General features: G+C 47.4%; 1 protein-coding gene and 1 pseudogene across 1 annotated transcript; both read right to left on the bottom strand.

Annotated features, from left to right (window-relative positions):
- Positions 1 to 35,698: 35,698 nt before the first annotated feature.
- Positions 35,699 to 68,824, bottom strand: LOC780686 (putative callose synthase 6). The gene is given in 36 exon segments (XM_044480132.1): positions 35,699 to 36,201; positions 36,344 to 36,529; positions 36,617 to 37,555; positions 37,991 to 38,220; positions 38,300 to 38,412; positions 42,396 to 42,576; positions 43,140 to 43,208; positions 43,288 to 43,410; positions 43,501 to 43,610; positions 44,225 to 44,299; positions 49,795 to 49,871; positions 49,965 to 50,088; positions 50,167 to 50,330; positions 50,419 to 50,500; positions 50,569 to 50,651; positions 50,829 to 50,912; positions 51,107 to 51,193; positions 51,293 to 51,342; positions 52,546 to 52,620; positions 52,746 to 52,773; positions 53,632 to 53,737; positions 56,012 to 56,072; positions 56,148 to 56,200; positions 56,283 to 56,308; positions 57,922 to 57,988; positions 58,052 to 58,128; positions 58,218 to 58,337; positions 58,925 to 59,057; positions 59,155 to 59,240; positions 60,184 to 60,273; positions 60,412 to 60,540; positions 60,646 to 60,762; positions 60,860 to 60,944; positions 61,025 to 61,122; positions 61,687 to 61,780; positions 68,377 to 68,824. Coding segments are annotated over 36 exon segments (4,818 nt in total). The 5' UTR covers positions 68,643 to 68,824; the 3' UTR covers positions 35,699 to 35,871.
- Positions 68,825 to 69,116: 292 nt separating this feature from the next.
- On the bottom strand, positions 69,117 to 69,704 carry LOC123058318 (dehydration-responsive element-binding protein 2A-like; annotated as a pseudogene).
- Positions 69,705 to 72,089: the final 2,385 nt, after the last annotated feature.

Below are 72,089 nucleotides of genomic sequence, written 5' to 3'. Positions count from 1 at the left end.
CTAGTCCCTTTCGCCGACATGTGGGACATCAAGCTACCGGGTCCACGTGCCATACCGGAATACAGTGCAGAGCAGCCGGGGTGAAGCACCCCAGTCATGGCGCCGGCGTAGTAATGAGCAATGAGGCGTCAAATCACAAAGCTGCACCTTTCCCGCAGTTAAGTTGGAGGGACGAAGCAACCATCATTTCACTCGTTGCTGAATCCGCTTCTCCCTCATCTTCTTCAACTTAACCACGTGTTGCTTCTGCCGTTGTTCTGCCTCATGTGGGACGCGGATCGGCTTGGTAAAGCACTGACACGTGGGACCGCATGTTAGCAAACCGCCAGGACAACGTCCTCCGAAAATAAGAAACCTCCCCCGCCATCCGCGCGGCAAAATCACCTCCTTTTTACTAATCTCGATTCTATAATTTTTTAGATCAATATAATTGAGATTTGTATAGATAGCACACAGGAGCAAAACCAAGTGGTACGGTTAAGGGCATCCACAATGTGTAGCCAAATGTGAAAATAGCTTTTGGCATCGTGGGAACCATTGTGGACGGTGTTGCCAAAGCCAAAAAGATGGAACCGAAGCTCCCTGATTGATTGATTGAAGGAATAGAAAAATGCAACGTCTCTCCTCTTTCTCCCATGCTTGGACGCATGTAGTACAGTATAGAGCACAGAGTCTACTCCCCTGTCCCTTCTATCACAAATCACAAAGCAGTGAGGCGTCAAATCACAAAAGCACGGACGAAGCAACCATCATTTCACTCTTCGCTGACTCCGCTTCTCCATCGTCTTCTTCGAGAAGCCATCTCACCGCATTAGTTATAGTAGTACTAGTAAAGGACTTCCTGGATGCAAATAAGGCGGTTGTCTCGGCTTGCAGGCGGCACTTGCGAACGACTTACCGTGGTCTCCCTCAATGGTGTTCTCCGTCGAACGCACTTCGCCAAACCACCAAAAAAATATCGTCGACGTCACCGCAATGGGGAAGGAAGTCAAATATAGTTACTACCTCCATTTTTTTGTACACAAGGCCAGTATATCAAAATTACAATTTGCAAAGGGCCACTAACACTAATCGAGGCAAAATTGATGGGGTTAGCAACCAAGGACATTAATATCCCCTGCATGCATGCTGAAGTGAGAAGGTTGGTTTGCATGGCGCTGCATTAATCAAGCGATGAGGAGTGAGATGGTTAGCTCTTTGGTCTTTGGAGAAAAAAATACGCATTAATTGACACGTGAAATGAGGATTTGTATCGATTAAATCCCGTGAAGGAAAACCCAGCCTTTCTTTTTTAACACTAGTACTCCTAGTACGTACGTACTTATCCTGTTTGGGTCTAGGCCTTGCATTGCCAAACTTCGCCACACAATTTTTCCAAGCTTGCCTAAAGTTTTCAAAATGAGAAGGAGGTACACTTGCGCACGGCTATCGCGGTCGCACCGCACCCTCACACGGTCGCTCCTGCACGCCGCAAACCCAACCAAGGGAACGCACTCTCACTGACACGTGTTGTTGCATGGGAACACACCAAACTCATCCATCCTATCGCTGACACATAATTTTCGTTCATAGAGTATGTTTATCCAACCGCATGTTGGGGAGTATCCGTACGGCCCATGCGGTGGTCTGTTGGGGAAGAAGAAGAGGTGAGGAAGAAGGAAAGAAGGGTTAGGAGACGTAGGATATTCATCCAACCGCCTGAAATGGTAGACTGACCCAAGTCAGGCGACTTACATAACAAATATATGTTTTTACACAGCAAAAGATCCATAAAAACAACAACATAAAGAAAAACTATCACTGCTCGCGGAAAGAGACGACCTCGTCGTCTTTGGCTGCCGGCGCGAACCAGCCGTCGCTGCCGACGTGTGTCTCCGCACCGTGGTTGTCCTCGGCCTCCAGCTACTCGTTCAAGCGGAGCGTGCGGGCGCTCTGCACGGACGAGAGCACAGCCCGGTTCAAGTCGAGGACGTCCGGTTCCGCCTGCAGGAGGGCCTCGATGGCAGCGGCATCCGCGCGCTCCGCGTCGAGTCGAGCCTCCGCCGCCCGGTTCAAGTCCAGGACGTCCGGTTCCGCCTGCAGGAGGGCGTCGATGAGAGCGGCATCCGCGCGCTCTGCGTCGAGTCGAGCCTCTGCCGCCCGGTTCAAGTCCAGGACGTCCGGTTCCGCCTGCAGGAGGGCCTCGATGGCAGCGGCATCCGCGCGCTCCGCCTCAAGTTGAGCCTCCGCCGCCCGGTTCACATCCACGACATCCGGTTCCGCCTGCAGGAGAGCCTCGATGGCAGCGGCATGCGCGCGCTCCGCGTCGAGTTGAGCCTCTGCCTCCCGGTCCTCCTTTAGTATCGCCATGTTGAACCGCTGGTCCGCCTGCACCATGGGGGACTCGGACGCCGGCACGAAGTCGACGTCCATCGTCTCATACCCATCGGGGGCCTTCTGCGCCGCGACCTCCGCCATGAACATTGGATCGGCTTCCTCCTCCTCGTAGCTTGGCTCCAGAGAACTCGGGGATTGGCCCGCCGCAAAGCGAGCTTGGGAACGGAGGTCTGTGGCGCCGACCGCCGCCGCGATTTCTGCGCGGCGCTCCGGCGTCAGCATCTTGTAGTAAGTGATCTTGCGGCGCACCATGGCTTTCGGCGAACTAGGGGACGCTTGATGCGGGCTAGGGGATCGAAAGGTGGGGGAATGGGCTGGAGATTTGGTGTGGTTTTAGGGCAGTGGCTGGCGTAGGCCGAGCAGCGAAGGTTCTGGTGTGAATAGTGGTTCCGGTGACGACCGGTCAATCGGTTTTGACTGTACATCGCTCTTGTCGCGTTCGCGTTGCAGCCCGGCACGCTGGACCCTCCACGTCGCTCACCGAATGGAACGCGCTTCGTCTTGCGTTTTCGCTCGCTTGTGGGACCGCAGTTGAGAGCAAACCGACGTCCCTCCCCCTCCCCCGCCCGCGTCATTTATTATACCACCACTCCCTCCGTTTTATGCGGAGTAAATAAAAACAGAGGGAGTATACTACGGATGAGGATCCCCTGACGTGGCCGAACCCATTGAGTAACTGACATGCGGGGCCTAGCAAGCATGGGGTCCGCCAGTAAGTGACCGAAAGGGAGGGTAAGGCAGGGATACCTACGTCAGAGGATCCACTTCCACTATACTACTTTGACCAAATGTTAGAGTAATAATATATGACATGCAACTTACACAAATGTTAGAGTAATAATACCTATATGACATGCAACTTACACAAAGCATACAGGGTCTAATGCGTTTTTCGAGGCTAACTTTGACCAAATGTTAGAGTAATAATATATGACATGCAACTTACACAAAGCATACGGTCAAATTCGTATGTGAAAGGAGTTTCCAATGATATAATTTTCACATTATACATCTCATGTACTATTAATCTTGTCAATAGTCAAATTGGAAACCATCTCGAGTACAAATCTAGGAGTACGTACGAATCTAACAATATTGATTGGCGTTGTTGAATGTTGATACCTTTTTGATCAAAGTAGATATACTTTGACTACACATAAAACTTATATGTAAACTAGAAAGGATAGGAGGGAGTATATTGTACGTTCAAAAACGAAACGAACATTGAATACCCTTTATATATGATTTGCGGATGCTATGATCACCGGTTCAAAATTTTGAATCCGCCTTAGGTATCACGTGCCCCCACTCGTTCCCTCTCGATTTCATCTCGGGGTCCGGAGATCTATTGAAAGAGGACTAGGGTGGGTACATGCGAATGATACTCGGCGGAATGTTCAAATGAGGCATGCGGGAGGATGGACTCGACTGGAGGGCGACATGATCGATGGAGAAGAGGGTTGGAGAGGAATGAGAAATAAGCAAACGCCACATGATTATACTTGAACGGCTCAAATAAACAATAAGTTGTCTCGCTTGGCCTACATAGTGAAAGGCCTAATGCGCAACGCGGAGCACTGACGCTCGAATATGGCCGGGAAAACAGGGAAACAGACATGTGGGGCACACCCGTCGGGACGACGTAGCGCAGACTAGTCCAATGGAGGAGCTGGCCCACGACCTCCTCGCCACCGACAACCGTTCATGTGGGTCGTTGGGGCCAACAACGGGGCGCAGCTCCAGCACCGCCTCTGGACACGGCGACCGCGGTGAGCGACACGCTCATATCGTCGCTAGACACGGTCGGTTTCAGTTTGCCGAGGGTGGCGTTAGTGCTGTGGCACGACCAACGGTATGTTTGGTTTGTGCCCAAGGTTGCCCCATCAAAGCATTGGGTAGCCAAAATTTTGGTTGAGGTATTGGTTGCCCATGATTTGGCCGACATTGGCAAGAAAAATGAACTTGAGTTGGCTAGAGTTCATTGGCATGCCAAAGAAATGGCAACCGTCCAAACAAAGACCAATCTTTGGGTCATGACCAAAATTTTGGTTGAGGTATTGGTTGCCCATGATTTGGCCGACATTGGCAAGAAAAATGAACTAGAGTTGGCTAGAGTTCATTGGCATGCCAAAAAAATGGCAACCATCCAAACAAAGACCAATCTTTTGGTCATGACCAAAATTTTGGCAAGGTGCACTTTGGCCACAATCCAAACACACCCCAACACCCGGCTCGTCGAGGATGCACGGGGCGCCGCGACGCGTCCGCGGAGTGGTGTAGCGCGGCCAACTGCATCCTCTGGACCTGAGACCATGCCGGGTCGTCTTGCTTTTCCAATGACATGCGGGGATCGCATGTGAGCAAAGGGCATCTCCAACGTTGCCACGACCGCAGCTGACTACCCTGGCACACCAAAACCCTCGTCCCTCGCGCCGTCGCGCGGTGCGTTCCCAGCCGGCGCCAGCTGCCCGCATTCATGTCGTCCGTTCGTATGTCGTCATTAAGAGGCTCGGTGCCCGCGGAACCAACTCCGGCGACTTAATGACGCACCCGGACGCTTGGCCTCACCGGAATGCGCTACTTAAAGCGGCAACGCCCAGCTAACCTCCACACCATAGCGCATCGTCCTCCTACCTGGAACCACATCCGCCATGACCGCAAGCGCGAACGCTCTGCGGGAGAGCTTGTCTTCGGGGATGGAGCTCGAGGTCGCCGCCCTCGCTCAAGTCGCCGCACAAGCGGTGGCCACGCTGGCGGCCGACGACGGGAGCACCGTCAGCCACGCGTCCTACTTGCCGCCGTCCAACGTCCGGCACCGCCGAGGTCGGGGACTCCTCCGAGGATGAGTAGGGCATGGGAGGCGGCAGGGCATGGTGTGCCAACTGGCCGGTCCGTCTCCCGTGTTCTACTTTTCCTCGCCGGAGACCGCACCTTCACTTCACGGGTCTTGAACCCCGCCCCCGTACATGGAGATCACAGATGGAGGACGTCGGTCGCCGCCGTAGAATAGGTTTAGGGTCGGGTTTCTTTTATTTTTTGTCCTATAAAAGTTCGAAATGTAATGAAAATCTGCCGTGTTTGCATTAATCTCGGCCGGTGTATATGAACTTTCACAATAATATACATATTGTAGGAGTACTAGCAAGATGCCCGTGCGTTGCACGGAAGATCAAGATCTTGTGGGAGAAAAGGATGAACGAGGGAAAGCCTTATCTGCAAATGTGGAGAGGAGTGCGGGTAAATTGTCATAGTTTCCTTCCTATCCGTTAGATATAGATCGGACGGCCTATATTGCAGGATCGGACACATCTTTCTACATCTACGGGAACCTACGAAAGGGTTAACGTAAATTGCCTCTCTCTCTCCTCCCCTGATTTTCATGGTGGTGGGCCCCTCCCTCCCCCCAATCTACAATCAACAGCTCACACGTTTCACATTGCGTTAATTACGTAACTGGGATTACGTAGGTGTAGCATTACTCGTCCTAAAAAACCCAACTAAGCCAACCTCCCAGCATATCGCGCGGGAAAAGACCCGGCCGCGCCGTTTTAGTCGGGATTACCGGATTACTAGTAGTAGTATCGATGGATCGCGCGAAGCAACAGATTTTTTTAGGGGGCGAAGCACCTAGTTTAAAAGGAAAAAATGCGGTACACTCACAGCACTCCTGTCGCGGTCGCATTGCACCCCACACACGTTCGGTCCTGCACACGGCTCACGCAAACGGAACGCGCTTCGGCTTGCCTCTTCACTGACACGTGGGACTGCACTTGGAGAAACCGACCATGCGCCAAACTCCCCCCGCCCACCGCGCGAAAATCCTCCCCCCCCCCACACCCAAAAATTCCCCCCAAATCCGATTCAACCGCCCTTCGGCCAACTAGCCAATAATATTCCCCAAACCCCCTCCCCCTGTCCCCCTCCACTCCATTCGCTCCGCCAAAGACGCCCTCCCCGCCGCGCCGATACGTCGGCGCCGCGGTTCGGCGATCCTCTCGCTCCCACAGTACGCTCTCGTAGACTGCCGTCCTCTAGCCGCGCCGCCACCTCTGGCTACGTTCTTGTGGAGGCGCACGGCGGTCAGCGCCGCCACCGCTGGCGACGTTCGTGTGGAGACGCACGGCGGTCAGCTTCTCCCACGGTACGCGCATTCTAGACTGAGGCCCCGTTCATGTCGGTGTAGCGCTGAATGTTAGCTGATAGACGCTGTTAATCTCACTGTTTGCCGAAGTAGTTTACTGTCAATATGCTCTGCTTAAGAAGCTTCCTTGCCCTGTTCTGCACTCAATCTGCTTAGCTGAGATGGCATGCCAAGGCCGATTAGTTGCTAAAATATCCTGCCATATATTTATTGTGACGTAGATTGCCATGGTCTAGTAGCCAATCTGTTAGCTGAAATAGCTCTACACCGTTTTATACTCGATCTTTGTTGCTGCGATGGCCTTCGATAGTTCGATGGCTGTGTGCTCGGCCTCATTGACTGCTGAAACAGCCTGCCATAATTTGGCACTCAAATCTGTTTGCTGAATTAGCTTTACATATATTTCGTTACTTAGATCTGCTCGTCCAAATATCTTGCCATAGCTTTAGACATCGACCTAGGTATTTTTTTCTGGACTTCATAAAAAAGCATATATGTTTTTCCTGTAATATCTAGTAGAAGAACTAATTTGTATGTCTAACAGATGGACAGGACTTGGATAACTTCTGCTCGAAGATTCTCCGCTGCATATGTCGAGGGGGTTGAAAACTTCATGAACTTTATCAGAGCTGAGTACGGTGGTCCGAAATCAGATGTGCTCTGCCCGTGTAGCAGTTGTATGAATTCAGTTACAAGACCCCAGTCAACTGTGCAAAATCATCTACACTTGTATGGGATGTCGGTCACATATACTAGGTGGGTTCATCATGGTGAAGCTGTGAACGTCAATGTTATTGACTACGTGGAAGCAGCAGATCACCATCTTGATCTGCCTGATGCTCAGGTGGAAGAGGAGGAGGAGGTGGTGGTGGCGGAGCCAGTGAGTTTGACCAACATTGAAACAATGCTACGAAATGCTCGTGCATTCCGTGAACTTTCACCTGCAGAAGAAAAACGGTGGGCCCGCATGTTGGAACAATGCAACGTTGCTGTCACCCCAGGAAATAAGCTGTCAGTATTCTCAGCTATGGTCACCTTTCTTCAGGTGAAGACATCTGAGCGGATGACCAACAAATCATTCGATGCGATGTTGGCTGCTTTCCGCGAATCTTTCCCAGATGCGTCTGAGCTGCCACACACCTACAGTAAAATGAAGAATTTCCTTCGTGCAGTTGGAATTGGATATGATATGATCCATGTTTGTAAGAATAATTGTGTTCTGTTCCGGAAGGATTATGCCAACTTAAGTGAATGCCCGAAATGCAAATCATCAAGATGGAAAGATGGCGATGTTGTGAAGAGGATTCCTCATAATGTTCTGAGACATTTTCCAATTACACCAAGATTGCAGAGGTTGTTTCATGATGCTGAAACAAGAGAGGATGTATTGTGGCATTCTAGGAACCAGGAGTACAGAGATCAGAATGTAATGAGCCATCCATCTCATGGTAGTGAGTGGAAAAGCTTCAATGATAAACACAAAGAGTTTGCTGCTGACCCGAGAAACATTAGACTTGGCTTAGCTTCAGATGGATTTAACCCATTTGGCCACCAGAGCGCCACATATAGCATGTGGCCAGTGCTTGTTATCCCTTACAACATGCCTCCAAATGTCTGCACCGAAGAATCAAACTACATGATGGCCTTGCTCATCCCAGGTCCAAAAAGTCCTGGAAAGGATTTTGATTTGTTCATGGAGCCTCTTGTGGAGGAACTTCAACAGCTATGGAAGGGTGTTCTCACTCGAGACCTATATAGCAGCCCACCAGCTGATTTCTTTCTGCGTGCTGTTATAATTTGGTGCATCCATGATTATCCGGCTTTGGGCACTATGTCAGGGCGAACGACACATGGTTACAATGCATGTGTTCGTTGTGACAGGAATCCGCTGTCATACGCAATACTTAGCAAGATCTGTTACATTGGACACCGTCGTTTCCTTGCCAAGGACAAGCCGCATCCTAGAAAATACCGAAGACATGTGTTCAATGCAAAGCATGAAAACCGTGATGCGCCAAAGAGGCTCACCGCCGATGAGTTGCAAGTGGAATTAGAGAAGGTCAGGCATATTACACCAGGAAACCATCCTGGTAATGGTAGCGGGAAAAGGAAGCGTGGCAGGGTAGAAGAGAGATTATTGTTTACCCGCAGGTCCACTTTGTGGGACTTGGAGTATTGGAAAGATTTGGATCTAAGGCATAATCTTGATGTGATGCACATCGAGAAAAATATATGTGACAGCATTATCGGCACACTTCTTAATATTGAAGGCAAGACAAAAGATACCTTAAAATCTAGGATTGATTTGACACACCTGGGTATCAGAAAGGATTTGCAGGTGCAAGATGAAGGTAAACCACGGGATATGGCACCAGCTGTGTACGTCTTGGACAAGGTAAAAAGAAAAGAATTCTGCGAGGTCCTGTCACGTGTGAGATTCCCACATGGATTTGCTTCCAACCCTGAAAGGAGAGTCAGTGCAGATGGAAACAAGGTACAAGGGTTGAAAACTCATGACTGCCACGTCCTACTTCAAAGGGTTTTACCTGTTATCCTTAGAGGATTGGGCCGCCCTGACTTATACAGAGCAGTTGCAGAGTTGGGACAATTCTTCAGGGAACTCTGCAGTAGGAATATCAGGATAGATGCTTTGGAGCGTCTTAGAGACAAGATACCAACTATCCTATGCGACCTTGAGAAGATATATCCTCCAGCCTTCTTTGATGTGATGGTGCATTTGGCTGTTCATCTACCTGATGAGGCACTACTTAGAGGTCCAGTACAGTATGGCTGGATGTACCCTATTGAAAGGCGGCTAGGCACTTTCAAGGGCTATGTTAGGAACAGAGCTAGACCCGAGGGTTCCATTGCAGAGGCCTACATTGCTATAGAAGCGTTGACATTCTGCTCAAAATACATTGAAACAGCTGATCAGCTTAGCAAAGAGGTGGGTGAAGACAATCCCGGGCTCAATGTTTTCGATTATTCTGTTCGAGTTACAGGGAAGAGTCGACAAGAGGACAAACCTAAAGATTTGGACAAAATGGTTTGGTATGTGTTGAATAACTGTCCTGAGATACTACCTTATATCAAGTAAGTGCAGTACTGCAGCTTATACATCGTAATCTACTAAACTTGCAGCACATTCTTATATATTTAGATGTTTGACGCGATCACTATGTTGTGCAGCATCTACAAAGAGGAGTTACTGCCGCAAAATCCAAGAAACATTGACAAACTGGTTATGGCAGGATTTGCGAAATGGTTCAAGAACCATGTAAGCTTTTGAAGTGCACTGTCTGTTTTTTTAATATATTGAGTGCATAAGATGATCAGCTTGTCTATTTTCTAACCATAGGTTAAGAAGATGCGGGAGGATGGGCAGGCAGTTGATGATGCCCTTTACTCACTAGCAATGGGTCCTGATACCCGGGTAAGACATTATGAAGCTTGCATTATTTGAGATGTGCGCTACAATACCCTTGCACGAGACGAAGGCAGGAAGACACAAAACAGTGCCATCATGAGCACGGATACGTATGACAAAGAGACAACTGAAATGTATGCTAACATAACAGACATTATTCAGTTGCAGTATATCTCCAGTTTCGAGGATCATCGGTGTGTGGTTCTGTTGTGCTGTCGTTGGTATAACCTGTTTGCCAGGATTGCAAAACCCAGAGTTGATGATTATTTCAAATCCATCAATGTCAAGGCGGCATACTAGACCAACGAGCCTTTTATTTTGGCAAATCAAGCAACACAGATATTTTTCTTGGAAGACACATTTCCATGTAGCGATGACTGGAGAGTATTGCAAAGGTTTGAGCAGAGGAATTCGTTTAATGAAGTTGCACAACAAGATGATGCTTACACTGCTCCTGATGTACAAGATAACACAGATGTTCCTAATATCTTTGAGAACCATCACGTCAATGACGCCGGCGAAAAGATTGCATGCCGTGCTGTGGACATACAAGAGTTGATCAAGAAAAAGCCAACGTTCGAGGAAGTTGAGGATGAAGAAGAAGATGACACCGTGGGGAATTATGATTCAGACTGGTACACATGGCGAAGATGTTGACGCTGCTGCTGCGGATGATGATTACATTGCTTTTGTCGTATTTGCCTATCAGAAGACGTTTTTTATCTACTATGTGAAATTGTGTTTGCTATGACAACTGAAACCTGATGAACATGTTGTTTAGTATTTTGCTGTGAGAACATCACTTGTTATGTATGTTGATTTGTGTTTGGTGATTGTATGACAACTAAAACATGATGACATTGTTGTTTAGTTGTACTCATATTTGGCTGTGAAACTTGAATTTGATGACATAGTTTGCTGTTGGACTGCAATTTGCTCGACGTCTTCGAATGAGAACAAAGCTGACCCGACAGGGCCTCTGCTATTTATTTATTTATATGAGCAAAAGGGGATACCCCCTGATTTCCGTTAATAGAAATCATTAGATGTTCACAACACTACGCCCAGCCTGCTACACAGGTTTCATTCATTACTAGTTTCAGCAAAGTGCTCATGTCGTAGCCACTGAATACATCACGAGTGCTACATACACTGCAAATAAAGAGACAATCATCCTACAGAGCACATCGATTTTGCCCATTATCTTCACAAGCTCTTTCATCTCCTCATTGCTGTCAAGGCCGTTCAGCAGCTGTTGCTTGGCCATGATCAGAGGAACTGCATCTTTAAGCTTCTGCTCTGCATCTTCCTCTTCTGCCGTTCCTTCAGTTACTTGTCCAACACCCCAACCTGCTGGTATTGGGATTCCTCGGCTAACCAAATAATCAGCGTAGTTGCATTCCCCCACATCAGCAACTTCCCAGAAATACAAATCACACGAATCTTCCCTTTTCTGCACGAATCAAATTGGTAGATCATCAACCAAACTATTAAAAAAAATCAGCAACTGAAAGCAGCAGAACAACACTTAAACATATTATTAATCCATGATTCGGGCATTTGTAGAAGACTCGGCCAGGGTTGCGGATTGTGGTTGAGACGCGACGGATGACTCTGCGTGATTTGCAGCAGTGGCACCACACCAACGGCAGCGGGTTGCGATGAGCAATCGGCTGCAGTGCGCGTGCCGGCGAGGGTGTGATGAGACCCACAGGCGATGGTACGGGTTGCGACTTGGCGCATATCTGGTTGTTGCCTGCTGAAGAGCAGGTGGACGAGCAGCCAGCGGACATGGTTGCTGCGGCCAGAGCTTCTGATGCTAGGCAGAGTAAGTAGAGAAGAGGAGAAGCGAACGTTGGATATGTCAGTTTCATTACTTGCAGAGTAGCATAGCACCATATATAGTCATAGTCTAGGTTTGGATTCGAACCAGCTACAGGAGCACGTCTTTCTTTTTTCTAAAACTCGGCAACGTCTCATTACTGGTACACTAGCTTGTTCTGTACGCCTCCCCAAGTCTTTGATTTTCTTTCCCTTTTTTGCGAGGAAGGAAGGAGGACAAAATTGAGAGTTCCTGGGACTCGAACCCAAGACCTCTCGGTTGAAAACCAAGGGTGCTAGTCACTTATGTGGTGAACGTTCCCTGTGAGGAGGACGATAGATGAACGCATTTTCCTCGCAGTTTTCTTCCTATATATAAAAAAGTATGCTACTTGGTGTCCGCTTAGTCAACAAAATGATTGTGCCAACCTTGACCGTTGGATTGACATTCAACGTCTGTCGCGTTTCTTCAGTCTCTTCTTCCTCGAGCCGCCAAAGGCAAACCAGCGTTGGCGGGACCGCCTGCTCCTGCCTCCCACGGCTGGCTGTGATCTGCCCCGGCTCATGTTCGTTCCCGTCCGAGGCCTCACCATCGTACTCCGCCTTGGTTCGCTCAACGCAGCACCGCCCTCCGGTGTTGTCAACATGGTCAACAACCAAGAGGAATAAGGAGATGACTGTACATGGTGAGGATGACAGTAGGGACCCAGTAGCGCACGCAGTAATTTTGTTTTTTCGGGACGGAGAAGGGTATCAACTGGGTTGTGCGGGACCCGTGGCCCGTCTAGCCCAGGCTTTTATTTCATATGTTTAGCACATGGCCAGCCCAGTTTGTTTTTTTCCTTTCTGAAAATTGCTAGCCAGCTATTTTGTTTTTTGCAGAATAACCAACGTAGGCCTACTTGCTTTTCTATGCCCTGCTGGGCCAGAAATTTTTCAAGATTAGGAGGGATGTATTTTGCCTAGAAAATGGGCTATAAGTAATAAGAAATGGGCTATAAGTAATAATAAATGGGCTGTAAAATGAAAAAATACAGCAAACAGACAATTAGTTCCAAAATACTGTTTTCTTTCGGATTTTGATATTTTAACTTTCATTGTTTTTGTGCGGGTAAAATTTTATTGAATTTAAATTAAGGTATATTTAGATTTAAAATTAATTTGAATCTTGCTAGAAATTTCGGGCTGTATGCTGTTTGGGACAGATTTGGAGGCTGACTTGTGGGTCTACTTGGTTGACGTGTACTTTGGCTTTGTCAACTTAGTCCACAAACGATTCTAGCAGCAGTGACCGTTGGATGTTAATCCAACGGCCGTGCTGCTTCTTCAATATCTGATCTTCTTGCTCCAGCCGCCCAAACCAGCTCTGGTGGGACTGCCTGCTCCCGCCTCCCGTGGCCGGCTGTGCTGCCGCACAGGCCGCACCGCCCCACCCTACTTCATTGCTCGCCAGGCCATTCCTCTACTCACCCACACCTCCTGTTATTTTCCGGCGACGGCAGCCGGACCAGTAAACCCTCGTACTCCCCACCGCATGGGCAACCATTGCCGAGTCTTCCCCGGCTCCATGTCGTTCCCTTCCTAGGACTCGCCGTCGTCCACCGCCATGGTGCTCTCGGCGCGGCCTGGTCAACTTGGTCAACCTGACAGCTAGGACCCACCAGAAGGGCCTCTGTATTTCGCGAAAAAAATGTTCCCCTCGCTGACATGTCGGGCCCACCAGCTATATCTTCGCACGCAAGGAAGTGCCTCCTTATTACGGACAAAAAAATGAATACCCCCCTGCTAGCTGGGACCCACCATAGTGGGAGGATGACTTGTGGGCCAACAAAGTTGACGGGGACGGAGGGCTTTGTCAACTTAGTCAATATGAACGATTCTAGCTCAAGTGACCGTACGATGTCCATCCAATGGCCGTAGTGCTTCTTCAACCTCTGGTCTTCTTGCTCCAGCTGCCCAAAGCAGCACCGGTCGTGCCGCATGCTCTTGCCTCCCGTGGCCGGCTGTGCTGTCGCGGAGGCCTCACCGCCCCCTACTATTCCCACCGCTGGCCAGGCCCTGCGGCGACGGCAGCCTCACACCGCAGCCGAACCAGTGAACCTGCGTACTCCTCTCCGTGCGGGCTTCCACTGCCGCGTCTTCCCCGACTCCGCGTTGTCCCCTTCCTAGGCCTCGCCGTCGTCCACCGCCGTGGTGCTCTACGCGCGGCGTGGTCAACGTGGTCAAGGAACGACTTCCATCGGAAGAGTACTGTACGTGGAGAGGCTGACAGCTGGGTCCATGGCCACAACCCAGTTTTTTGTGACTTGCCAAGTAAGTCGCTTTGTCAGGCCTGTTGGGCTGCAAATCTTTCAAGACGAAGAGAGCTTTCATTCGGCTGGCCGAGAAAATGGCCCATCAGTAATGAGAAATGGGTTGTACATTTTTAAAACACATCAAACCGGCAATTAGTTTCAAATATCTTTTTTTTCATTTCAAGATTTTAAATTACATTAATTTTTATGCGTGGAGAATTTGTTGGATTTTATATTGATATACATTTATTTTTAAAATCAGTTTGAATGTGAGTCCAAATTTCGGGATTAAAAACAGTTCGGATCGCACCGAAATATGCAAAATTTCATATAATTTTTTAACTGTGGCCACAATTTGGGTTGTAATGCTAACAAAAAGAATATGGGGTACAAAAAAACCTTAAGAATTAGCAAATGGGCTGAAAATTATTAGAAATAATGGCAGATGGGTTGTATGCTGTTTTCCACAGATTTGAGGCTTTCCTAAAAATAAGGTTGATGCACAAGCAGTGGCTGTTGGATGTCCATCCAACGGCCGTCGTGCTTCTTCAATCTCTACTCTTCCTGCTCCAGCCGCTCAAACCAGCGCCGGCGGGACTGCCTGCTCCCTCCTCCCCGCGGCCGGCTGTGTTGTCGCGCAGGCCTCACCGCCCCACCGTACTCCCATCGCTGGCCTAGCCATTCCTCTACTCACCCACACCTACTATTATTCTCCGGCGATGGCAGACTAACCAGTAAACCCTCGTACATTCGTACTGCCCTCCGCGTGGGAAACAACTGCCGAGTCTTCCCTGCCTCCGTGTCGTTCCCTTCCTAGGCCTCGCCGTCGTCCACCGCCCTGGTGCTCTCGGCGCGGCCTGGTCAACGTGGTCAACGACTGACATGCATCTGAAGTGGACTGTACGTGGAGAGGCCGACAGCTGGGTCCACGGCCACACGCAAGGAAATGCCTCCTTATTACGCGCAAAATAATGATTCCTCCACCTGACATCAGGGACCCATCGAAAGGGCCTATGTATTTTGCGAAAAAAACGTTACCGCCGCTGACAGCTCGGACCCACCAGCTATATCTTCGCACGCAAGGAAGTGTCTCCTTATTACGCACAAAAAAATGAATACTCCCCCTGTTAGCTGGGACCCAGTATAGTGGCAGGCTGACTTGTGGGCCTACTAAGTTGACGGGGACAGAGGGCTTTGTCAACTTAGTCAATATGCACGATTCTAGCTCCAGTGGCCGTACGATGTCCATCCAACGGCCGTAGTGCTTCTTCAACCTCTGGTCTTCTTGCTCCAGCCACCCAAACCAGCACCGGTCGTGCCTCGTGCTCCTGCCTCCCGTGGCCGGCTGCGATTCGTGGAGGCCTCACCGCACCCTACTACTCCCACCGCTGGCCAGGCCATCCCTCTACTCACCCACACCCCCTGTTACTCTGCGGCGACGGCAGCCTCACACCGCAGTGAACCAGTGCCCTCGTACTCCTCTACGCGTGGGCATCCACTGTCGCGTCTTCCCCGGCTCCACGTCGTCCCCTTCCTAGGCCTCGCCATCGTCCACTGCCCTAGTGCTCTCGGCGCGGCGTGGTCAACGTGGTCAAGGAACGGCTTCCATCGGACGTGGACTGTACGTGGAGAGGCTGACAGCTAGGTCCACGGCCACAGTAAGGAAGTGCCTCCTTATTACGTGCAAAATAATTATTTCTCCACCTGACAGCAGGGACCCACCAGACGGGCCACCATATTTCACCCCGCTGACTGCTGGGACCCACCAGCTACATCTTCGCAGGCAAGGAAGTGCCTGATAGTCGGGACCCACCTAGTTGAAGCGTACGTAGCGTTGTCATTCTGGTCGCGAACGTGTACGTACATACTGGTCGATGTAGAGGTGTGCACGTGTCATAGTAGAGGCGCACACGTGTCGTAGTAGAGGTGCGCACGTAGCATGTACACGTACGTACAGCGGCCAGGGTGCAAGAAAGAAAATATGGCCACATATGTGTACATACGGGCGGGGTCTCGAACGCCTACTCGCGCATACGTACGGCCAAGGCTCGTGTACATTGCTGGGTCGAAACGGAGAAACAGCATCGTCGTCGTGTTCATGGGGAGGCAACGGAATGCGTAGTGTTCATGGGGAGGCAACGGAATGCGTCGTGTTCATGGGGAGGCAACGGAATGCGTCGTGTTCATCGGGAGGGCTTGGATGGAACAGGCGATGGAAACAAGGCCTGGCGTACCGCAGAATGGAGGAAACGGCCTTGTGTTCGACCGGCCATGTTCGAAACGGGATCCTGTTCATCGGGAGGGGTCTGGCGTACCGCAAAACGGAGGAAACGGACCTCCTACGATCGAAATGGGGGTCATGTTGATCGGGAGGGGTGTGGCGTACCGCAAAACGGAGGAAACGGACTTGTGTTGGAGCGCTACGGTCGAAACGGGGGTCCTGTTCATTGGGAGGGGTGTGGAGTACCGCAAAACGGGACTCCACGGGATACTGTTCATCTCCACCGTCGACCTCCTCCAGCCTCCACGGGCTCCTGTTCATCCAGCCTCCACGGGCTCCTGTTCATCCAGCCTCCACCGCGCGCTACTCCACCGGCTACTGTTCAACCACCCCTCCACCGCCTACTGTTTATCCAGCCCTCCACACCACGGGGTCCTGTTCAACCACCCCTCCACCGTCTACTGTTCATCCAGCCCTCCACACCACGGGGTCCTGTTCATCCACCCCTCCACGGGCACCCCTCCATCGTCTACTGTTCATCCAACCCTCCACCATACCACGGGGTCCTGTTCATCCAGAGAAACGCCACCGCTCACTGTTCATCCAAACCCCCCGCAACGCTCGCTGTTCATCCCATCGATCGACTTCAGTTAGCAGCAGTAGCGAAGGAATCGCTCGATCGGGTTCAGTTAACAGCCATCGATCGATCGCTCGGGTTCAGTAACGCGTAGCCTGCAGTGCAATCGCTCGCGTTCAGTTAGAGCCCAACGCCTCGCACGGGTTCAGTTAGAGCCAACGACTCGCACACACGTGTGTACGTGTACGAGAGAAACGTGCATCGCTCGGCCCCCGACCTCCCACCGTAACTGGGAACTCCCCGAAATTTTCCTTCCCCTCGCTTCTACCATGGTTTTTTCCATCATGGACGGCCCAAAGAATGTCATGCAGCTGCATCTTCGGCCCGCCCAGGACGAAAAGCCCATTTTCTGTCATGATTTTTTGTCATAGAAGTAGGAGCCCACCACATCTATGATGATACCGGGTTTTGTCACAATATCGTCATAGAAGTGTCATATATATGACATAAAAAAATTCGTTCAGCCCAAATGTCACGGATGTGTCTTTTTTTGTAGTGGTGGGACCGATCGCTCATCTTGGTGAGACCGAAATGTTATGAAGGGAAACAGAGAGATTACAACCCCATCTCGATGAGACCGAGATCCCTATCGGTGAGACCGATTTGCCTACGGTTTGTGGCAGTGGCTATGACATTTGAAACTCGGTGGCGCCGGATAGGAAGAATCGGTGGGGCCGAGTTTGACTTTCGGTTTAGGTCATATGTGGATGTGAGAAAGTAGTTGAGGGTTTTGGAGCATATCACTAAGCATTTTGAGCAAGAACCTCATTAAGCAACATCTCATCCCTCCTTGATAGTATTGGCTTTTCCTATAGACTTAATGTGATCTTGGATCACTAAAATGGAAAATGTAGAGTCTTGAGCTTTGAGCTTGAGCCAATCCTTTGTCCTTAGCATTTTGAGGGGTCCACTTTTCTCACCCATGCCATGCCAATCATTGAGCTTTCCTGAGATATTAATCTTGAAATAGCATTAGCTCAATGAGCTATATGTTGTTAGGAATTACCAAAACCACCTAGGGATAATTGCACTTTCAATCTCCCCTTTTTTGGTAATTGATAACAACATATAGATCAAAGCTTCGACAAATGATAATAAGAGTGAAAAACATTGTCGCTTTGAGAAGTATGTGAAAAGCAAGAGATCCCCCTAAATTTGTGCATAGTTTAAGATTTGCTTTGGACTGCAAATGCACAAAGAGTTAGGATCATGAGTTACTCTTCCATGTCATATACATCTTGGTGGAGCACTCAAAATGATAATAATTAAAATACATGCACTCATCACCAAGCAAAGTGAGTGATCATATGGAATATAAAAGGATAATGTCATCCAACAAGCATAAAGGTAGTATATGATCAAACACATGATCATCCAAGTATCACACACAAGCATAAAGTATCTCAAACGAGAAGATAATAAAGTTCAACCACCAAGGAGAAACGCAAGAGAGAACAAAAGCAACACTCTCTCTCGAAGCCTATGATCTATACATTTTCTCCCCCTTTGGCAACAAGTTACCAAAAAGTTCATAAAAATGCATAGTGCTAAATCGTCACTCAGGCTTGGTCTTCAGGTGGTGGTGTAGACAGAACTCCAAGGACGAAGGCGCCAGTCGAAGTAGATGGAGCTGGTGGAGTAGGTGCTGGAACTGGTGGCACTGAAGCTGTAGCTGGTGCAGATGAAGTTGCTCTGGTGTCTGTGACAGGCATAGCAGCAGACCTCTGACCTCTGGGCACTCTAGCAAAAGCATCAGTGGTAGACTTGCCCTTCTTCTCCTGCACTTCATCCTGAAGTTTCTCAACGACTGACTGGATCTCAGTGACCTTCACATCTAAGTCATAGAACTTCTGCTCCACGATCCTCTCCAAGCTCTCCTGGTTTTGAGTCAGGGTAGCCAATCCCTTCTCAATCCTCAGAGTGGAGGCAATGAAGTAGCCAAGCTGATCTTGCTTGATCTTCAGAAGATACTGAGATGCCTCATCCATGGTTGGCATCTTTGTAGCCTTTTCAAACCTTGCCTTCTCCTTCTTGGCTTGTGCATGCACAGAAGATGGTTCATTATCATCCATCACCACAGTGTTGTCCTCAAAGTACGGGTAGATGGGAATGTGTTCCTTGTCCAAGAGATATGTGCTAGTGCACATCTTGGAGTTGATTAGCTCCTAGATCTGTGGGGCATACCCACAACTCCTCTTCTGATCTGCATCTGTCCTCTTTATGGTTTCCACAATTAGGCTCATGACTTTGAACTTTTGAGGCACATCAAATATGTGAAGCAAGTTAATTGCATGGCCTCTGATCATCTTGTGATCACCTGACTTTGGCAAGAGAGTGTGCCTGAGGATCTAGTTGATTCTTGGCAAGCCTGACAGAAGGTAATGTACTGATCCAAACTTGTGTGTCTCAAGAGCAGCATCTGGGATCTCTTTGTACATGTGTGCCATGGTGTTGTGATCCTTCTTCTTCTTGGCATAGACATCCAAGTCATCTTCACTCTCCTCGGGAGCATTGATCAATTTTGCTCATTCAGCAACCGTTGACTGGTACCTAGTACCTTCAGACATCCAGACAATTCTTCCATCTGGGTAGAAATGAGCTGTGGGGTAGAACTACATGATGAGCTCATCATTCCTCTTTGTGAGCTTCTGAGCCACAAACTTATCGACTCCACACACCTTGAAGCTGTCATATACACCAGGGAAGTGATCCTCATTTTCCTCAATGAATGTCCAATCGACCCATCTCATGTCACACACTATGGGCTTCTTGTCAACTAAGATAGTCTCATAGAAGTCATGTTGTTCCTTTGTATGGAACCTGTAGTCCACAGCAGTCCTTCTCCTGGTGGCATATGGATCAGACTCTCTCCATAGCCTTAGACCAAAATTCCTTCCTGATTTTCATGTTCTCTGCAACTGGATGAGCATCATTGTGGTCTGGAATTTTGGGCTTCAACTTCCTTAACACAACAGAATCATCTTATTCTTCAGTAGCTTGAGGCACTGGGGCCTTGTTCTTCTCCTCGGCAGGGATGTTCCTGGTGCTCCTCTTTGGTTTTGGCTTTGGAGCTGGAGCAACAGTCTTAGGAGCAATCTTAGGCTTAGATGGAACAGCCCGTGCCCTTATAGCATCTCCCATAAGCTTTTGAGCTTTGGGTGCTGGTGCTGCATCCTCTTCCTCTTCTTCAGAGTCTTTCATTATTGAAGATCTCCCAAGCACTCTGGCAGTGGTCTTATTGACCCTTTCTTTTCTTTTCTGCCACAACCTGCTCTTTGGGTGCAGATCCCAAAGTCTCTTGAGTGGATGTTCTGGCTTTTGACATGGGAGCTCTCTTGGCAGGAACCTTTTGCTTCATCCCTGGCTTAGTGGCAGCAGCTGTGCCATATTCCTTTTTCAGGACTTTCCTCTTTGAGGTGGCCTCTTCCTCAACAGCCACATAGTCCTCATCCTCAGAATCTGAGGTTTTCTTCTTTCTGGTCCTGGTGGCTGCCTTAGGCAAGTTGCTGGGGGGTACTTCTGCTTCCTTCATCAAAGCTGCTAGAGGGACTAGTGCCCTCACTCAAGTTCACTTGCTCCTCAGACTTGTTCTGACTGTCACTCTAATCTGACATGATGCAAACACTGACAGCAGACCCTGTGAATGGATTATAGATGAGGTAGAGTGGATGAGCATCACAAAGTGCGGAGGTTTTTGCAAAAGAATGGATCAAAAACTTAGTTTTAGTTTTCCACAGAAAGCATTTAGGATCTACCGATTTGAAATCTCGGTGATACCGAAGCAGCTATTGGAACCTAAACTAGTGAACTCGGTCAGATCGAGTCACAGTTCGGTGGCAGCGAGACTGCTAGGGTTTCACAAAGACTCGAACTCGGTCACACCGATTAGCAATTCTCGTCAGATTGAGAATCACATGTGCAATGGCCTGAGCCAAATCGGTGGAACCGATTTCAGCAACTCGGTCTGTCCGAGATGGTTTTGGCGGAAACCTAACCCTAAATTTTCAATCCACAACTAAACTACGGAGTGTTTTCATTGGATAGAGTGATCTCAATCGTGGCAAGATACATGGCAAAACAATGTGCTGGGGAATCGGAGTGAGAACAGCACAAAGATCAAGTCCATACCCTAGTTCGGCGATGGACTTGCTACAGCGGCAACGGCGGAGACGATCCCGTTGACGGCAGCAGAGACCAGCGACTGGAGGCGGCTGGCGACGAGGAGGACGATCCGGAGACCTAGGGAGGCAGGGCAGGCTGAGCACAGGCGAAGAGGTTCGGAAAGTTTTCCAAATTTTGGCCTGTGGGTATATATAGCCTGACCCTGTCGGTGTGACCGAGTGGAACAACTCGGTGTGACCAAAAAGTTCAAATCAGTTGCACCGAGATTAAAGACCTAGATCGACTTAGTGATCTCGGTATGACCAAAATGGATGAATCGGTCAGACCGAAACACACAAAGAAGTTTTGGAAGTTTAAGTCTATGACGAATCGGGGACTCCGAGTGCTCCTCACACAGAGTGGTTCAAATCTGACTTGATCAAACTTTGTGATGCAGCATGAATAGAGTTTGAGACGAGAAGAGCATAGATAGCTAGAGAAGGTTCTTAGGAATTCTTGTCCATCCACTTGGCAAGAGAAAAAGAAACCAACCAATCAAAACAACAAGTGGATGTCTTCGAATGAGTAAATTATGCAACCAACATGCTCACACAATAAAATGGCAAATGAAATATGTGGCAAAGCATGCACAAACAATTCTAGCATCTATCAAGCAATTGGTGATGACTAGGTCATCTATATATGAGTATATTGACTTAGGAGTCAAATGAGAACATTTGATCATAGGTCATACTCATCGTTTAAGCACAAGTGGGGTTACCACTTTTACATAAAGTGTTGTTGTGTTCACACCATTAGAGTTGCTTTAGCTCAATTCTTAGAGTAAAGCTCCCCCTAGATGTGAGATCCCCCCTAAGAGGGATGAACTAACCTTGGGTTTTGTCCATGATGACTTCATGTAGGTCTTGAAGATGTGGATGCTCTAAGTTGATGTAGATCATTCAGAGCTATCCTTTGGAGTGATTTGCACTTTCAATACCTACACGGGTTAGTCCCACAAGGAACAAACAAGGATATCCATAGACATAGAGTGATGCACTACAAGATGATGTCTATGAGAGCATTAGGTTACCTTGTCCCTTGTCTTACCAACAAGAGGGTTTGTGACTCCTTGAACTAGTGCAAGATGTGGAAGTTGATTGCACTTGTTCTTGCCAAAATGATAAGAGTGAAGTATGTTGGCGGAGTCACCCTCAAGAACTCTCTAGTTCTTCTTCTTCGGGATCCACACCATCTTGATGGGAATCCTCGGAGTTGTAGTTGTACTTGATGAAGTGGAACTTGATGTAGTCTTGGGTACCCACTTGACCAAGGCCTTAGGAGCTTCTTCAAATGCATCAATTTCCTCTTGAAGCTTGTCCTTGCCTTTTTCCTTGTGGTCTTGTGGTGGAAGATCATCTTGATCTTGTGTCCCTTTGAAAGAAGTAGGATCATACTTCTCTTGTTGAGGAACAAACTTCGTCTTGGGGTATTGATCTTCTTCCCACTCAACTCCATTGGCATTGAACTTTCGTTCAAAACCGATACCTTGATTCTTCCGGTGCCTTCCTTGCTTGCATACAATTTCCTCGAATTGCTTACTCCCAGCAAGGCTCTTGTAAACACCTTTCTCTATGATTCCCTTCAATAAGCTATTTTCTTGCTCAAGTGTAACTTGTCTAACAGAATCATTAGTGGAATCAAGAGAACTACTAGAAGCAACAATATTGGATTTAGCATGATTATTGTTACTACTAGAGGAAGAATCCTTCTTGTTCTTGTTACTAGACTTGACTTGAGGCATGTAAGTGGATAAGAGTAAATGCTTGGCAATGTAAGAAGAAATTTTCTTCCAAAGATCATCATTGATTGCTTTTAAGAACTCATGCTCTTGCTCAAGGTTGAGCTTTTCAAAACGTAATTTCTCATGAGTCCTTAAAAGTTCTTGATGATCTCCTAAGATAGTTTCATGAGCTAACTTAAGAGTGTTTAGTTCTTTAGTTAGAAACTCAATCTTCTCCTTATCATTGTCATTCGTTTTATCTTGATTAGCATGATTAACTGATGTTTCATCATAGTATTCATCACTAGAGTTGTCAGCAAGTAAATCATCATCACCTAACAAGTCATCTTCATCACTATTGAAATCAACATACTCGGGGTGTGATACCTTTGGGCCTTTAGCCATGAAGCATCTTCCAAGTCCTTCATTTGGTGAATCAAATATGTCGTAGGAGTTGGTTGACACAAGTGCTAGACCGGCAACACCTTCATCTTGAGTATATTCGGAGTCGGAGTGATAGCTTCTCTCGGAGTGATTGTTGGAGTCGGAGCCGGATACCCATTCACCAATATGAGCTTGATGTATTCGTTTTGTGTAGCTCCTTGATGACTTGTCCTTACTTTCTGAATCCTTGCTTCTCCGAGAGGATCTTCGTTCATAATGATCATCCCTACTCCTTCTCTCGCTCGATGGTGATTCTTCTCTTCTACTTCTTCTTTTGGGAGAATCTTCTCTTCTCTTGTAGGGGGTCGTACACTCATTGGAGTAGTGTCCAGGTCTTCCACAATTGTAGCAGTTTCGCTCTCGACTAGAAGATCTTTTGTCATTGTAGGACCTTGACTTGGAACTTCTCTCTTTGGTTCTACTCTTGTAGAACTTGTTGAAGTTCTTCACCATTAGGCTCAATTCTTCATTGAAGGTTTGTTTCTCACTTGATGATGTGGGAGCTTCACATGAGGCTTTGTAAGCACCACTTGACTTGTTATGGAGCTCCTCTTTATCCTTGAGTGACATCTCATGAGCAACAATTCTTCCAATGACTTCCGTTTGCTTGAGATTTTTGTAATTTGGCATCATTTGGATCAATGTGTATATGGTATCATATTTTCCATCCAAGGCACTTAGGATCTTCTTGATGATGAATTTGTCAGTCATCTCTTCACTTCCTAAGCCGGCAATCTCATTTGTGATAAGAGCGAGCCTAGAGTACATTTCAGCGACACCTTCACCACCCTTCATTTTGAACTTGTCAAGTTGACTTTGAAGCACATCCAACTTGGATTCCTTGACGGAGCCGGTACCTTCGTGCATATCAATCAAAGTATCCCAAATTTCCTTTGCATTCTCAAGACGGCTGATTTTGTTGAATTCTTCGGGGCACAATCCATTGAAGAGGATATCACAAGCTTGAGCATTGTATTGTAGCATCTTCAACTCTTCCGTGGTAGCTTCACGGTTCGATTCTCTCCCATCAAAGAATTCACCTTGCAAGCGGCGGGGTTATGTCCAAGAATATGCATTTTCATCTCATGATTCCAACTAGCAAAATTAGTGCCATCAAAGTAAGGACCTCTACGGTGGTAATTTCCCTCGCTAGACGCCATACTCTTCTAGGTTGTGAAACCAAGGCTACGACCACCAAAAGCTATGGAAATCAAAGCAAACGGAGATCAAAGCTCTGATACCACTTGTAGGATCGAAAGTATGTCTAGAGGGGGTGATTAGACTACTTGACCAAATAAAAATCTAGCCTTTTCCCAATTTTAGTTCTTGGCAGATTTTAGCAACTTTGGACAAGTCAAACAATCTTAATACAATTCAAGCAAGCATGCAAAGAGTATATGAGCAGCAGAAAGTAAAGCATGCAACTTGCAAGAACGTAAAGGGAAGGGTTTGGAGGATTCAAACGCAATTGGAGACACGAATGTTTTTGTCGTGGTTCTGATAGGTGGTGCTATCGTACATCCATGTTGATGGAGACTTCAACCCACGAAGGGTAACGGTTGCGCGAGTCCACGGAGGGCTCCACCCACGAAGGGTCCACGAAGAAGCAACCTTGTCTATCCCACCATGGCTATCGCCCACAAAGGACTTGCCTCACTAGCGGTAGATCTTCATGAAGTAGGCGATCTCCTTGCCCTTACAAACTCCTTGGTTCAACTCCACAATCTTGTCGGAGGCTCCCAAGTGACACCTAGCCAATCTAGGAGACACCACTCTCCAATAAGTAACAAATGGTGTGTTGATGATGAAATCCTTGCTCTTGTGCTTCAAATGATAGTCTCCCCAACACTCAACTCTTTCTCACGGGATTTGGATTTGGTGGAAAGAAGATTTGAGTGGAAAGCAACTTGGGGAAGGCTAGAGATCAAGATTCAGATGGTAGGAATGGGGTATCTTGGTCTCAACACAAGTGTAGGTGGTTCTCTCTCAGAAAAAGTAAGTTGGAAGTGTAGGTTCGTTCTGATGGATCTCTCCGTGAATGAAGAGGTGGTGGAGGGGTATATATAGCCTCCACACAAAATCTAACCGTTACACATAACTTCCCAAACTCGGTGGGACCGAATGGTTAAAGTCGGTCGGACCGATTCAGCAAAGCTAGTGACCGTTAGGGTTTTCGGTGGGACCGACATGCAACTCGGTAGGACCGATATGATTAGGGTTAGGGCATAACGTAATCTTGATGAGACCGATTTTGGTAATAAGCTAACCAGAGAGTTGGTCAGGTAAACTCGGTGGGACCGATCGCTCATTTTGGTGAGACCAAAACATTACAAAGGGAAAACAGAGAGTTTACATTGCAATCTCGGTGGGACCGATCGCTCATCTCGGTGAGACCGAAATGTTATGAAGGGAAACAGAGAGATTACAACCCCATCTCTGTGAGACCGAGATCCCTATCGATGAGACCGATTTGCCTAGGGTTTGTGGCAGTGGCTATGACATTTGAAACTCGGTGGCGCCGGATAGGAAGAATCGGTGGGGCCGAGTTTGACTTTTGGTTTAGGTCATATGTGGATGTGAGAAAGTAGTTGAGGGTTTTGGAGCATATCACTAAGCATTTTGAGCAAGAACCTCATTAAGCAACACCTCATCCCTCCTTGATAGTATTGGCTTTTCCTATAGACTCAATATGATCTTGGATCACTAAAATGGAAAATGTAGAGTCTTGAGCTTTGAGCCTGAGCCAATCCTTTGTCCTTAGCATTTTGAGGGGTCCACTTTTCTCATCCATGCCATGCCAATCATTGAGCTTTCCTGAGATATTAATCTTGAAATAGCATTAGCTCAAGGAGCTATATGTTGTTAGGAATTACCAAAACCACCTAGGGATAGTTTCACTTTCGAGAGTCATCGGGCCCGATGCATTGGGAATAACTCCTAGGTCGGTAATGAACTCCTTCATCTAGATTGCTTCATGTGCTGCCTCCGAGGCTGCCATGTACTCCGCTTCACATGTAGATCCCGCGACGACGCTTTGCTTGCAACTGCACCAGCTGACTGCCCCACCATTCAAAATATACACGTATCCGGTTTGTGACTTGGAGTCATCCAGATCTGTGTCAAAGCTAGCATCGACGTAACCCTTTATGATGAGCTCTTCGTCACCTCCATAAACGAGGAACATATCCCTAGTCCTTTTCGGGTACTTCAGGATATTCTTGACCGCCGTCCAGTGTTCCATGCCGGGATTACTTTGGTACCTTCCTACCAAACTTACGACAAGGTTTACATCAGGTCTGGTACACAGTATGGCATACATAATAGACCCTATGGCCGAGTCATAGGGGATGACACTCATCTTTTCCCTATCTTCTGCTGTGGTCGGGCATTGAGTCGTGCTCAATCTCACACCTTGCAATACAGGCAAGAACCCCTTCTTGGACTGATCCATATTGAACTTCTTCAATATCTTGTCAAGGTACGTGCTTTATGAAAGACCAATGAGGCGTCTCGATCTATCTCTATAGATCTTGATGCCTAATATATAAGCAGCTTATCCAAGGTCCTTCATTGAAAAACACTCATTCAAGTAGGCCTTTATGCTTTCCAAGAGTTCTATATCATTTCCCATCAATAGTATGTCATCCACATATAATATGAGAAATGCTACAGAGCTCCCACTCACTTTCTTGTAAACACAGGCTTCTCCATAAATCTGCGTAAACCCAAACGCTTTGATCATCTCATCAAAGCGAATGTTCCAACTCCGAGATGCTTGCACCAGCCCATAGATTGAGCGCTAGAGCTTGCATCTTGTCAGCATTCTTAGGATTGACAAAACATTCTGGCTGCATCATATATAATTCTTCCTTAAGGAAACCATTAAGGAATGCCATTTTGACGTCCATTTGCCATATCTCATAATCATAGAATGCGGCAATTGCTAACATGATTCGTACGGACTTCAGCTTTGCTACGGGTGAGAAGGTCTCATCGTATTCAATCCCTTGAACTTGTCGATAACCCTTAGCGACAAGCCGAGCTTTATAGATGGTCACCTTGCCATCCGCGTCCGTCTTCTTCTTAAAGATCCATTTATTTTCTATGGCTCGCCGATCATCGGGTAAGTCTGTCAAAGTCCATACTTTGTTTTCATACATGGATCCTATCTCGAATTTCATGGCTTCAAGCCATTTGTTGGAATCTGGGCCCGCCATCGCTTCTTCATAGTTCGAAGGTTCACCGTTGTCTAACAACATTATTTCTAGGACAGGGTTGCCATACCATTCTGGTGTGGAACGTGTCCTTGTGGACCTACAAAGTTCAGTAGTAACTTGATCCGAAGTTCCTTGATCGTCATCATTAACTTCCTCTCTAGTCGGTGCAGGCACCACAGAAACATTTTCTTGAGTTGCGCTACTTTCTAGTTCAAGAGGCCATACTTCATAAAGTTCTACTTTCCTCCCACTTACTTCTTTCGAGAGAAACTCTTTCTCTAGAAAGGATCCATTCTTGGCAACAAAGATCTTGCCTTCGGATCTGAGGTAGAAGGTGTACCCAATAGTTTCCTTAGGGTATCCTATGAAGACGCATTTTTCCGACTTGGGTTCGAGCTTTTCAGGTTGAAGTTTCTTGACATAAGCATCGCATCCCCAAACTTTCAGAAACAACAGCTTAGGTTTCTTTCCAAACCATAATTCATACGGTGTCGTCTCAACGGATTTCGACGGAGCCCTATTTAAAGTGAATGCGGCAGTCTCTAAAGCATAACCCCAAAATGATAGAGGTAGATCAGTAAGAGACATCATAGATCGTATCATATTTAATAGAGTGCGATACGACGTTCGGACACACCATTACGCTGAGGTGTTCCAGGCGGCATGAGTTGTGAAACAATTCCACATTTCCTTAAGTGCATGCCAAATTCGTGACTCAAATATTCTCCCCCACGATATGATCGTAGGAACTTTATTTTCCTGTCACGTTGATTCTCAACCTCATTCTGAAATTCCTTGAACTTTTCAAAGGTCTCACACTTGTGTTTCATTAAGTATACATACCCATATCTACTCAAGTCATCAATGAGGGTGAGAACATAACGATAGCCACCGCGAGCGTCAACGCTCATTGGACCGCACACATCAGTATGTATGATTTCCAATAAGTTGGTTGCTCGCTCCATTGTTCCGGAGAACGGAGTCTTGGTCATTTTTCCCATGAGGCATGGCTCGCACGTGTCAAATGATTCATAATCAAGAGACTCCAAAAGTCCATCTGCATGGAGTTTCTTCATGCGTTTGACACCAATGTGACCAAGGCGGCAGTGCCACAAGTATGTGGGACTATCATTATCAACCTTACACTTCTTGGTATTCACACTATGAACATGTGTAACATCACGTTCGAGATTAAACAAGAATAAACCATTGACCAGCGGGGCATGACCATAAAACATATCTCTCATATAAATGGAACAACCATTATTCTTGGATTTAAATGAGTAGCCATCTCGCATTAAACGAGATCCAGATACAATGTTCATGCTCAAAGTTGGCACTAAATAACAATTATTGAGGTTTAAAACTAATCCCGTAGGTAAATGTAGAGGCAGCGTGCCGACGGCGATCACATCGACCTTGGAACCATTCCTGACGTGCATCGTCACCTCGTCCTTCGCCAGTCTCCGCTTATTCCGCAGCTCCTGTTTTGAGTTACAAATATGAGCAACCGCACCGGTATCAAATATCCAGGAGCTACTACGAGTGCTAGTAACATACACATCAATAACATGTATATCATATATACCTTTGGTATTGCCGGCCTTCTTATCCGCTAAGTACTTGGGGCAGTTCCGCTTCAGTGACCGTCTCCCTTGCAATAAAAGCACTCAGTCTCAGGCTTGGGTCCATGCTTTGGCTTCTTCCCGGTAGCTTGCTTACCGGGCGCGGCAACTCCCTTGCCGTCCTTCTTGAAGTTCTTCCTACCCTTGCCTTTCTTGAAACTGATGGTCATGATGTTCCTTTTTGATCTCCACCTCCGCTGATTTCAGCATTGAATATACCTCAGGAATGGTTTTCTCCATCCCCTGCATATTGAAATTCATCACAAAGCTCTTGTAGCTAGGTGGGAGCGACTGAAGGATTCTGTCAACGACCGCGTCATCCGGGAGATTAACTCCCAGCTGAGACAAGCGGTTGTGCAACCCAGACATTTTGAGTATGTGCTCGCTGACAGAACTATTCTCCTCCATCTTACAACTTTAGAACTTGTCGGAGACTTCATATCTCTCGACCCGGGCATGAGCTTGGAAAACCATTTTCAGCTCTTGGAACATCTCATATGCTCCGTGCTGCTCAAAATGCTTTTGGAGCCCCGGTTCTAAACTGTAAAGCATGCCGCACTGAACCAGGGAGTAATCATCACTACGCAACTGCCAGGCGTTCATAATGTCTTGAGTTGCTGGGAAAACAGGTGCTTCACCTAGCGGTGCTTCAAGGACATATGCTTTCTTGGCAGCTATGAGGATAATCCTCAGGTTACGGACCCAGTCCGTGTAGTTGCTGTCATTGTCTTTCAGCTTGGTTTTCTCTAGGAACGCGTTGAAGTTGAGGGCAACATTAGCGTGGGCCATTTGATCTACAAGACATATTGCAAAGTTTTAGACTATGTTCATGATAATTAAGTTCATCTAATCAAATTATTTAATGAACTCCCACTCATATTGACATCCCTCTAGTCATCTAAGTGATACATGATCTGAGTCAACTAGGTCGTGTCCGATCATCACGTGAGACGGACTAGTCATCATCGGTGAACATCTTCATGTTGATCGTATCTTCTATACAACTTATGTTTGACCTTTCGGTCTTCCGTGTTCCGAGGCCATGTCTGTACATGCTAGGCTCGTCAAGTCAACCTAAGTGTATTGCGTGTGTAAACCTGGCTTACACCCGTTGTATGCGAACGTTAGAACCTATCACACCCGATCATCACGTGGTGCTTGGGAACAATGGGCCTTAGCAACGGTGCACAGTTAGGGGGAACACTTTCTTGAAATTATTGTGAGGGATCATCTTATTTATGCTACCGTCGTTCTAAGCAAATAAGATGTAAAACATGATAAACATCACATGCAATCAAATAGTGACATGATATGGCCAATACCATTTTGCTCCTTTTGATCTCCATCTTCGGGGCGCCATGATCATCATCGTCGCCGGCATGACACCATGATCTCCATCATCGTGTCTTCATGAAGTTGTCTCGCCAACTATTACTTCTACTACTATGGCTAACGGTTAGCAATAAAGTAAAGTAATTACAAGGCATTTTCAGTGACACGCAGGTCATAAATAATTTAGACAACTCCTATGGCTCCTGCCGGTTGTCATACTCATCGACATGCAAGTCATGATTCCTATTACAAGAACATGACCAATCTCATACATCACATATATCACTCATCACATTCTTTTGGCCATATCACATCACATAGCATACCCTGCAAAAACAAGTTAGACGTCCTCTAATTGTTGTTGCATGTTTTTACGTGGCTGCTATGGGTTTCTAGCAAGAACGTTTCTTACCTACGCAAAAACCACAATGTGATATGCCAATTTCTATTTACCCTTCATAAGGACCCTTTTCATCGAATCCGATCCGACTAAAGTGGGAGAGACAGACACCCGCTAGCCACCTTATGCAACTAGTGCATGTCAGTCGGTGGAACCTGTCTCACGTAAGCGTACGTGTAAGGTCGGTCCGAGCTGCTTCATCCCACGATGCCGCCGAATCAAGATAAGACTAGTAACGGCAAGTAAATTGACAAAATCAATGCCCACAACAACTTGTGTTCTACTCGTGCATAGAAACTACGCATAGACCTAGCTCATGATGCCACTATTGGGGATCGTTGCAGAAATTTAAAAAATTTCTATGCATCACCAAGATCAATCTATGGAGTTTACTAGCAACAAGAAGGGAGTGCATCTTCATACCTTTGAACATCGCGATGCGGAAGCGTTGCAAGAACGCGGTCGGTGGAGTCGTACACGAAGCGATTCAGATCGCGGCTGATTCCGATCTAAGCGCCGAACAACGGCGCCTCCACGTTCAACACATGTGCAACCCAATGACGTATCCCATGCCTTGATCCAGCAAGGAGAGAAGGAGAGGTTGGGGAAGAATCCGGCCAGCAACAGCACGACGACGTGGTGGTGTTGGAGCAGCATGGTACTCCGGCAGGGCTTCGCCAAGCGTCGCGGGAGGAGGAGGTGTTGGGGAGGGGGAGGGTTGTGCCTTGGATGTGGTGCGGCTGCCCTCCTGCCTCCCCTCTATTTATAGGGGCAAGGGAGAGGGGGGCGGCCCCCTCCAGATGGATCTAGAGGGGGGACGGCGGCCAAGGGGGGAGGCTTGCCCCCCAAGCTAAGGGGGGCGCCCCCTTTAGGGTTCCCCCAAACCCTAGGCGCATGGGCCCTAGGGGGTTTGGCGCCCAGCCCACCTAGGGGCTGGTTCCCCCTCCATATTCAGCCCATAGGGCCCTCCGGGGCAGGTGGACCCTCCCGGTGGACCCCGGAACCCTTTCGATGGTCCCGGTACAATACCGATAAACCCCCGAACACTTCCGGCGACCGAATAAGGACTTCCCATAGATAAGTCTTTGTCTCCGGACCATTCCGGAACTCCTCGTTACGTCCGGGATCTCATCGGGACTCCTAACAACATTCGGTAACCACGTACAAACCTTCCCTATAACCCTAGCATCATTGAACCTTAAGTGTGTAGGCCCTACGGGTTCGGGAATCATGCAGACATGACCGAGACATCTCTCCGGCCAATAACCAACAGTGGGATCTGGATACCCATGTTGGCTCCTACATGTTCCACGATGATCTCATCATATGAACCACGATGCCAAGGATTCAATCAATCCCGTATACGATTCCCTTTGTCTACCAGTATAGCACTTGCCCGAGATTCGATCGTCGGTATACCGATACCTTGTTCAATCTTGTTACGACAAGTCTCTTTACTCATTCCGTAACACATCATCCTGTGACCAACCCCTTAGTCACATTGAGCTCATTACGATGATGTCTTACCGAGTGGGCCCAGAGATACCTCTCCGTCATACGGAATGACAAATCCCAGTCTCTATTCGTGCCAACCCAACAGACACTTTCAGAGATACCCGTAGTGCACCTTTATAGCCACCCAGTTACGTTGTAACGTTTGGCACAACCAAAGCATTCCTACAGTATCCGGGAGTTGCACAATCTCATGGTCTAAGGAAAAGATACTTGACATTAGAAAAGCTTTAGCAGACGAACTACACGATCTTGTGCTATGCTTAGGATTGGGTCTTGTCCATCACATCATTCTCCTAATGATGTGATCCCGTTATCAATGACATCCAATGTCCATGGTCAGGAAACTGTAACCATCTATTAATCAACGAGCTAGTCAACTAGAGGCTAACTAGGGACATGTTGTGGTCTATGTATTCACACATGTATTACGATTTTCGGATAACACAATTATAGCATGAACAATAGATAATTATCATGAACAAGGAAATATAATAATAACCATTTTATTATTGCCGCTAGGGCATATTTCCAACAGAAATTTCCTCTGGTAATGGTATCAAGAATATATCTATTCCAAGGAGTGATGCCTACATAAAAATTGTGAAGAAGAACGGAAGTAGATTGCTTCCTAGTAGATTTATTTTGCGCATTGCAGATTCTGAACCAAGCATCTTTTAGATTTTCTCCCTCCCTTTGTTTAAAATTAAGGACCTCATTCTCGGGAGATAAAGGAGTAGCTAAAGGACTAGCCATAACGACAAAGCAAGCGGAAGAAAGGGCGAACAAAAAAGAGGGCAAATAAAACGGCAAGGACGAAGTGGGGGAGAGGAAAACGAGAGGCAAATGGAAAATAATGTAACGCGAAGGATAAGAGTTGTGATGGGTACTTGGTATGTCTTGACTTGGCGTAGATCTCCCCGGCAACGGCGCCAGAAATCCTTCTTGCTACCTCTTCAGCATGCGTTGGTTTTCCCTTGAAGAGGAAAGGGTGATGCAGCAAAGCAGCCTAAGTATTTCCCTCAGTTTTTGAGAACCAATGTATCAATCCAGTAGGAGACCACGCGCAAGTCACCTCGTACCTACACAAACAAATAAGAACCTCGCAACCAACGCGATAAAGGGGTTGTCAATCCCTTCACGGCCACTTGCAAGAGTGAGATCTGATAGAGATGGTAATAATAAGATAAATATTTTTGGTATTTTTATGATATAAATTAAAAGTAAAGATTGTAAAATAAAGTAGATTGGAAACTTATATGATGGAGAATAGACCCGGGGGCCATATGTTTCACTAGTGGCTTCTCTCAAGATAGCATAAGTATTACGGTGGGTGAACAAATTACCGTCGAGCAATTGATAGAATTGAGCATAGTTATGAGAATATCTAGGTATAATCATGTATATAGGCATCACATCCGTGACAAGTATACCGACTCCTGCCTGCATCTACTACTATTACTCCACACATCAACCGCTATCCAGTATGCATCTAGAGTATTAAGTTCATCAGAACAAAGTAACGCTTTAAGCAAGATGACATGATGTAGAGGGATAAACTCGTGCAATATGATATAAACCCCATCTTTTTATCCTCGATGGCAACAATACAATACGTGTCGTTTCCCTACTATCACTGGGATCGAGCACCGCAAGATTGAACCCAAAGCTAAGCACTTCTCCCATTGCAAGAAAGATCAATCTAGTAGGCCAAACCAAACTGAAAATTCAAAGAGACTTGCAAAGATAACCAATCATATATAAAAGAATTCAGAGAAGATTCAAATATTGTTCATAGATAATCTTGATCATAAACCCACAATTCATCGGATCTCGATAAACACACCGCAAAAAAGATTACATCGAATAGATCTCCAAGAGAATCGAGGAGAACTTTGTATTGAGATCCAAAGAGAGAGAAGAAGCCATCTAGCTAATAACTATGGACCCGAAGGTCTGAGGTAAACTACTCACACATCATCGGAGGGGCCATGGAGTTGATGTAGAGACCCTCCGGGATCAATGCCCCCTCCGGCGGAGCTCCGGAAAAGGCCCCAAGATGGGATCTCTTGGTTACAGAAGGTTGCGGCGGTGGAATTAGGTTTTCGTGATGCTCTCCGATGTTTTCAGGGTATGTAGGTATATATAGGAGGAAGAACTAGGTCGGTGAAGCCACGAGGGGCCCCCGAGGGTGGAGGGCGCGCCCAGGGGGTAGGCGCGCCCCCCTGCTTCGTGGCCTCCTCGTTGGTTGCTTGACATCCACTCCAAGTCCTCTGGATCACGTTTGTTCCAAAAATCATGTTCTTTCATTCCGTTTGGACTCCGTTTGATATTCTTTTTCTACGAAACACTGAAATAGGCACACAAAAATAGCAATTTGGGTTGGGCCTCCGGTTAATAGGTTAGTCCCAAAAATAATATAAAAGTGTATAAATAAGCCCGTTAAACATGCAAAACAGAATATATAATAGCATGAAACAATCAAAAAATATAGATACGTTGGAGACGTATCATGGTGCGCGCACTGATGTTTCCGCTGACATTGTGTCGGCTTTTGGGGCTCCCAACTCTCTGTTGCCTCTTGCGAGTTGGATATTGTTTTGTCTCTGCTGCAGGATTTCCATTCTTCAAGGTTGAACGACGAGTCGATTCCCCTTCATGTTGTCATTGTGATGCTCCTTGTGAATATGCTTCACACATTGCTCTTCTCTTCCCAGTCACGACCCACGTTCGGATCAATTTGGGATTTGTGCCTCCTCCATCACTAGACCTCACATGGGAGGTTGTGACTCCTGACGGCCTCAACACCAACATTTGGCCCTCTGTGGCGTTCAACATCATGTGGAAATTTGGGGATCCCGCAATGCTCTAGTCTTCCACGACAAAGATCACCACACAAGGGTGACACTTAGAAACATTGTACTAGATTTTTTTTCTCTGGATCTTCCTGTTCAAGAACACTGCGTCAAAGGACCTCTCGTCTAGGTTTGAGGACCCCTGGTACTGTAAAACAGTGTGGCTAAGAATATATTCAGATGGGGAAAAAAGGACAATAGTTCATTGCAGTTGGTGTTTGCTCTGTAAAAAAGCCCGTGCATTATGCAATGCGATGGTCAAGATCATTCCCTTGAGAGTAAGCACGCTGCATTGTGATCAAGTGGACATGAAGGCCATCGTAGGCAGGGCCGGGAAGAAATATAAACGGTGACGCAGGTGTGGAAACAGAGATGTTTTTATTGTGTATGTAAGGGGCCTATGATTTTGTTCTCCCGTTGCAACGCATTACTAGTTATCTAAAAAAAAGTGCACCATCTCCATAGTAAGTGGGAAATATTAGATGATTAATTGTAAACTCCAAGAAAAGGTGTAATGGAAAAGCAAATGTGTAGCTTTCTTTTAGTTTTGGTTCAACGGTGAGAACAAATCAGATATTGCTCCAATGCATCCTTCCAAAGTTCCAAATCAACAATACAATATAATAACGCCGTGAATATGCACGCTACAGACAGAGCAGGGTAGTTTGCAAGCAAGCAAAGTCATTCACGCTTGGTAAGCGAGGATCCTCGAGATCTGCAGGCCCCGGCTGAAGGCTTGGTTGAAGAGCAGACGCGTCTGGAACTCTGACATGAAGGGGAACCACGAGAGGACGGCGATGGGCAGGAAGATGAGGATCCCCATGGTATACTCGTACATCCTTGCCATCTCTTGGATGGAGTCCCATGGCCCTATCTTACAGAGCACAGCCCCACTCTGCCTCAACTTGGCGCAGCAAGGCCCTCGGCATGCTCCACCAGGGCAGCAGGAGCAACACAGCACGCCAAGTGGCTCAATCACTAACCTCCGAAACAGCGGTCCACACACTTGTGCCATCTACAACACAAGGGGATGTTATGTGACAGTAGTATAAACTTATATAAGAATTTACCATCTTGGTCAAAACGTGTCGTCTTCTTTTCATGACAAAAGGGGAAAAGTGCTAGTAATAATTGTATAAAAGAAAGAAATCACTCACCAAAAGAATAAACCAGACAGTTGGGATGAAGGCCAAGACACTGGCGCCAACGTCTGACACAGCGAGATCAAAACCAACAAATAAGACCACCATCAAGCCGATGAGGACAAGAAACACAATGCCCTTGAGTATACGGAACACAAGCTGAAACTTGGTAACAAACTTCTCTCTCCCCAGTGAAACAACCTGGAACGCATGAGTCTACCTAAGCAAATGTACCATAACATGCATGCGAATATATATGGATGCAATACCAAGCATATCTACTGTTACCTTTAGCAAAACAAGAACGATGCCAATAACCAGCCACGATAGTGCATATATCTGGGTGGAACAAACAAAGCAGCATTATTATTCTACCAGAAATGAATGGAATGTTTCTAGAGGATAAGGAGATTTAAACAGGATGAGTACCATGAAGCTTTTGTTCTCGTGCACTATGTGCAAGTGGTACACAATACCATATTGGTAGATCAGGAGGCGCAGCGACAGAACCAGCTCCAAGAGCAAGCTACGTATTGTTCCATTCTTTAGGTGCTCATGTTCACTCACCCACCAAGCCTCCCAACTTTGCTCAGGTGCCAGCCCAATACCACCCCTATTGCTCATCCACTTCCACCAATCAGTCCAGTCATCAACCGTCTTGTGCCACTCAAAGCATGATGGGTTGAAGATAAAAGGTGCAAACAGCCAGCAGAAAACAAGGAACCACATCGAAATTGTGACGTATACATACAAACTCGAGCTCCTGTAAGAACTCCCGTATGCTAGATAAACAACCAAGAGGATGAGCAGCTCCAATGCTTTCACAAAGTGGCTCCGTGAGTACATTCTGTAATTCTCAGCAAATTTCGCATGGCGTACAACAAAACCCCGGCCTGTTCCTCTATATTTTGCACCACCATGAAGTATAGTCCTTCCATAGTAGTGAGTCTTTGTCCCGAGATGAAAAGTGAAGAACATAGGAGCTAACTGAAGTTGCATGATTATAAACTCAGCCAGGGCTTTACCAAACCCTTTCTCCAAGCCGACCTCCATTATCATCGGGAGGATGAGCAACGTCCCAAGTTGGAATACCGATTGGGTGGCAAGTGCATTTTCAAAGGGTTTGATGTTTTTAATCCGTGGATCATGGAGAATCGACTTTTCTAGGCCACTCAAAACAAGATACAACCGCCCATATAAAAATACATACACCGTAAGAACAGCCACCTGAAAATTAAAGCCACAAAACTCACAATGATTTATGTGTCTTCTGTACTTTGAACGGAACACATCATACTTTCTATCTGTTGGCCATTGCTTGAAAAAATAGAAACATCAATCCATATGAGGTGAGGGAGCTTTGTACAAATCATCTCAAACGAATAAAATGCAGAGATAAGAAAACATGCTTGCATGATGCAACATGGTCTTATGTGCATCAACATAAGCTCAAGTCAATATATTGATATCAATCGTTATAAAACAAGTAACAACGGTAGCTACTGATTTCAACAAGACTATTTGCAAGTATGATCCCTGAGAAATCAAAACAGAAGAGTCTATATCTGGTCTGCTGTTATATACTCACAAAGTAAATCAATCTGATTTTTTACCTCCTGGAAGTGCATATAAAGTTGATATGTGAAAGCATGAGATTCATACCATGCTATTGAAGTAGAGGCCAACTGTGGTGAAGTACATAGACAACATCCTGTAGAAATCGAATCTGTGTCCTAGTCGGTAAACATCACGACATAGAGTTTGTTCACCATTACCGTTTGCCACCTTGGCCTCAAAGTTGGATATTTGGTTCATTCCAACATCACGTCCTTTACCCAACTGTATGTATTCATGATGGGTAACAGTTCCTTGTCGCAGGGTTGAATTGAATCCTTAAATATATCAGAACAATGATTAGCTTATTGGAAAAGGAAGAAAAACTGTATAATGCATATTCTCTGGATATGGTACCTGCAAAGATGTCCTCACTGAGGTTAATAACCTTTGAGGCCTTGCTTATGCCACCCCTTGTGATGTGAAAGATTCTATCGAAAACATCAGGGTGACCATAGTGGAATCGTACCCTGCATCACAAATTGAAATTTAATAAGTGTAGAATGTCCATAGCACAATGATCTTCAAAAGAAAGGTATGCCTAAATCACTCTGGTCCTATCTATTTCCTATATTTACTTATGGAACTACCCAGTTACCACTTAGACCCACAAGTCTCATTTAGCCATTGTATCTAGCAGAGCTTACGAGATTAGAAGCGCTATTTACTGGACCGCATCAGGCAAAACCAAAGCAGGGAGCATCGGAGGTCTACACGCGCCAGGTGCCTCCTTAGTATGTGGATCTTATGAAGCATCGGAACGACATTGTCTTCAATGGGGCGGCTCCGTCAATAGCACAGACTACTCAACGAATCGAGCAGGAAGGAAGATTATTGGTGAAGGCAGGACTAATCAAGGGTGAGGTAGAGGGGTTTGAGGTGGATGGCTCAACGTGGGTAGATCGGGAGTAGTTCGTTTAGGTAAATGAGGTGGTGTCGGATGTAAATCCGCATGTAAATTATTTGTAAAACCGTGGAGTTTTGGGGACTCTTCCCCCTCCTTTAATGAATGATACGCACACTCGAGCGTATTCGAGAAAAAAATTTACTGGACCTCGCTTGTTTGAAATGAGTCGTTTGTCTAGCAGTTTCCCTAATTTACCCATGGTAATGCCAATCAGTTGGAACCTGTGAGGAACTTCAAACTTCGGCATGAATAGCCAAATAGGTAATCGATCTAACTCCCCCCCTCCCCCCTCTTCAAAAGAAAAAACCCGGCAGGAACATGGTATTTCCCGCCAGCTTTTCCTTAGCCCTGCATGACATACATTTGAAACATGTGATTACCACTTCAAAAATATATGGCAATCTGCAACAGCTTTGAAGAGCACATCAGCCGGATGTAATTTCCACTTAAGATTCCACGGAGACATGACTAGCTCAAATGTGAACTTACTCATGCTTCTCAACTCTTAACAGTAATGGTGATGCTGACTGTCAGCCATTAATTCACTGGACTTGACTACGTTGCGGCGCCGCACGTAGGGCTTCCCGTGCGGTGGCCCTGCTAACCACCCCTTTTAATCGTGGATTTAGTATGGGACAACTAGTCATGTCTCCGTGGCGCGCGCGTATGTGATAAAGAGTCAGTTGTCTGACGCAAAAAAGGCCTGCACCAATATCCCCTGGTTCCCCTTAAAAAAACATGTCCCCCGGTGGGCATCACCCCTACTACTACTAGGCCGTGACATGCATGACGATCGCTTTCACCCCTTCCCCACATGTGAGCCAATGTCCTCTCTTCTCCCATCACTTTCATCTTTCCCCACGCTGAAATGTTGGCACCACATGCATGTAATTCAGCAGGATTTTCCCCCCCTATGCTAAGAGCAGCCTGCCATTATTTGATTGTCTATGTACTTATCTACTTTTACAAAAGATTGGTAAGTGTAACACTATCTCTCAAACCGTTGATATGAATGATGATCAGTTTCAGTTACTGGCTTTTCAGTGGAAACTAAGTCCTATGTTTGCATTGTTTCAACTTTTTTCGTCGGTACTTTTCAGGTTATTATGCTTATCGGAGTTTTGTACTTACTTGCCATATTACAGTTTAACCGTGCCACTTGTCATTATACTTGCTTGTCGGATTTATTGTGCTTACTTGCCATATTACGGTTTAATTGTGCCACTTGCCATTATACTTATTGTCAAATTTCTTGTACTTACTTGCCAAATTAACAGTTTAACCGTGCCACTTGCCATTATAATTGTTGGATTTATTGTGCTTACTTTCCACATTTACACTTTAACCATGCCACTTGCCATTATACTTGTCGGATTTATTGTGCTTACTTTCCATATTTACACTTTAACCATGCCACCTGCCATTATACCCACTTGTCGGATTTATTGTGCTTACTTGTCATATTAACAGTTTATATTGTGCCACTTGCCATGTTTTAGCAGGTGTAATTGCCAAGTTTAAGAGGGTGCAATTACCAAGATATATATACATGGTTGCCATGTTTAAACAGATGTACTCGGCAGGTTTAAGCGGGTGTGGTTGCCAGCCTTTAATAAGAATAAGTATAGTTGTCGGGTTTAGCGGAAAAAATGTGCAGTTCCCAAGTTAAATTTAGGAGATAAAAAGTAGGTTACAGGTCAATTATTAAGTCCGTAAAGTTCTTGAGGCTCGCCGTTGGACGAGTCAGGGTGAGAGGGGTGATGGCGGACTCCGCTGGCGATCCCAGGGGCGACTCGCCCGGCGCGGCATCTCCCCCTGCCCCGCCGCCCCCGTCCTCCCCGTCGGCGCCCCCCACCCCCGTCCTCCTCGCCGTGCCCTCCGTCGGCCTTTGCCCCCGCGCGGGTCATCTGGGCCAACATCGTTGAGGCCGACGGCCTCGAGGATGGCCGCCTGGTGGTTTGCCGCGACCGTGTCCCCCCCTGCTCCTGCTTGTGTCCGGCGGCCGGACGGTGCCGGTGGCTCTACTCCCAGGGGTGGGAGTTCGGTCGCCCGCCCGTCCTCCCGGCATCGGCACCGGCCTCTGAGCTCGTCTCAGTCGCCGGGGAGCCAAGGGGTGACTTTGGGGTCGGGTCGCCGCAGCCCGCAGGGCCGGGGGGTCGCGGGCCGCGCCGACCGCGGTGCCGCCCGTCTGTCCAGGCGTGCTGGTGTGGCTCCTCCCTTGGGTCCGGTCGCGGCGTCGGCCATGGCGTGGCCGGCGGTGGCTGCGGTCATGTCCCGGCGGTCGCCGTTTCGCCCGTTCATCTCTGCCTTCGGCGTCCCTGTTCCCCGTTCGCCCGGCCCTCCTCGGGGCCTGCTCCGGCCGCGCCCTCCCAGCCCTACCCAGGCCGCGGCGCCGACGCTGAGAGAAACCCTGCTTCCCCGCTCAGTCATGATGCTGGGGCTGGACCGCCCGTCTCTCCTGGGCCTCCCTGGGCCGGCCTGCGTGGCCCGCTGCGGGCCGGGGCGATAATGGGCCGCAGCCCATCGTGGCTACGGGCCCAGCCAAGCCGCACATTTGGCCGCCCCTAGGGTTCCTAATCCAGCCAGTCAACACTCCCGCTCCTCCCCCCCCCCCCCCCCCCCGCCGCCTCGACACATCCGTGCCTCCCCTCGCTCTCGCCGCCGCTTCCCCTTATCCGGCTCCGGCGCCGTCCCCCCCTCCGCCCCCAGCGGCCATGCCCCGGGATTGGGGGGATGATGCCGATCGGCTCAAGCGCGGCCGTGATGACCGTCGGGACGCCCCCCGCTCCTCTCCGGACGGGCTGCGCCGGGAGGCTGACCTATGCCAACAGCTCGCCTCCCGCCCGCGAGTCCCGCCGGTCGCCGGCGCGCGCGGAGCGTCGCTCCCCGGACCGCGACCGCCGCTCCCCTGCTCGCCGCGCTTCCCATCGGGACCGCCCTCGCTCGCCCGTGGATGAGCAATGGCGCTCTTCCCGGTGGTGTTCGCCGTCCCCTCCCCCCCAAGAATCCAACAGCAGCACTTCGGCAACTCTCAAGCCCCGCGCCGGTATCAACCTCCGCAAAATCAGCCATCATTCCCTCCGGCCAACGGTGGCAATGGCAACTGCGGTCGCCAAAGTCTAAGAAGAAGAAGAAGAAGGGGTCGGCTCGTCCTCCTGTTCCCGCCTCATCCGCCGCGCCAGCCCCTCCTGTGGACACCGGTGCCCCGCGAGACTCCCCGCCGTGCTTCAACTGTGGGCTCACCGGCCACTTCCAGGTGGCATGCCCCAACCCGCCGATGTGCTACCTCTGCAAGGACTCCAGCCACCCCGCAGTTCTTTGCCCGGACCGGCCGGTGACCGAGGAGATCATGATGTACGGCCACGGCATCGAGGGCATGGGCTTCTTCCTCGTCGAGGTGCCAGACGCTCCTCCGCCCTCCCCCTCGCTCCTGGCGATTGTCTCCGTCGTGGGCGAGGTTGTCGCTTCCCCCGCGATGATCGAGGCCGAGCTCAACCACCTGTGAGGTGCAAGTGGGACTGGTAGGTGGCCCCCACTTCCGCCAACACCTTCACGATGGTCTTCCCAGACGCCATCAGCATGGGGTACTGCACTGGCAGCGCCAACATCACCTTGGTTCTCAACCAGTTGGTGGTGGCCATCTCCGAGCCGAAGTGGGATCCCAAGGCGGTGGCGGTCCTGGACACGGCTTGGATCCTCATTGCCGGCCTGCCCGATGTTGCCCGGTCTGAGCGGGTCATCGGCAGTATGTCCAAGATCCTCAGCAAGGTGGTGGTGGTCGACGATCTCTCACTTCGCAAGGAGGAGGAGGTCCGGATGAAGGTGAAATCCCTGGACTCCTCCAAGCTCCGCGCCACAGTCCGCATGTTCTTCAACGACGGGGGTTTTGACCTCAAGATCTGCCTCGAGCCACCGAACCATGTCGGCCGCCCCCGCTTCTCCGATGATGGTCACCAGGGAGGTGGGGCAGGTGATGCCGACGACTCCCACCACCGGCGCCCTCGCCCCTCTCGCCACGACGACCCGGAGGACGACGACAACCTATCGGAGCACTCCCGCTCCCCTTCCCGGGAGCCATCCAACCCACCTCCGGGTCATGGCGGCGCCGGGGCCGGGTGCACCCGGGTGACGGCCGCCGCCCTCGAGGCTGCTCTCCGGCTGGCCGCCCCTCCTCCGGCCTCTCCAGCTTCGTCGGAGGCGACCAGTGACATCTCCAGTGTAGGCCTGCTCGTTCTCCTGCCATCATCATGAGAAGTGCAGAACCAGTGTTCAGAACCCTATGTGGCTAACCTTGTTCACTTTTCATATCCTCATAGCATTGCACTTCAAGAGCTCGTCTATAGTACATCATCCCTCTCACTATTCAAGATGCAAACAATAAGATAAGCAGAAAGACAGAAAAATTGTCAGCTTTTAAGAGATACAATCTTCATGTTACCAGTTCTGGCAAGTGTTTGACCCCGGTAAGACGCCCATATACGGATATCATCCATGCATCCCTTTACTTCATCTTCGTTATCTGGATCAACTCCAATGCGTTGTAGAAAGTTCTTCCATTCATCTAGAGATTGACAAGCATCGTTAAATTTTATTATGAGTTAAAAATTGATACATTTTGTTTAAGAAACATAAAATAGAATTGGCAACTCACCTGGATAAATCTTTTGTAGATAAAACAAAATCGAGATACCGTCTTCATTCTTTCTATTTAGTTGATGAGATGAATAAAGTACTTCCTCATTGTAATATGGAGTCAAAACACTGCACAATGAATCTTGTTAGAATGTGATGAGCTTCAAAATGAATGTTGAAGACAGTAAATTCGTAAAAGGAATAATATTTCTCACAGCTATGTGGAAGAGTTTGTGCCAGATGTAAAAAATCTAATGGAAACATCAACTTGTGAATGCAATTTACTATGATGCAATCAAATACTCAAAGGACTATTAAAAAGAGGTTTCATAATAGACCAATTACTACTGTAACTAGTACTCCCTCCGTCTCATAATATAGGACGTTTTTCGACACTAGTGTAGTGTCAAAAAACATCTTACATTATGGGACGGAGGGAGTACTTGATTGCAGTAAACTGCAGGTTCATGGTGTTTGCTGCCTTTTCAACTGCATGCAACCCTATAGCTTCATTATTGGAAAGATGCCTCATTGACTGTCTGTGAGACATCCGTTGGTGTGTTTTAAAAAAATACAAAACTGAGGGTGGGATATAGGTTACACCCCCCCCCCCCCCCCCCCCCCCCCCCACACACACACACAAATCAATAATTAATGAAGTACAACAACCATATGGTTTAACAAACTGTGCATACATCATCATACTTTCGAAATAACAGTACCATAGAAGATAAAATACACACCTAAAGGATATCATATCATGCACTTGAGGTGCTCTCGGCATTTTCATAAAAAGTGAGTTTGCGAAGAAGGTGATCCTGTTGCACAGAAGCTACTTTCTATCAAGTTTATTTCTTCTAAAGATCAACTTGCTGACATCTTCACGAAGCCTCTACCACAACCTCAGTTTGTAGGCTGTAGGCGCAATCTTAACGTACTTTGTACCTCAAGGCATAGTTAAGATTGAGGGAGGGTGTTAGACTGTATTTATACGTAGCCTCTGTATAGATCTTGTATATTGTATCGTACACCCCATGTACTTATATATATGAGATAGCCACACCCCTTTACGGGTGTCGTGCAGTTTCCCAAAACCTTCTGTTTAACATGGTATCAGAGCTAACCGGTCCAATGTCTTCCGCTGCCGCCGCCGCGACCGCATCAACATCCACCGCCGCCGCCGTCGCGCCGGTTCCTGCCACGGCGCCTGCGTCGCCGTTCCTCTCATCGCACCCCCTGGCCTCGGTCTACTCCGGCCAGGCCTCGATGGCGGGGCCTTCGTCCGCTCCGCAGCCGCCTCCTTCCCCGATCGCGCCACCGCAGGCCTGGGGCGCTGCGTACCCCGATCCGGCGGGTCCCTGGATGGGATCGGCGCCCTACGGGGCCCCTCCTCCGCCGACCGCCGGGCCCTACGGGGCTCCTCCTCCGTCGACTGCAGGGCCCTACGGGGCCCCTTCTGCGGCTGCTGCGATTAACGCCGCCGCCCCGTACGGCTCACCGTATCCGGCTGCTGCGGCTACGGCGTCCTACATCACTGCCGCCCCGCAGCCCTACGGTGCCGCTAACAGCGGGTCGGCCCGGGCACCGGCTGTGCCCTACGGTGCCCCGCCACCGCCGCTGCCCTACGGTGGATATTATCCACCTCCGATGGCCGCGTCCTACCCTGGAGCTGCTGCACCGTCCTCGACGCCGGACCCTGGTGCATCTGCTGGATCGTCCCACATGGCCTACTACACGTCGCCTCCCGTGGCTGATCATGCCGCGGCCGTTGCACCGTTCTACTTCGCGCATCTCATCCCGGTGAAGCTTACGATAGATAACTATCTGTCATGGCGTGCACAGGTGCTGCCGCTTCTCCGCAGTCGCTACCTGGAGGGCTACGTTGACGGTTCCCTGCCATGTCCCCCACCGCATCATCCGGCGTATCATGCATGGGTTGCTCAAGATCAGGCCATCCTCTCCGCGATCCAGTCATCGCTCACCGAGGGGGTGTCCTCCTTGGTTCTCTTCGCTGCCACGTCTCAGGAGGCGTGGTCTGCTCTGCACACGAGCTTCGCATCTCAGCAGCATGCGCGCGCTCACACTATTCGTACGGAGCTGGGGGAGACCAAGCTCCTTGACCTCAGCATCACCGACTATTTCGGCAAGATGACGCGTCTCGCCGATACTTTGGCCTCCATTGGCCAGCCGCTTCGTAAGGAGGACTTCACCACCTTTGTCATGAACGGACTGGACGACGACTATGATAACCTTGCTGAAAATATCAATGGCCGTGACACTCCGCTTGAACCTCGTGAGCTCTACGCCCGCCTTCTCGCCACGGAACAGCGCATCAAGTCCCGCCGTTCTAACCCGAGTTTTCTTGCTGCCAATGCTGCCACGCGTGGCAAAGGGAAGCCCTTCAAATCACCCACCGGCGGCAAGTCAGTGCCTTCGACTCCACTGACTCAGCGACCGCCTGCCGCCGCTGCCATGCCTACGACCGGGGGTGGTCGGTGTGCCTGCTGCCCCTCATGTGGCGTTCAGCTCCCCTGTCAGCTGTGCAATATTCCAGGTCACATCGCCTCCCGCTGTCATCGCCGCTTCAAGCAGGACTTCCTCGGCATCGGCAACAATGGCAAAGGCAACGAGAAGCAGGCTGCCTTGGCCACTCATGAGCCTACTCGCCAAGCAGGCCACACTCCATCATATTCCATCGACCCAACTTGGTACATGGACACGGGCGCTACGAATCATCTGACAGGCGAGATGGGCAAACTCTCCATGCAGGAACCGTACCGTGGACATGATCAGATTCACACCGCCAATGGAGCAGGTATGCACATATCACATGTTGGTCAGGCCTCTCTCTTAACTCGCACACAAAAATCTCTTCATCTCCGTAATGTTCTTCGAGTTCCTTCTGCTACTCGTAGCTTATTGTCTGTTCCTCAACTTACTCGTGATAACAATGTTTTCACTGAGTTTCATCCTTTTTATTTTTTTATCAAGGATCGGGCCACGAGGGACGTTCTGCTTAGAGGTCGCCTGCGTGATGGACTTTATGCACTTGATCTACCATCTGCTCCTCGAGCGTTCAGCGGTGTCCGTGTTTCGCCCACTCATTGGCATGCACGGCTTGGCCATCCTGCAACTCCCATAGTTCGTAGTATCCTACATAGTTATAATCTTCCCATTGTGTCCAATAAAGATGCTGCCACAGTTTGTGATGCCTGTCAGCAAGGCAAGAGTCATCAGCTTTCGTTTTCAGATTCGAGTCGTGTCGTTAAAACTCCACTTGAGCTTATTTTTTCTGATGTATGGGGGCATGCCCAAACTTCTGTGAGTGGTCATAATTATTATGTGAGTTTTATTGATGCTTATAGTCGATTCACATGGCTTTACTTTATCAAGCGTAAATCTGATGTGTTTGATGTGTTTCTCCAATTTCAAGCTCATGTCGAGCGTCTTCTCAAGCATAAGATTATCCATGTTCAGACCGATTGGGGGGGTGAGTATCACAACCTCAATTCTTTTTTTAATAAGCTTGGAATTTCACATCGTGTGTCCTGTCCTCACACACATCAGCAAAATGGCACGGCTGAACGTAAGCATCGTCACATTGTTGAAACTGGTCTCACTTTAGTTGCCCATGCATCGGTACCCTTTAGGTTTTGGAGTGATGCGTTTTCCACTGCCTGTTTTCTCATAAATAGGCTTCCTACACGACTTCTTGGAATGAAAACACCGCTTGAACTGTTGCTTAATGAGTCTCCGGATTATACCTTTCTCAAAGTTTTTGGTTGTGCTTGCTGGCCTCATCTTCGTCCATATAACAAGCGAAAGCTTGAGTTTCGATCCAAACTTTGTGTTTTTCTTGGGTATAGCTCTCTTCATAAAGGGTACAAATGTCTCCACATTCCGTCTAATCGTGTCTACATCTCGCGTGATGTTGTGTTTGATGAGAATGTATTCCCGTTCTCGTCTTTCTCCATAACTCCTGCACCTTCGGTTCCATCTTCATCTACCACTTCTCCCTTGCCTGCTCAATTTGTTGATATTGCATACTCTCCTGCGTTGTTGCCTAATCATGCTGCAGGTACAGGTCGTGGAGCTCGTCTTGAGTTATTGGATGAACAGGAGGAGTCGTCGGTTGCACCTGGCTTGATGCCTGGTGCCATGCATGCGCCATGCATGACTCCCGCGCGACCGGGGTCGGCAGCCCCGGCCTCACCCGCACCAGCTCTTCCTAGGCTGGAATCGCCTGAGCCTGAAGGTGTCGCCCTCGACTCTCCTGGATTGGTCTCGCCTGGGTCGGCCGTGGACGGCGTTGAGCAGCCGGCCTCCTCTGGACCAGCCTCGCCTGGGCCGGAGTCGCCTGGACCAGTCTCGCCTGGGCCGGAGTCGCCTGGGCTGGTGTCGCCCGCCTCCGTGCCGTCGTCTGGTCCTGCCTCATCACTGCCATCGTCGCCTGATGCCTCGCCGGTTTCTCTGGTTCCACCACGACCGGTTGCTGTTGCTCAGAGGCCGCACACGCGCAGCCGGTCTGGCATTTTCTGTCCCAAGCAACGCAAAGATGGGACGGTGGCGTGGCTTGCAGCATGTGTTGCTCATCTAAAGGAAGATCCTTCGGCTGAACCGCGTCATTTTCAGGCTGCTCTTGGGATTCCTCATTGGCGACAGGCTATGGAACAAGAGTTTCAAGCGTTATTGACAAATGGCACATGGCAACTTGTTCCTCCGGTCTCTGGTGTTAATGTCATTGACTCCAAGTGGGTCTTCAAAGTTAAAAGGCATGCTGATGGTTCTATTGAACGCTACAAGGCACGGTTAGTGGCGAAAGGGTTCAAACAACGGTATGGTCTTGACTATGAGGATACATATAGTCCGGTGATCAAACCAACGACTATCCGACTTCTGTTGTCCTTGGCTGTTACTCGAGGCTGGTTTCTCCGTCAGCTGGACGTTCAGAATGCCTTTTTACATGGAGTACTGGATGAGGAGGTTTACATGCGTCAGCCCCCAGGGTTTGTGGATTCTGCTCGCCCTCACCATCTGTGCCGCCTGGTCAAGGCGCTCTATGGGCTGAAGCAGGCTCCTCGTGCCTGGCATGCCAGGTTGGGCTCTGTTCTTCGGTCCCTGGGATTTGTTCCTTCCACTGCTGATACGTCACTCTTCCTTCTACATCGGCCTGAGGTGACGATGTATCTGCTGGTGTATGTTGATGATATTATTCTCATCAGCTCATCTGATGCTGTTGCTGATCGTCTCATCTCCTCCTTGGGTAGTGACTTTGCGGTGAAGGATTTAGGCACATTGCATTATTTCCTTGGCTTGGAAGTCTCTCGTTCTCCTGCTGGTTTGACACTCACCCAACATAAGTACTCCATGGATTTGCTGCGCAAGGCAGGTATGCTACAGTGTAAACATGCCATGACTCCTATGTCTGCTACTGATCGTTTGTCTGCATTTGATGGAGATCCTCTCACTTCGGATGACTCTACTGAGTATCGCAGTATTGTTGGTGGTCTGCAGTATCTGACCATCACTCGGCCTGACATCTCCTACGCAGTCAATCGTGTTTGTCAGTTTCTTCATGCTCCTCGGACTACTCACTGGACAGCGGTGAAGCGTATTCTTCGTTATGTACGCCTCACTGCCGCATATGGTTTACTTCTTCAGCCAGCGCCGTCTTTTGCACTTTCAGCTTTTTCAGACGCAGACTGGGCTGGTAATCCAGATGACAGGCGATCCACGGGGGGACATGCTGTCTTCTTTGGTCCTAATTTGATCGCCTGGGCTGCTCATAAACAAGCTACGGTGTCCAGGAGTAGCACTGAGGCTGAATACAAGGCAGTTGCCAATGCTACAGCTGAGATCATATGGGTACAGTCCTTGTTGAGAGAGTTGGGAGTTCCTCAACCCCAGTCACCTGTCCTTTGGTGTGACAACATTGGTGCGACATATCTATCGTCTAACCCGGTGTTTCATGCTCGGACCAAACACATTGAAGTTGATTATCACTTTGTGCGGGAACGTGTTGCACAGAAGCTACTTTCTATCAAGTTTATCTCTTCTAAAGATCAACTTGCTGACATCTTCACGAAGCCTCTACCACAACCTCAGTTTGTAGGCTGTAGGCGCAATCTTAACGTACTTTGTACCTCAGGGCATAGTTAAGATTGAGGGAGGGTGTTAGACTGTATTTATACGTAGCCTCTGTATAGATCTTGTATATTGTATCGTACACCCCATGTACTCCTTATATATATGAGATAGCCACACCCCTTTACGGGTGTCGTGCAGTTTCCCAAAACCTTCTGTTTAACAGATCCTACGTCGAGCATCCAAATTTGTAGGTACATCCATTGCAGAATCCTTCATAGTCAACAATAAATGCAGCCGGACAAACTGAGACCAAAACAGTTTGTTCAGTATGAAAAATTAGCACTAGCACTATAACAAAATAAACCAATCTCTGCCAGTAGTGTGTTTAGTGTTTACCAGTAGCTGTAATAATTTTGCCAATGTGTTGCTGACTTTACCAATCTCTGCCATCTCGAGGTCGTCCAAAAGTGTGTTATTTTGCATACTAGTTCGCACTATTTTATCGATATCATGGACAATTCTGAATATTTGAAGAATAAAACAGATTAACCCATGTCAAATTCGAATTCGACAGGTAATAAACGAGTATTGTTCTTACCTTTTATCATTATAGTCTAGCAGAAGACAAACAACTATTATTTTCAAGGACTCGTAGCATTCTATAACTGCATTGTATCTGTCCTTGTCTAGTTTGATTTTTTCGATCAGCTCATGTTCATCCCCCTCTTTGGAAGTCATGGCCATATGGAGAGCTGTTGGTACCTAGTATATTCAAAAGTACATGAGCATCTCTGCAAAGGCAACAAAAAGCATTCGATTATCTATCTGCACACATATGCCTATTACACACCTTGCTAGCAAGGAGGAAAGGAGGCCACGGAACAATAGGTAAATTACTTGAAGACGATGGAGCCATCAACATGTCCTTCTCTCTGAGAAATAAAATCATAAAGGTGAATGGCATATTATATTAGTATATAAGAAAGTTCACAGTGCGAACCTATCACTAATGAAGTCTTCCTCTCGTAAGGAATTGATGAATGAATTCCAAACACAAAAGAAGCTCCTCACATCAAGTGCTTGCTGGAAAGTAGGATATCAAAGTCGGTCAAAACCACGTGTCTTTAGCAAGCATGGGTTAACTTCCTAGTATTTTGAGCAAAGAAATAACACATTTGCGTGCTTTTTCGAAATGGACACATGGGCCAACGATGATTACAAAAAACTCAAAAGAAACTAAAACATTTGCGAGTATAAAACCTCTTTATGTGCTGCCACGTGACATTTCCTGAAAGCATCTGGCATTGATTTGAATCTGACTCTCAACATGCCTAGGGTACGTATCTGCATCAAAAGCAAAAGGTAAAATCTGATAACTAATGTTTCTTACAAACGAACATTCGTTTAAGAGCAAAAGGCCATCCGCTAGTTCCATTCAGAATGAAACCACCAGAGTTTAGCATTGTACACGCATGCATCCCATAAAAGGGGCCCCAAACACAGGGGAAAGATAAAGGACAGAGGAAAGGATGACTGACCTCACCGACATGACTAAGGGCACCCGAAACACCCCCAAAGACAGTGGAGAAAATAGCATACCATATTTGTGTGTCCATAAAGTACACCTACAAGACGAGGCGGTAGTTGTTATGACAAAAAGAATAGCATAAGAACTACCATTAGTTAATTTTTATGTTAGAACTTCCATAGCTCTAATTACGTACCAAAACAATTGGTGCCCATATAGTAATGACCACACCGAGATTGTGCGGCACTACAGAAAGTTAGCAAAAATACTATTAGTAACTAGAGTATTGACCCTCTAGAGAAATTAATAAGTCAAATATCGCCACAGGTACAGGAAAAAAATCTACTTTGCAAAAATGTCCACTTCAGTCCAGAGCTCTAAATCATTTGGTTGCATCCTCGATGTACCAAAATCCTCTGCTTTACAACTTTGGGTCGATTCACAAGTGGTTTTGGCTGAGTAGGATAAAACGTCTTCACTACGTCACTAATCAGTAAATAGAGGGAACCGAGTGAGACATACGGCATGAGATAGTGATGAGAGCTCAGTGTCCTGCCCATCCAGTCAACATGACAGCATGAACTGAATGCTTGATGGTGTGATCCACATCAGCCACCGCTTGAAAACCCACACTAGGGGCTGGGGTGCGCCCATGGCGCGCCTCTTGACATGAAGTTGTGCGCACTTGTATTGCTGCAGCGCCTCAAAGCGTCTCATCCTACCATTTTCATACGTCCATACACATTTGTCATCGATTGTTAGCAAACTAACAGTTGTTGTTAGCATCACGATATTTGTTTTATCTTTTATGTAAGAGGGATGAAAGCTTTGGCTTCATTTAAAAAAGCAAGGTTTACTGAATAGCATAGAAAATTAAGTAAAATTACTAAATGAAATGAATGAAGATTTTCCATGCCATTCAGATCAAAGGAGAAAACAAACGAGCTCTACCAGCATTATAATTTATTCAACTAAACAATTGTATGTAGCACCAACTCAAGAGGCAAAAGTGTTAGCTCTGCAATCAGATCACGTGGGTGTACTCTTCTCAAAGATTTTCTGTAGGCTGATGCTGATGATGTTCGCAGTTCTGCTGCAAAAGCAATTGAACCTGCAGCTTTCATTGGTTCAGCCTTTCGTCCTAACAAATCAAGTGCCCGTTCAATCTGCAGGTTGCAATTTCAAGTAATCACAAGGCAAAACAGGCACAAGAGGGTAGCCTAAACCCTGCAAGCCAATTTGTTTTCCTCATTTCTAAACCCACATTGTCTTGATCAATGTTCTGCATCAGCAGTGCAGACGTATCAAACAGATCGTCCAAATTATAAAATCCACAAATTCAGTTTTTCGTTGCTCCCCACCAACTATAAGGCCTTAATACCTAGTTACCGAAGGAGTTGCATAAAGTAAGAAACGCAGCGACATGAAAGCAATTTGCAGTATCAATACCTCTCGCCTTTGAGGTTGTCATCGACGCCTCCGTCATCCCCAAGATCCTCCTTCGGTGTTCCGCTTGCTTAAGATCTGAAAACAATACGCACACCATAGTACACAGAAGAAACAGAACATTAAGCTGTCAGCAATCCATAACTTCTGTATACACACCGAATCCAATCCGACGCCGCAAGAAAGATTCAAAATCTACTCACCGTGTCGTGGTTGTCGTGGTCGACCAGGAGTTCAGGAAGGCTTCCCCGAGCTGGCTTTGGCACATGAGTGAATCCTGAACCAGAGAAACACCAGAAGAAATAGATCATCACCATGCCAACCGAAAACAGGAGGTCTAGGGAAGATCAAAGAAACACCTCAACAACCAAATCGACTATATCTCTTCTTTAATAATTTCTTTTCTTCTTTGTAATTCTAATTTTTCAACATGGCAGAAGAATCTATCCCTATTAAATCTTGCATTAAGATCTAAATTTACTGTGTGACGTACATGATAATACCCCAGCCAAAAATCTAAGAGAAAAAACTAAAAAAACTAAAAAACTGAGAAAGTTCCCTTAGTTATTTTAAGTTTCCATCGAACTGGCAAAATCATCTGTAGGCAGTTCCAGTTTTACGCCGCCTGCAAGAACTGAACTTCCTCGGCCACCTCACAAATGTAGGACAACTCAGGCAAGCAACAACATATTGAGGATGAAAAAAACGCTTATCAATACATGAGTTGAGAAACCAATAATATACCTTCAGATTTAACAACGCAATTATCCTAGAAAGATCTTAAGCCAGGAGAGCTCTTCAACTGAATAAAAAAAGCAAGTCTGCATATCAATCAACAGTAAACAAAAAACACGCTGCTAATTCTTAATATCATAAACCTGTAACATTTGTACACACGAAGCCATGTCAGTAGTTCTTACGCCAAATCAGTATACCACTGCCATAGTACTACACCGTGTAATTACTATACGATTAACAGACTAAGGAAAAATCATTTCAACATGAATGAGACGAACCATACATACCTAATTGAGGTATAATTAAGGTGTAAATTCAGGCACATATCTCTGCTTATAGAAGTGTCTCTTACAGTACTCTCTTCCATAGCTTGATTACAGATCTAAGCTTCTGTGTAGCATGAACCAGACAGCCAGACATGGCAATGATGAGCATCGATATATTAAAAAATATATTCCTTCAAGTCAGAGGCAGAAAAAAGAGAACACTCATTCAGCTACCACATAAAGGCATTCACATCAGAAATTAAATGTAGTGGCTTATCAAAATACAAAGGTAATAAAATAAACCTGAATAACCGGATCATGATTTGGTTCTGGGAAGTAAACAAAATATCAGTAGAAGGACTGAAACATCTTAATACACAATGTATTTATTTATTGTTTGTGAGAATAGCTAATGTATGACTGTTGGGTGGGGGCCTAGTTGTAGATTTGCCTCAGTATTATTACAGTGACCACTGCAAAATGAAGTGAAGCATTAGTTAGTAGCAAGCACTTGCTGAAACACTTCAAAACTCTCCAACCACAATGGAATAAAACACTTGCTGTGGTGAAATAAGCAGAAACTTACAAAGTAATACTCCTAAACTCTGATTTCATACAGTTAACCTATCTAATGCTAACCCACATAGTAATCAATCAAAAAACAGAACTTACAACGTGCAGGTCCATGAGAATTTTAAAACACTTGGGACTGTGCTATCGTCAATGGCAAACTAAATGCTATTAACTGACAAAAGCGTGACACTCAACCAACTAAGTGACCATGTATGCTCCGCTTCCCTGTAGGGGACATCTCAGGTTAAAAGGCCCCAAATATTGAAGATTTAAATTTTAAACAAGTGAGGTGAAGAGGGAGACTATCTGACATACAGCCAGCTCCGAGTAACTTAGTTCCATATTTTTTTCTCAACATATATCTTATAGTATCTCAAGATTTATGGAGAAACAAATAGCTAGAGTTGTTGATTAAGCCACAAGAAAATGTATCACAATCAAGAAATAAATAAGGAAGCAAAGCTATAATGTCAGAGGACTAGAGGAGTCATTACTCATTAGGAGAAATTAATATACTATTACTGTAACTAAAACCACTTTAATTAAAAGGAGCTGTCATCTGCACTTCAGGAGACGCTCACACATCAAGAATGTTGATTTTAGGAGGCTAGATTTCCACATTACCGTATCTAGAATTCAAGAGCATATGCTCATCGTGTGCTAGGTATATCACCAGTACAAAGCATTATCAACAACTTCACTGCAGATTGATTCCAGGTATTTTGTTAATCCAAGGGAAACAATCAGGGATGGAGCAGCTCACGGCGACCCCAAGCAGCTGCCTGGGCTCAACCGGAGAGTCTATCAAGCATTAGCGTCGATATATGGGTTAGCAATGATGTTTTGCTGGGCAAACACCGAGTACATGATGTGCGGTTTCAGTACTACTAGGTGTGAGGAGGAGGAGGTTAGCCTTGATGGGCAGGTGGTACCTCAGAAGGACACCTTTCGATATTTGGGGTCAATGCTACAGGAGGATGGGGGTATTGATGAAGATGTGACCATCGAATCAAAGCCGGATGGATGAAGTGGCGCCAAGCTTCTAGCATTCTCTGTAACAAGAGAGTGCCACAAAAGTTAAAAGGCAAGTTCTATAGGACGGCGGTTCGACCCGCAATGTTGTATGGCGCTGAGTGTTGGCCACTAAAAGGCGACATGTTCAACAGTTAGGTGTGGCGGAGATGCGTATGTTGAGATGGATGTGTGGCCACACAAGGAAGGATCGAGTCCGAAATGATGATATACGAGATAGAGTTGGGGTAGCACCAATTGAAGAGAAGCTTGTCCAACATCGTCTGAGATGGTTTGGGCATATTCAGCGTAGGCCTCCGGAAGCTCCAGTGCATAGCGGACGGCTAAAGCGTGCGGAGAATGTCAAGAGAGGTCGGGGTAGACCGAATTTGACATGGGAGGAGTCCGTGAAGAGAGACCTGAAGGATTGGAGTATCACCAAAGAACTAGCTATGGACAGGGGTGCGTGGAAGCTTGCTATCCATGTGCCAGAGCCATGAGTTGGTCGCGAGATCTTATGGGTTTCACCTCTAGCCTACCCCAACTTGTTTGGGACTAAAGGCTTTGTTGTTGTTGTTGTTGTTGTTGTTGTTGTTGTAGAATTTCTTCAATATCTATACATCTGATAATGACATTGAAGTGTTGAAGGTTATACATTGATAATGTCACACATGTCAGAACACAGGACCAGAATCCTTGTATTATATGGTATCGTTGGTGTGAAAAATCTCAACACTTAATAATTTCATATCTGCTTTATACTAATTATTACATTTTAATTCTCTTAATGTATATGCACTGAAGAGTATAGATAGTAAATCACCAAACTCTAAAGATGTATTCACTTCGGAAAAGTACTCCATGAAGTGTTCAGAATTTACCTCAACATAGAAACTAAATGCAAGCTTGGAGGTGAGCAACACGACCCAAAAGAAGACATACCTGTTGATTCACATTAAATTTTCATTCTCAACTGAAAGGAAAAACAATAATTTGATAGACATATGACACACTTACTTAAAAATGGACAATATGTCCTCATGCATACCACGTGCAACATACAATCTTGGCTAAAAGGCAACAAAACGTTATGTAAGCACTAACAATGCTCACTTTACAGCAATTTGCTTGCTACAAATAGGAAAGACTGACCTGAATCCACCACATAAGAAGAATAACTGCACGCCAATTTGAGTGTTCCATTATATTTTGAAGTTGTGGCAACAAGAAAAGCAAGGCAGCCAAAATGTTCGGAATCATATAAATGACGATTGCAAAATTATATACTGACTGGTTGTACCAATTCCGTGTCAAACTATTCAGGAGTTTGCCAGCAGTCGAAAGATGCCATGCCTGGGCGGGAATGCCACGGAGCTCCAGCTCAACGTGATACTCGAACTCGCCGGCACCCGCATGAGCGAGCTTGCTCCAGGGGCGAACAGAGAGGGAGAACCGCGGGGAGTTGATGAAGTGGTCACCGTTCAGGCGACGCATGGTGGGTCGGGAGTTGAAGAGAATCAGGAAATCCTCAGGGTGATGGGTATGGACCGAGAAATCACCATCCGCAAGCTTGAGGGAACTGATGAGCAAGTCAGAGACCTCGGCGGCAAACACTTGCGGCCGGTTGCCGGTGATGGAGGCCACCATCGCGCGCGCTAGAACCTCCTCGGCCTCCTCCATCTCGACAGAGTGCGACATGATGACTCTCACTGGCGCGGGTGCGTGTGCCGCAGGCGCGATGATCACCGAAGCCGCGGGAGGATGCGGCGGCGGTGCCTAGGTGGCGCGCGCTCCCGCAGCCTGGTCCGCGCGGCCGACAAGGGTGGCGCGAGCTTGCCGTGCGGCCTCCCGACGCTGGGGGGTGCAGGAGCGCGAGTCATGGCCTGACAGCAAGCAGCGACGGCATCGGACCTCGTTGGTGCAGTCGCGCACGCGGTGGCGAGGGTCCAGGCAGCGGAAGCAGAGCCCGGCAACCTCCTCCGGGGATGGGCTGCGGCGCCGGGGCTGCGGGGAGGAGGTCTCGCCATCCTGGCGCGCGGGCGACGACGGCGGTTCCAGCGTCGAGGCTGCTGGAAGCCGTCAGCATCCACCTGAACACCACCCGGAGCATGGTGCACCTCGGAGCGGGGGCCGAGGCGGCTCGCAGCGGGCTGCCGTGGAGCGGCGACGACGGCGCGAGCGAGAGCTGGGGGCGCGGGCGGCGCGGGAGTGGCCGGCGGGGTGCGTGCGACGTCGATGTACGAGCGCGTCGAGGACTCGCTCTCCGAATCGAACCAGCAGTCACCAGAGGACACGCGATCGCCGGAGAGGGTCCCTCGGGGCTCGACAGGGTCAGCACTGGAGGCCGCCATGGCAGGGAGCGGGAGCAAGGAGGGGAGGCAACCGGCAGGGGCTCACCGGCGGCGGAGGGGCTTGGGGGTGGGTGGGCTAGGAGGAGCAGGGAGGGAGCGGAGCGGAGCCATCCTCACCAGATCCTGAAGATTCCTTCTGATGATCCTCTCTGTTACTGTTGTTGCGATCCTTGCAATGAGAAACAGTTCAACTGAAATAGTGCGCATAATGTAACTAAATAGTTGTAAGCCCCAAGTCTCACCCATAAAACCCTGGATCTGCCACGACCTTATGAGCACTAAGTTGACATCACAAAAAACCTTACTCATTCAAGGTGAAGCCATAATGTGGTTAATCAAACACTCGACAGTAAACTCCCCAGTAAGACAATCGTACTCTAGCCATTTAAATAGGCAGTTGCCCTGGCTGATGTATCAAATTAAGCACAGTTATGACATACCTCTTGATGAAAGAAGTCTGCACTGAGATCCCATGGCCAGCCAAGCTTCATAAAACATTTCTCTGACCTACAAGGAAGAAAATATTATGTCGGACGAAAAGATAAATAAGAAATAAGAAAATAAGTTTACCAGAATTGTTCATTCAAGTCATCATAATTTCTCCAAGCTGAGTGGCCAGCTGTACCACCTTTACTTCTTTGTGATTCCTTTAGAGTGAAAGAAAAAACAAAATTGTAAGAACAATATATTCTCCTGCAAGGATAATCTAGCTGTGTTTCAAACTTTACATACTCACCTTCTGCAGAACCTTATAGATAGGTTCAATGACAATGTTTAGGAATGATCCCTCCTCTTCAAACCCAGGTGGTGGTTGAAAATAACTTTCTTCAACCATTTGATTCAACTGTTTTACCATCTGCCAAATCAATAAACTTCCATGAATTGCCAATCTTTGTGTATAATAACAGGTTAGCTGAATGGATGTAAGACTCATGGTAAACTATATTAGTCCACCTTCATTATTTTATGATTGTCTCGTAAAGTGGTACTATTCAGAGAGACATGGTTATAAATTATAATTGGGCCATAATGTGATATTCATGTTCATGGCAGCTGGTCAGTGATTAAAACCATTTCTTTACAACCTTGGGGTGATGGAACTGACGAAAATGAAATAGCTCATATTTGTTAGAATCAGTAGCAGTTGGACAAGAGGCATGCCAGTTAAGTAAATGATGAAGGAGCTACAAGCACACTGTTACCAAAAGTGCAAAAAAGATGCAAAGAAAATTGTTAGAGCAAATAAGTTGGAGTCACTACGAATCATGAAACCATATACCAACAGTTCAACAATACAATTTATTTAACTGTGGCTGGAACATATACATGTAACTTAAATAGATCAATCACAACCAATAAGCTATTAAAGTAAGATACTCAATTGTATAAGTATATTCATTTGAAGGTAGCTAGAAAATACAATTCCTTTGAAGGGGGCCTTACATGGTGGAATATGTAGAATAAGCACTCAGGCATAAACCGGACATTTGAAGCCTCACCCCAGATAAGAAGGTACAATCCAATGTGGAGAAGCATTAGCTGCTGCTTCTTTAGTTCTGTGTCATCATATTTGATCCTATGACACAGAGCAATGGTATTAAGAAATGTTAAATGCTACAGGAGATTTAATGGTAATAGCATGAAACAAAATCACAAAACCATGCACCACTTACATGATTCTTGAACTAACATGCAAATAGTGACACCATGATCCATAATTTCCAAATATTTTGTCCCACAAATCATTCACAGTGTCGACCTGAAATTCCATGTCAGCTCAGTGTCAAAATTTCACATTATAAGTCCATAGCAAAAGATTCTGTTGAGCAACGCATAGGTAAAATAGAAGATAAAATGGTTGTGACAAAACCTACAAGGAACATATTGTTAAGCTTCATGCACTAGCCGACGCAACCAAAAGTCCGAACTGATGGAAAGGGCTAGGCAATCCACATATACACTTCAACACTCCCTTTCACGTGTGACGCGGGAAGTCAACATGTGGATAGTCTCAGAGGTATGGCTCAGGAGACCTATACGTGGAAACAAAGGGGGGCAGCAGCAATTTTTAGATAAATTGCGAAAGCCAGGATTTGAACTCAAGACCTTAGGCTCTGATATCATGTTAAGCTTCATGCACTAGCCAACGTAACCAAAAGTCCGAACTGATGGAAAGGGCTAGGCAATCCACATATACACTTCAACACCCCTCTCACGTGTGACGCGGGAAGTCAACACGTGGATAGACTCGGAGGTATGGCTCAAAAGGCCTATAAGTGGACAGAAAGGGGGGGGGGGGGGCGCAAACAATTTTTAGATAAATTGCGAAAGCCAAGACTTGAACTCAAGACCTTAGGCTCTAATAATATCATGTTAAGCTGCATGCACTAGCCAACGGAACCAAAAGTCCGAGCTGATGGAAAGGGCTAGGCAATCCACATATACACTTCAACACCCCTCTCACGTGTGACGCGGGAAGTCAACGCGTGGATAGACTCGGAGGTATGGCTCAAAAGGCCTATAAGTGGACACAAAGGGGTGCAGCAGCAATTTTTAGATAAATTGCGAAAGCCAGGACTTGAACTCAAGACCTTAGCTCTGATACCATGTTAAGCTTCATGCACTAGCCAACGCAACCAAAAGTCCAAACTGATGGGAAGGGATAGGCAATCCACATATACACTTCAACACATATATCTTACCAAAGGATGCCCTTCCTGTCCTGAGGTCCTTGTGCTAATATTTGCAAGCAGTAACACCATATTTTCTCTCTGATTTTCCACATTCGATTTCTACAAAAGGAACCATGTAGTACAACATTAAATATGTTTTTCAAGCATAATACCATGAGCACAAGTAAGACTGGACGGGATGACATTCCATCACCTCAGATACGATATCAGAACATAATTGGGAAAGCAATCATTTACCTGAAATCCAAATGCTAGCGAAAGCCAGTCAAGTAAATCCCAGATAGGTTTTCCTTCCCTTTGCATTGAAGACATCTGTAGCTTTGGAAGACCGTCTATGTTACGTATTACATCTATAGCACTTTTTATCTACACCATTTACAGCACAAATAGGATCATAACTTGCTGCAGATTTTCATAAACAAGTAGAAAGAGTGGGAGGAGCAAACATAAGTACTAGGAATTATAACTAACCTCCGGGAGTTCCACAACTGCTTCTGCAGAACCAGGAAAATTGAGGGGGACTATGTTGTACTTGTAACTCTTGAAATGAGCACTCTTTTCCTCTACTACTTTAGCACGTTTCATCACCTACAAAACAAAGTTTGGGAGATAGTGTTGAAGAAGCTCACCAATGGAACAGGTGAACAAAAACTTATATAAAGCAATTTTATATAAAATGGAGTACCTCAGAATCAACCTTGTTGTTTGTTACATCTCTTAACACTTCATAAAGAGCAGACGCCACTTGGTAATATCTAGCCAATTCCTCACTGAGTTTTCAACACAAAAAAGAAGGTGATTAAAGCAGTTCACCACAAACGAAATTGATTATGAGTGTATTATGTCTTACAAGTTCTGTTTTTCAGAGGTTCTGCTCAAATTTTCACAGTAGTACTTATAAAATCGTTGGATCTCCTTTGAATCATTTAAAGGAAATTGCATGTCATCCTGTCAAACATAGAATAGTGTCAGGTATTCACCACTGAAGAGAAGACGACAAAGAAGGTAGGTCTCAAAAGGAGAAAAAAAGAGGAGGTAAATTAGTCACAGTAAAGCAAGTTTGCAAGCATAGTCACAACACGGTCATGTCTGCTTCAGACATCAGACGTCCAGCATCAGTTATTCACTTTTCTTATATCGAACTGAATGAAAGAATGCAAGGACATACTATATCTCATATGAGTCAGACTCCTGAAATGAGTTCACAGTCTACTCCCCTTTGTGAGAGCTCACAGTCTACTCCCATTTGTGAGGCTAAGCAACAGCTAATACAAATCTATATCATAAATATGCATTAGAGAAGAAGACTTGCATGGTGTTAGGTCAAGAAGAAAACTAAAATAAGAGTTAATAGACAATGGATTCCCATTTTGGCCAAAACATGAATAAGCTACAAAATAAATGCAGTAAGTTTTTTTGTTGTTGATAAAATTCTGACAAGCGTGATGCTAAGATTTCAGCCACAGTGAGGAAAGGGTAGTAGCAACATCATAAGTTCAGATACATGGTTACCTGATCTAGCTTAAGTGACATGTATGTTTTGAACTGCCGAACCCCACGTTGGATGGATGATGGATCCATTCTTTGAACTTTCTTGTAGGCATATCTGCGACCTTGGTACAACATGCATGGTAAATCCAGTTTCATATCAGAATAGCATGCACTGCTTGACGTACAATATACGAGAAAGGAACCGAGAAGGTAAGACGCTAGATGGACACTAGAACTGCCAACCTAGCAACAAATTGGTTCGTGATACAAACTCAGCATGCAATGAACCAATGTCAGTTTGAGATTTAGGTGGTTTGGGGGTCGAGGACCTTGAAGTTAAGAATAAGTGTTTGCTCAGCAAATGGTTGTTCAAACTACTTACAGAGGAAGGTGTTTGGCAGGAGCTGCTCCGAAACAAGTGTTAACATAATCTTGTCATGATTAATTATGTGGATGTTGTATAAGGGCATGCAAAATTAACTAGCTATGCATCAGGCTTGCATGTCGGCAAACAGCAGCAGCTAGCACTATAGGCATGCATCCAGACTCTTTAGGTGGCACTATAGTAGCTGTCAGTGGTAAAATAGCAAAGTCTGGTTTGACTGAGCTGTAGATAGACAGCGGTATGTACTAGACTGCAGTAAGAGCTTGCACTGAGCTGTCCTAGCTCAGCTATTAAGTATTGATAGTATAGGTCGGTTCGTATAGTCCTACAAAAGGACATGTACCCCTGTTTGTAACAGTAAGCTTGTTGCTACTGATATAGAGCTACAAAGCTTCATACTAGTTCCTTTTGTGCATGTGTGTTTGAGAGAGAGAAACACTAAGAGAGTCCTCGATGAGAACCTATTAGTTCTAACAATTGGTATCAGAGCCATGTGTATTAGCTTGAGTGGGATATTAAGAAAGAAGTATTGATTGATTCCCATCGATACCCTATGATCCCAAAGAGCAGCTACCTGGCATGGTCCATCAAGGGATACCAGAGGGCATGCTCTTCTGGTGTCCGAAAAGGAGACACCCAAGGCGACTTGGGAGACCTTGAAGATCATGCACATGGATGTTGAGCGCGTGAAGGACGCCAAGGTACAAACTCTCAAGATGGAATTTGAGGGCCTGTGCATGAAGAAGTCAGAATCGATTGACGATTTTGCTGCCCGGTTGACAACCATTGTCAACAGGTCAGGGCACTTGGCGAGAAGTTCGAGGAGAATTATGCCGTCAAGAAGTTCCTTCGCGCCATCCCCAACAAGTTTCTCCAAATTGCTTAGACTATCGAACAATTTGGTGACCTCAAAACAATGACAGTGGAAGTGGTTATTGGAGGATTGAAGGCACATGAGGAGAGTCTAGGAGGAATCGGTGATGCTGGCGAGGAGCACTTGCTGCTGGCCCGCGCTGAGCGGGAGTCCAGGTTCAAGAGGAATGGAGGCGGCAACGGCTCCGTCAAGAAAAACTGCAAGTTCAATAAGGCAAAGGTTTGTTGCTATAATTGTGATGACCAGGGCATTTCTCCGAGGAATGTCGCAAGCCAAAGAAAGAAGGCAATGCAGAGGCACATTTTGCTCAAGCATGTGCCGAAGATGAACCAACCTTATCCTGATTGGCAAGGAGATATTGCCTGGTAAGTTGCATCCCCGGCAACGAGGAAGGTAGCGCTCCGGGTAAGTTGTGTCATCGGTGGCAAAAGTTTTGTGTTCTCATGTAAGTTGCGTCCACAAGATATTGTGTGTGTGGTTATGTGAGTTCTTCTGCTAGATGTGTCCACAAAATCGTGTGTGATCAAGATCTTGTGTCAGTCGTGTCCACAAGATATTTCTTGTGTTACTAGTGTCCACAAGCTGAATTCTCGTGTTAGTTGCGTCCACAAGAAGATATACTTTAGGTGCGTCTACAAGACAACATGTTTCTTGTGTTGGTTGTGTCCACAAAAAACTCCGCATATGTGATCATACAATATGAGAAGCCTGACCGATATGCAAGAGCTAAGACGATTCAGCATACCAGTGAGTTTGGTATGACAAGATTTGGTATCCCCGATATGCAAGAACTAACATTGCTAAGATGATTAGTTATGTGGATGTTGTATAATGACATGCAAAATTAGCTAGCTATGCATCAGCCTTGCATGTCGCGAAAGAGCAGCAGCTAGCACTATAGGCATGCATCCAGACTGTTCTGGTAGCACTATAGTAGTTTTTTTAGCACTATAGTAGCTGTCAGCAGTAAGAAGCAAAGTCTGATCTGACTGAGTTGTACGTAGACAGCAGTATGTCATAGACTGTAGTAAAAGCTTGCACTGAGCTGTCCTAGGTTAGCTATTAAGTATTGGTAGTATAGGCCGGTTCGCATAGTCCTATAAAAGGACATGTACCCCTGTTTGTAATAGTAAGCTTGTTGCTGCTGATATAAACCTACAGAGCTTCATACTTGTTCCTTGTGTGCATGGGTGTGTGAGAAAAACAGTGAGAGAGTCCTGGGTGAGAACCTAGTAGTCCTAAGTGTCCACGAAACCAACTAACTACCCATTCTAGAAGGGATTGATGAGGGTGAAGTCTGAGTTCTTTTGCGGAGGGTCGTTTGTGATAGGCAATGGCCTCAATACTCATTTCTGGGATGATACATGGCTTGGAGATGCGCCACTTGGCCTCCAATATCTGAACCTGTATAACATCATGCGATGAAAAGAACGTTTCAGTTGCGTCAGCGATGGGGGCGACTCCATTGAATATTGAATTTCAATGGGCGCTTGGTGGGTCAAGTGGACAGAGTGGCTACATCTGATCCATATGTTGATGACGGTCAACCTATCGCCGGATGTTGCCGACGTGTTTCGGTGTAAGTTGAATACTCCCGGTGTTTTTTCTAGCAGGTCAATGTATTCTGATCTTATTAATACTGGACCAGTGTTTCGTCACAAATATATTTGGCAAATCAAAGTGTCATTAATGATAAAGATTTTCATGTGATACCTGCACAGAGGTGTGGTATTAACAAAGACAATCTGGTTAAACAGAATTGGCAGAGATGTAGAACATGTTGCTTATGTGACCAGGAGGAAACAAGCCATCATTTATTCCTGTCATGCCCGCGTACCATCCATGTAGCTTTCAACCTGCCACCTCCAACTAGCATAGCGAATATGTTCGGCAACTGGTTGGGTGGTGTTCATCATAAGCTTAAGGCAGAGGTTGGCAAACCTAAAGGATGGAGACGCAGACACCAATTTCTTCCATCGTCGCATAAATGCCCGGAGGAGGAAAAACCACATTCACAGGATTAAGCATGTGCATGGTTGGGTCACCGAGCACGGAGAAAAGGAGAAAATCATCCATGGCCATTTCTCGGAGGTCACGGGTCGAAGGGATAGGTTGCACCAAGGATTTCAATTGGGAGGAGCTTAACATTGAGCCACTAGACTTGCATGACTTTGGCGATACTATCACTGAGCAGGAGGTATGGGAGGCCATCAAAGACTTTCCCAGTGACAAGGCTCCCGGTCCAGATGGCTTCACAGGTCTCTTTTTTTAGAAGTGTTGGGGATTCATCAAGCACGACATTATGCAAGCCATCCAAAGCTTCGACTCGCTGCACACTTCCAACCTTCAATGGCTCAACTCCGCCAATGTGGTGCTCTTGCCCAAGGAGGGCGCAGAGGGCATCTCCGACTATAGGCCCATTAGCCTTATCCACGCGGTGGCCAGAATCATTGCTAAAGCCCTCTCCTTATGCCTTGTTCCCCACATGAACGCCCTCGTCTGCAACGCTCAAAGTGCATCCATTAAGAGGTGTAGTACACATGACAAATTCATGTGCATTTGAAATTTTGCTCGTCGGCTACACAAGAGCAAAAACCCTGCCCTACTTTTCAAGCTTGACATCAAGAAGGCCTTTGACACGGTCAAGTGGGAGTACATTCTTGACCTCCTCCAACGGAAGTGGTTCCCAAGCAAGGTCCGAGATTGGATTGCGGTGCTTCTATCCACATCTTCCTCGTGCATCCTCCCGAATGGGATCCCCGGTCCCCTCATCAAGCATGCTCGTGGGCTCCGGCAGGGTGACGCGCTTTCCCCTGCTATTTGTCCTTGAGATTGATCCTCTTCATCAAATCCTTGAGTTCGCGACTTGGAAAGGCATTCTCCATAAGATACGTGGTCGGGGTGCCATGGTGAGAACCTCACTTTACGATGACGCGGTTGTTTTTATGGCCCCAATCAAGAGGGATATAGACAACCTTTCAGCAATCCTAAGGGGTTTTGGTGAGGTGACGGGCCTTTGCACAAACTTTCATAAGAGCTCAGTGGTACCCATTCGCTGCAATCATCTTCACTTGGGGCACATTCTCCAGAGCATGCCGGCGGCTAGAGCCTCCTTCTCTCTGAAATACTTGGGGCACTCTCTCTCAGTTTGACAACTCAACAAGGTGGACCTTCAATATCTTGAGGACAAAGCGGCCGGCAAATTGGTCACTTGGGAGGGCCAAAATATCACTACCATTGGTCGGACGACCCTCGTCAAATCATTCATTACCTTCCAAGCGGTGTTCTCAATCACGCCTCTTATCGTCCCACGGAGCTCTCTCCAGAACCTCAACAAAATCAAGAGGGCCTTCCTTTAATCCGGCTCAGATAAGCCGACCGGTGCCAAGCACAAGGTCAATTGGGAGGTCGTTTGCTGCCCTCGGGGGTATGGAGGAGTTGGGGTCCTCAACACTGACAAATTTGCCCGTGCTCTTCGCCTTCTTTGGCCGTGGTATGAATTGAAAGAGCCAAACAAGTTGTGCATTGGGCTTGGAAACCCATGCAATGAGGGCCTTGATTTTTCTATGCCTCCGGCACAATCATTGTCGGCAATGGCGCAAAAACGCCGTTTTAGGATTCCCCATGGCTCCTTGGGCGCAAGCCTAAGGACATCGCACCACTATTTTTTGACGCCTCAAGAAGAATTGGAAGGTGCGTGAAGCCCTTAAAGATAATGCTTGGATCCTCAAGATCAACCACAACACCATCGTCTCCTGTGCCCACGTCCGGGAGTCCTTCACTCTTTGGATGCTTGTTCATGACTTCCATCTTGACGACCTTGTGGAAGACGACATTCTTTGGAAGCACTCAAATGGTGGGATATATTCGGCGACCACCGCTTACAGAGCGCAATTCCTTGGGATGACCCTCTCCCCAAAGGAACGCATGGTGTGGAAGGTTTGGGAACCCCCGAAAGTTGAATTCCTCACATGGCTTGCACTTCAAGATTGGATTGGAACAGACGACCAGTTAGAAAGGCGGGGTTGGGCAAATTGTGCCCTTTGTCCATTTCGCAAGAGGGAGCAAGAAAGCGGATCACATCTCTTCTTCAAGTGTCGCCATACACTTAGGCCTCCGCATTTGGTCTTCGAGAAATTTAGCCTTGCTCATGTCGACACTTCGACTTGGCACATGGAGGACTCCGTCATGGATTGATGGGACAAGAGAACCAATTTGCAAATCCCAAATAGGCGAGCAATGGCGTCCCACACCATGCTTGTCTCTTGGACCCTCTGGAATGAGAGAATTCTCTCGTCTTCCGACGCAAGAGCCCCCCCCCCCATCTTATTGCTTTTGATTAGCGACGAGGCAAAGATTTGGATTACCACGGGCGTTAAGCATCTAGGGCATATTGTATTGAGCGGGTAATTGTCATGTCGTAATCATGGTGTACTTGTAAAACTCAAACTCTATTCTCCCCTTATTTGATAGATGAGGCAAATCGTATGCCTCTGTTTCGAAAAAATAAGCTTAAGGCACAAATATGTGTGGGCATCTGTGCTTTACTTTGGGTGATACGGAATTATTGCAATGAATTTTTCTAACATATCCAAACAACAACAAAAATTGCAAATCATTTTCAGAGCTACAGGATGGATACGTACTTGGGCGTACCTAGGTTATACTACTAGGGTGCACAGGGCACCGGGTCAAGATCATTTTCCTTTATACATATGGTGTGTGAGTGTGACACCCCCAACTATAGGTGAACAACGTATGCGATTTGTAGAGTGACACGAAGTTGTTGATCCTCCCTGATTCGTGCAGAGGCCCAGGCATCCACGAACTTTGGGTGCAACCGGCGGGAGGATTTGTGCAGCCCGTTTGGATGGCGATATGTGATTGAGTCATCTAATCTTGTTATGGCCCGGTTGTTCATTGGGGTTTTTTTTTTAATTTGTATGGATCTTTGGTACGTTCTTTTTAGTTAGGATGATGGTGTGCATCACCAGATGCAGAGGCCTGGGAAAACCCCTCCATTTCAAAAAAAAATTGACAATGAATGGATTGATGATTAATGTTACAAAGCAGTGATGAGTGTTGCACCGTGTACCTAATTACTACTCCCTCCGTTCGGAATTACTTGTCTCGGATATGGATGTATCTAGAACTAAAATACATCTAGATACATCCATTTCTGCGACAAGTAATTCCGAACGGAGGGAGTACTCAATACTGTGCGTAGCATCGTATCATCGTATGAGAAGTAATTTTCCACTGAAAAGTGCAAGATATGCTGTGAGTTGAAGTGGTGGTGGACTCGTGGGTCAATCTGCATTGTGCTTGTGCACTTGAATAGCGTGCATGTATGTATCTACGCAGCCTAATCAAATTTGGTGCTCGTCCGTAGGGTGGGCTAGCATCATTTTTTGTTGCAAAAATGGGGTGGGGTGGGGTGGTCGTGACTTACAGAGGAACGCGACCCGCGAGTTGAGCAGCTCGACCTCGTCGGCTGCGCGGATGAATGGCATCACCTCTGGGGCCAAGGCTTCGGGCACCCGCTCCCCGGGCTCCGCCACGCCCTCCGGAAGCCTCCGCGACGCCAGCGTCTGTGCCAGCGCGTTCCGCCTCCGCCTCACCACCGTCGACCTCGAGGCCGTCGCCGTCGCCATCGCCACAAACGTGATGGTGGGGGGCACGGTGGGCTGATGGGCTCGGACACGATTTATACGCCATTGGAAGAAGAGGAGGTGGAAGGGTGCTTGCGAGGATGGACAAATGGGTATTCCGATTCGAGCTGCCGCCGGGGAAGCAAGGAATTTTGTTCGCGGCGGCAGGAGGAAGCGCGCGCCTTCCCTGCCACCTGTATGTCTCTCTAGTCTCTACCTCTCTTGATAGGTTGATAGGTTTGGCCTTTCTTTTCCTTGCTTTCTCTGTTCTCTCTGTTAGAGCATTCAATAGATGGTTCAAAATTTGACGGTCTAAAACCAGAGATATAAAATTTAAACTAAAAAGTGCATTTTGAAGCTCCGAAAAAAGATTAACTCCAACAGATAGTCCAAATTGATGATAAAAGCAACTCCAATAGATGGTCCAAAATGAAGATGTAAAAAGACATACTACTAGTCCATTCAACATAGTTCAAACATCAAATTCAACATAGTTTCATACATCAATTTCAACTACTACTTATTCAAACTACTAGATAAACTACTCCTCATTGGAGCTACGGAACTGCTTCCAGAACTCCTCCTTCGTCGGTTCGTCGCACCCCTCCTCCTCCTCCTCCTCCTCCGAGAAGTCTGCCCAATCCTCCTCGTAAGAGGACTCGATGGGGATCACCGTCGAGGGACCGGCCTCATCCTCCTTCTTCGGCCCCTTCTTCTTCTGCTCTGCCTCACGCTTCCAGTAGTACTCCATCTCGGCCTAGACGTACTCCGGATGCTCCCGAGCAAACCTCGCCATCGCCTCCTCATCGGTCTCGCCAGCATTGACGACAACCGACGGCTTCTTCATCTTCTTCTTCGTCGTCGTGATCTCCTTCATGTTGATGCCCTGCGGCACAAGCATCTCCGCTTCCGCCCGACTCTCGATCTCTGGAAAGTTGAGGTGCAACCGAGGCCTCTCGGCACGCCTCACCGCCACGTCGTAGGCACGTGCGGCCTCGTGGGCGGAGGGGTACGTGCCGATCCACCAACGCCTTCCGACGTCGGAGAACTCCACACCCCAGTTGCCGGAAGGCTTCTGCCTCACGCCGAAGAAGCCCGACTTGCCCTTCGGCGTCTTCTTCGGCGCCATCGGGAGCGGCGTGCGGCCGGGACGGTGGCGGACGGAGCCGGGCGGGGCGGTGCTGCGGGGCGGCGGTGGCGGGCGGGGCGGTGGCGGACCGAGTCGGGCGGGGGCGGATCTGCGAGGCGGCGATGGCGTGCGGGGCGGCGGCGATGTGCGGGGCGGAGCTGCGGGGCGGCGGTGGCGGGCGGGGCGGTGGCGGGCGGGGCGGCGGTCGCCGGGCTGCGGGGCGGGCGAGCGGCGACGCGGCGTGGAAACAGCGGCTGGGCCGGATCCGCGGCGGGCGGGCGGAGGAGCGGCGTGAAAACAGCGGCGGGGGGCGGGGCAGCGCCGGATCTGATGCAGGCGGCGTGCGGCTGGGCGGTGGCGTGGTGTGGAGGCGGCGGGGCGGCGGCGGACGGGCGGAAGGTCGCGGGCGGTTGGGCGGGAACGGAAATGAAATGGCGGTTCGGCATTCGCGGGCGGCGGCTGGTTTTGGACCAGATGCATCTCGTGATGTATATTTGCACCGCGAGGTGTTGCATTTTACATCACAAAAAGGCCGCGGTCCAATTTTTTTTGCATATGGGCCGTCTGTTGGAGTAGCGTTTTTTGCCCCAGTCGGTCCAAAAATTAGTTATTTTTACATTTGGACCATCTATTGAAGATGCTCAGTTATATTAGTGATGTCTTTTTACCTTTTGCATTCTACTCTTTTGACATTCTTTTGTACTCCCTCCAGCCCATAATGTTGGCTTTGGCCTCTCAATAATATAAATTGCATATTTATTAAGAGCAACTCCAATGCGCCGACCAAACGGATAGTGATTTTGTCCGTTTTTATTCATTTGGGTCGGCCCGGCAGACACCCATGTCCGCTTCCGTGTTTGGGTCAGCGTACGCGCCGCTGGCTTGACTCGTTTTTTAATTCACGTGGAAAAAATAAAACACAAATATTTTAAAAATAGAAAAACATTAATGCCGGTCACAAAGGCTGGCGAGAGTCCACGCATCCACATTTACATTAACTAAAACACTAATTAAACCTAAACTACAAAGAGACGCGCTGCCTTAGGCGTCCTCGTCGTCGACATCGGAGCCAATGAAGTCGATCAGCGTCGGCGTCGGGCCAGCCTAGGGGAACACCGTATTCCAGACTCTGGCGATGTCGTCCACCGGGGGTGGGGCACGCGTGCCCCCTCCCCGGCGTCGCGCTCCAGCTGCTCGAGGTACTTGCCCTCACGACGCTTCTTGGGCAGCCTTTGATGACGCCATTGCTAGAGGTAGGCGCACTCCTGCGCCTCCGTCGCCCCCACCAGATTGGTGGCGCGCTGACCCATTCGCGCACCACCCTGATCCAGGAGTAGTGCTCGATGGGGGTCGGTTCCGGCTCGGCCTTGGTTGGGGACGGCGGGGCCAGCAACGGCACGACACAGTCGCAAGCCGCGGACAGCACAATGGCCTCCGCCATGCGCGCCTTGTAAGCCACCGCCTCCTCCTCCTCTTTGTGAGTTGCACGTGGCCGACGTATTTCTGCCGCAAATTTAGGTCGAAAATGGGTGCACGCAGATGCGAAGCTGACGCATTTTACGGCGCGTTAGGCCTTCATTTTTGTTCGCACCAACTCAAACGGATGGCGGCGGACGAAACGGTACCTGCGTTGGAGTTGCTCGTATTAGAGCTTACTAGCAAAAGAGCCCATGCGTTGCAACGGGTATAAAGTAAATTTCAAAGTTCACATGATATCGCGGAGTTTATCTGTTGTGGTGAAATACTGAGCTATATCTCTCAGTCCGTTAAATTCTTTATTGTATTAATGTGAATTCATATTTTACTTGCCCACTTCAAAGATAAGATGGCCGTTTAGAAAATGAAGAGTTTACATTGATTGGTGCTATTTTGTTCACACTGTCGTCAACAGTAGGAGCAAATCGACTGCACCAACGCAACCACGCTTTTCTTTGACACCAACATCACAACCTCAAGGAGGACCAGTATTGGGGCATGCAAAGCCGGGGGAGAAATGGTACGACAGAGGGGAGTAGCCACATGAAGGTGGGGTATGGAAGGACTAAGGACATGGTCATCATAGGCATGATCACAATGCTTCTCTCTCCCTTTCTCTCCATAGCCAACGTGCAGAGCGAACATTACGTGGCCCCTCCTTCACCCAGTTCAAGTAAGATGCACCGTCGTCGTACTCTTTTAACTCTCCATCCCTCCCTCCCTTCTCTGTATCTCACACCAACGGCACGGTAACATATAGAGTGGAAGAATATATTGATGGTCAGCTAGCCCACAAGAGAGCCCTAAATATCGTTTCCTTCAAAATAGTATTTTTTTAATATTTCAGTCACACGTATTTTAATTACTATAACTATTAAACCATGGTCATACAAACAAAATAGCAGACAG

The sequence above is a fragment of the Triticum aestivum genome, chromosome 3A (assembly GCF_018294505.1).
Source record: "Triticum aestivum cultivar Chinese Spring chromosome 3A, IWGSC CS RefSeq v2.1, whole genome shotgun sequence".
NCBI classification, from domain to species: domain Eukaryota; kingdom Viridiplantae; phylum Streptophyta; class Magnoliopsida; order Poales; family Poaceae; genus Triticum; species Triticum aestivum.
This window is presented reverse-complemented; position numbering and strand designations above follow the sequence as displayed.